Below are 71,101 nucleotides of genomic sequence, written 5' to 3' on the forward strand. Positions count from 1 at the left end.
CTTATTTTTGTTAGAAGCCAGATCAACCAATTATCCATTTAATCAAATAATGAGCAAATTTTGAACAAGCTCTACGTAAGTATCAGTGCAATCCTCGACAAGGGCTGTAACTCAATATTAAACTCTACCTACATATAGATATTATCAAATCTAAAGTTACGGTGTGCCTTACAATGGGTGAAATGTTTCTATCAAAGTATTGTTTTTGGATATAGATTTAATAGGATATTATCATATTATTGCCAATACTAATTGATATTATAAATTTCGTGCTCATCAAAATAAATTATAAACTTTAAATTTGATGGAAAGAATAAAACATTAATAGATATGTAACATTTCTATGATATCCTTTTTTCGTTTCAACGCACGGGCATATTTGTTAGTAACCGCTATTACAGAAAACAGCCGCTGTTAACTGGTGCATTAATAATTACTCCGTATTATACGTATAAAAAAACTGAAAATGTTTGGAACGTTGGCAACACCAACACAAACACATGGACGACCATCATGCTCTCTCTTTATTGAGACTTTTCCCTGTGTGCCCTTATAAAAGATCGTAATTCTTTGTGTGCCCCTGAAAAAATTCAGCGGTCTTCAGCGCCACTACTTCAACTTTTTCGTGTCATCCATGCCACTTCCGTCAGTTTAGGCTCTAACGCCGTTAAACTGCAGGTGTGAAAAGACGAAAATGCCCTTAAGTTCAAATATGTTATTAATTTTTTTTGAGCATCTTAACGACTTCAAATGAAAAAACTCAAAACTAGAAAGTTGTAGATCTCGTCGAGATCTATAATTTTCATATAAATTTTTTTTTCATTTAATTTCGCAAAAAAAATATGATTTGATATGATTAATATATCTTAGAAAAATCATATTATTTTTTTTGCGAAATTAAATGAAAAAAAAATTTATATGAAAATTATAGATCTCGACGAGATCTACAACTTTCTAGTTTTGAGTTTTTTCATTTGAAGTCGTTAAGATGCTCAAAAAAAATTAATAACATATTTGAACTTAAGGGCATTTTCGTCTTTTCACACCTGCAGTTTAACGGCGTTAGAGCCCAAACTGACGGAAGTGGCATGGATGACACGAAAAAGTTGGAGTAGTGGCGCTGAAGACCGCTGAATTTTTTCAGGGGCACACAAGGGATTACGATCTTTTATAAGGGCACACAGGGAAAAGTCTCCTCTTTATTCCCGAAGTCCAGGGATGGACGACCGAGCTGTCTAACGCCCAGAAGAGTACGTGGGGTCCAGGATCCGACGGCGGAACGGAAGGCCGGCATCGGCATCGGACGGCCCGGGCGTCCCCGTCGAGGGCCCAGGTTGCCGCGGTTGGTTGGTTGGGTGGCGTCCCTCTGCCACCTCTCCTCTCTCTCGCTGTCTGTCGTCTCCAACTTTCCCTTGGCTTGGCTGCCTCCCCACCCTCCTGGCCACCTCCCCTCTCCAGCTTGATCGATCGATCCATTCACCCATCCATCCCTTCCAAGTTTGCAACTGACATTGCCGCGCCGCGCACGACTTCCGCCCTTCCCACCCTCCGCCTCACGCATATATACGCGCGCGCCTGCCTCCCCTGCCCCTCCCTCCCTCCCTGCCCACGCGCTCCGCTCCTCGCCCCCCTCTCCTACGCCGCCGCCGTACCCACGGGCAGGGGCACGGCTGGTGGCTCATCGCCCGCCCGCGCGCTTCCCCTCCGTCGGAATCGGAACATACAAGCACCGGCGCCGCGGGATTCAGCTCCGTCGGCCGGCCCGCGCGGACGGAGGCCAGGTTTGCTTCCCTGCCAAAGCCTCCGCCTTTCCTTCAGCCCTCGGTTCTGATTTCGTCCGATTCGCCGTACTAGATACTCCACTTGTAGTATAATAATCGTGCCGCCGGCCGAAGTCCAAACAAGATCTTTTCTTTCAGAGTATTTTTTTTATTTACTTCGCGTACAAGAAAAAAATAAAAAAAAATGTTTTTTTAAGCGCCGGTTAGGTGGCTTGGGTAGTCTTGGAATTAGGATTTCAGCCGCAGAAGGGGGTTCATGGAATTCAGATTCCAGATGCACGCGGGGCTTTCGGTTTCGAATTTGACGCTGCTATTTTGCGACCTGTAAACAGAGCTAGTTAATTCAGCTGCTCCTACCTGTGCCTGCTCTGTACTTGACTACTTGTGGGAGTAATTGTAATTCTGTGGAGGACATTAATTAGCTGTTGTCTGCATTTGACCGCAAGGGAAACTGAAATTGGCCTGCAGCAGTTCATTCTGTGCACACAAAATCTTGTAATACACTCCAACTATTCTGGTTACTTGGGCAAACCGAGTAGAAAGTGCATACTTGGGCATTGCTCATACTTTTAGATGCAGTCCAACTATTCTGGTTGCTTGTTAGTAGCTCTCTATGCTATGCAAATGCACGAAACATATTTGGATTGGAGTCTTCTGACTATGGATTGCTACTGTCTGTGTTTCCTGCAGGCTCCCTTTTTGTTTGCATAATAAAGCCGCTGCCATTATGATCTCCCCCATATGATGCGTAGCATTTGTCGCTTGCAACTGTATCGCTCCTCTAGCTGCACCCTTGTACTAGAGCATGGCGAAGCTCGCAACTCTTGGTCGCAGGTTTGTATACCTACATGCTTGTCTCCACTCGAGCCATTGACTTCTGGACGGCTAACGTCACCTGCTAATACATTCTGCCCTTGTTGACGCTCACAGTGTGCTTAGATTCCCAAATGGAAGCATGAGGCTTGTTATGGTAACAATTTTTGGAGCAGTCCTTGGCTTTTTCATTGGAATTTCATTCCCTTCGGTCAGCATAACAAAGGTATTAACGATAACAATGTCCACCATAACTGCAATACCTCAGCTAATTGAGTAATTACTTATGTCTGTTTCGAATACGCCAGCTTCACTTTCCAGCTAGCTTTGTTTCATACATTGAAGACAAAAACTCTGGACTCACAACCCAAGCTATACTCAATCATGCTTGGACTTCTGCCAGAAACGCAAGGGGAAACGGTACCGAACCAACTTCAAACAGTACCTTAAAGGTTAGTTGTATTACTCTGTTACACGACTTAGCTTAGTTGTGGAGTACTATGGCTATTTGAATGATATCCATTTAACGTGATCTTCTCCTTGAATACCAGATACTTATAAATAATGAATAAACCGTTTGCTATTTCCTGATATATTTTAGTTTGTCTAATGAGTTTTTTTTCTTTGATGATCTGTAGATCTATGTCCCAACGAACCCCAAGGGTGCAGAGGGGCTAGCACCACGTATTGTTGTATCAGAGTCTGACTTCCATTTGCGCAGGTTATGGGGAGACCCAAGTGAGGTATATTTTCTTGTGCACCATCATCTCATCAATCTTCTCCAAGTGCATTTGATATATATATCTAGCTGGGCATGTTGAGAACTATACTGGAAACCTAATTTCTAACTCTTTGATACTTCTCTTGACACATGCTTTAAGCATATGCTCCTTCTCCTGCTTGTTCTTTCTTTGTTTTCTTCACATTTCTGAATTTTGGGTCTTGTGCTTCTTTGGACATGTGCTACAAGCATATACTGAGCTGAAGTTCTCTATTTCTTGGTTGGATTCACAAATAATTGAAACTGAAAAACCAAAGCTTTGCACTGTTTCTGCATTTTGTTGCTTGCAATATTCTATGCTGATATTTGATCTTGAATATACAGGACCTGCCTTTCAAACCAAAGTACCTTGTTACCTTTACTGTTGGAGTTGAGCAGAAAGAAAATATAAACAGAGCTGTGAAGAAGGTATTTTTGACAACAGCATCAATGAACTGAAAAATGAAAATAATGCCTTTCCCTAGTTTTGATGATAATGAACTTTCATATCCATTTATGGCATTTTGTGTAACTCAGCTTCCTGATTGTTTTGTTGTGGGTGCTGCAGTTTTCTGACAACTTTGCTATTCTGTTATTCCACTATGATGGTCGGGTGAGTGAGTGGGATGAATTTGAGTGGTCCCAGCGAGCTATCCATATTAGTGTCAGGAAACAAACTAAATGGTGAGTTTCATTTGTGCTCTAGTGTACTGTTCATAGTTCAATTGCTTAATTTGAAATGATCTTGTGCTAAAAGTTTTGTTTGTGCACACAACTCTAGGTGGTATGCCAAAAGATTCCTGCATCCTGATATTGTGGCAGCTTATGAGTACATATTCATCTGGGATGAGGACCTTGGGGTTGAGCATTTTAATGCAGAGGAGTATGCTTTCATTCTCCCCACTTCCTTTCAGTGCTATTCAACATTGACTCTCTTACATATTATTGATGATGTTGGGGTTACAGGTACATCAAACTTGTTAAGAAGCATAATTTGGCCATCTCTCAACCTGGATTAGAGCCTGATCGGGGTTTAACATGGCAGATGACCAAAAGAAGAGGTGACAGTGAGGTTCACAAGTGAGTGTAATTCTTATCTGAAAAAGAATACAACAACAACAACAACAACAAAGCCTTTAAGTCCCAAACAAGTTGGGGTAGGCTAGAGTTGAAACCCAACAGAAACAATCAAGGTTCAGGCACGTGAATAGCTGTCTTCCAAGCATTCCTATCTAAGGCTAAGTCTTTGGGTATATTCCATCCTTTCAAGTCTCCTTTTATTGCCTCTACCCAAGTCAACTTCGGTCTTCCTCTGCCTCTCTTCACGTTACTATCCTGACTTAGGATTCCACTACGCACCGGTGCATCTGGAGGTCTCCGTTGCACATGTCCAAACCATCTCAACCGGTGTTGGACAAGCTTTTCTTCAATTGGCGCTACCCCTAATCTCTCACGTATATCATCGTTCCGAACTCGATCCCTTCTTGTATGCCCGCAAATCCAACGCAACATACGCATTTCCGCGACACTTAGCTGTTGAATATGCAAATCCAACGCAACATACGCAAATCCAACATCTGAAAAAGAATACTTCTTTTATTTTTCTGCTGAGCTCTTGTGTTCTAATTTTGCATCATTTTTGTTATAGGGATACAGAGGAGAGGCCGGGATGGTGCTCTGACCCTCATCTTCCACCTTGTGCTGCGTATGTGGTTATTGCCCTCTTGCTGTGTTTCTTCTCCCAGAACACTTACCAGTTCCCGTAATATTATCACCAGTCTCCCATGATCTACATATAGAGTTAACTTATCTATGTTTTATTACAGTTTTGTTGAAATAATGGCTCCAGTCTTCTCAAGGGATGCATGGAGATGTGTGTGGCATATGATTCAGGTTTGTCTGTCATACCTCCCCTTGTGTCTACCTTCGATCCTTCCTTTACATAATTGTTCAATATTTCTTTGGTTGCAGAATGACTTGGTTCATGGTTGGGGCTTGGATTTTGCTCTCAGGAAATGTGTGGAGGTATGTATTGTTTGAGAGAGTTTTATACCATTCTAGTGAGCTGCTATTTCTGAATGTGTGCATTGAATGCCTGCGACGTTGTTCACAACAGCCTGCTCATGAAAAGATTGGAGTTGTTGATTCACAGTGGATCGTTCACCAAGTGGTTCCTTCTCTGGGGAACGAGGTAAGGAGAAATATTATGTTTTTTTCTTTCTTTAATTTGAATATGTGAACTTTGGGTTTTTGACCATTTTCTTACCATCATAATTCGTATATAAAAACCTTGCAGGGGCAGTCAGAAAACGGAAGAGCGCCATGGGAAGGGGTAGGTTTATTGCCTGAAAACTTGCTGTAGAGTGGTTTTCAGGAAGGAAGTTGCTTATGTTCTAAGCAGTTATCATATTGTTGTCCATGGGAGCTTATGAATGACAGTTTATTTATCTGTCGTTTAGGTGAGGGCGCGGTGCAGGAAGGAATGGGGCATGTTCCAGACGAGGATGGCGGAGGCAGAGAAGGCGTATTACAAGATGATGGGCATCACCCCTCCAAACTCCACGCTTGTCTAGCCGCCTCTTTTCTTGGTTTTTCCATCCCCGCCCCCTGACCTTTTGCGGTGATGGGTGAGCTGATGATACTGTAGCACTATACTTGATTATAGGGAGTTAGAGATGGTGGGTGCGTGTAGCTGCCTATGACGAGAGGTCCTTCTGTAAGTAAATGCAAGGTGAAACTGTGATGAAAAAGCATGTACACGAGGATGTTACCTGATGATCTATCTATATATCTACTATGGCCTTGTTTAGTTTCTTTCTCTTAAGTTTACTCCATATCTCATCGAATGTTTGACACATGCATAGAGTATTAAATATAGATTAAAAATTAACTAATTGCATAGATTGTGACTAATTTACGAGACGAATTTTTAAGCCTAATTAATCAATATTGTGCTATAGTAAATGTGTGCTAATGAATGATTGATTGGGCTTAATAAATTCGTCTCGTAGATTACTGACGGATTCTGTAATTTGTTTTTTATTAATATCTGAATATTCCATGCGATACCTGATGTGACATCCCTAAACTTTATTCTGTGGATTTAAACACCACCAGCCTCGTTTGGTGCTCTAACCTTGACTGTTGTGCTGGAATTAATTCGCTGGCATTAAATTTGTAGTGAGCAGTTCATATTACTGAATACTCCTTGTCAAAATTCATTTGTTCGCGTATCTGCGGACCAAAGTCTGCCATGCCTGGAAACCTTTTTTTTCTGCAGCGTGTTCACTGTTCAGGGGTAAGAAACCCTCTGCGGTGAGGCTGCTGCCCACCAAGCAAAGGCGGCTGATTCAGACAGACGGTGGCGTGGCTGATGTGTACGTACGGGCGCTCAAGGTCGAAATGCAATTCGGCTCGCATTGGCCTGACTTCCGTGCCGACCAAGGAGGTGTCCTCGGCGCCCGTCGCGGCAACGAGCCAGGTGCGTGCGCCTAGATTTAGATGGCCTCTCGGGTCGTCAAGGAGGAGCAGGATGAGAAGGCGCCACTGCCGAGACAACCCCACTGTGGCCGTGAAGGCAGATGTAACGACGGCGGCTCGTGACGGGTGACCGTGGCCCCGACACCAACAGGAATCCTGCCGGGCTCCACTTGCTGCGCCCGACTCTCCTTGCGGCAAGATCAACCGGTGGGTGGGGGATCGTGGTGGTACGCGGCGGACAAGGAGGGTATTTGCGCGGCTCACCAAGGAAAGGAGGTATTCACATTGCAGGTCTGCTTGATATGCCCTACATTTAATTTAGGCTTCTGTTTAATTGGTTGGGTGCATCTGTGATATACAATCCAAGACATGATTTGGGTTTTTTTTTTTGTGTGTGTGTGGTGGGGGGTGCTTGTGTTGTCTACCATAGTACTTGCAGTGCTTAATTAAGTTCTAAGTGGTTCATTCAGTTCGAGTCATGTTTTCTAGATGATCGATCTTGTTCATGATGCGACTAGCTGTACCAAAAGTCTTAAACAACGATCAGAATCGTTTCTTATATTTATTTACTAACAATTTCAGAAGGCTGCTACATTGGGTACAAATTGTTCCTCTGTTAAACGTTCATCCAACTATATTTTAGTTACAAATTTTAGGTCAGGTAGAATGGTTTGCTCCTACTGGCTAAATAGATAATAAATAGCTAGTTCCTAATGACAATGAGGTGAGTATAGAACAAGTAGATCAGGCACGACGGACCTTGCTGCACCTTCAAGCAGTTGGTGGATTCGTCTGATGCAGTTTCATTAGTAAGTAAATTCCCTATCCTTTACAGTTTACTAGCTATCTTCAGTTGGTGGATTCGTCTGATGCAGTTGGTGTCATTTGCCGCAGTTTTCCTGTTGATGGAGGCGCCACATTGAGGTCTGTTGTACAATATTTTCAAGAGACCTATGGCTTTTGCCATCCAGCACACCTACCTGCCCTGTCTGCAAGTTGCCGACCAGAAGCATCCAAATTACCTTCCAATGGAGGTAAGCTTAGTGGCTACAGCTGCTCCTCTTGCTCTTTTCTAGCAAACCTTTACACCTTGACTTATCCCTGTCTAACTCTAACCTTTGATAGCAAAACCTGTGTTTTTAAGAAAACAAAGTTCCACCTCATCAGGATAATCACCATGTAACAAGCCCTTATATTTCCGCGATCTATTCTGGAAACCAAACATGTCATATCAAAACATACTCCTAATTAATGCAGTATAATTTTAGTCAAACACGCATGTGCAAGAGATTTGAAGAGAGTAGTGCATGTACTTCCTTCTTAAGGCGTCTCTTGTCTGGCAGACACATGTACTTGCAAAATCTATTGCACAATCTTTTCATGTTGCGCCATTTGTTAAGAATGTTTTCTTGTGTCCTACCCTTTAGACTGGGTCCATCACATAACAACTTCAGGGCATCTCTGCTCAAACTTCCATCCCCTTGTTTGATGAAACCCGCTTCGATCAGCTTTGCACAGGCTTTGAGAAGTTGTATCTCATCCGTTTTACTCCATTTGAAATTCCCCTCCTTCGTTTTAGGTTCTGCAAGCACAGCAGACGCGTGCTTTGCCGAGTGCAATTGCACTCAGCAAAGAAGGCATTGCACTCGGTAAAGAAGGTTTTGCATTCGGCAAAGCCTTTGCCGAGTGCTGCACTCGGCAAAGAGCTGTCGTCATATCCCTTCACGGCAAAGGCTTCTTTGCCGAGTGCCGCATGTCGGGCACTCGGCAAAGGATTTTCCGAGTGCCACGACGGCACTCGGCAAAGAAAAGCCGCCGTGACGGCCAGGTCATGGTGACGGCCTCTTTGGCGAGTGCCACGCGTCGACACTCGGCAAAGAAATGTGTTTTTTATTTTATTTTTTAAAAAATGCTTTGCCGAGTGCCTGCATCTAGCACTCGGCAAAGCTTGTTTTCTTTTTTTTTTATTTTCTTTGCCGAGTGCTGTAGGTAGGCACTCGGCAAAGCAGTTTTTTTTTTAATTTTCTTTGTTGAGTGCCTTGACCATGGCACTCGGCAAAGCTGAGAAGCTTAGTGTCCCAGATTCCCAGCTTTGCCGAGTGTCATGGTCATGACACTCGGCAAAGAAGTGAAAAAATTCAATTTTTTTTGTTTTTAGTCTTCCATCGTTGCAAGATATACATATATATATATATATATATATATATATATATATATATATATATATATATATATATATATCTCACACAAATATATATCACAATCCACCACAAACACAAACATAGCATACAAGTATCACAATCTCGACTCCCAAGTCCAAAGTCCAAACACACAAGCATAGTTCACAAAGTTCACAAGTGCATTATATCACAACGGCTGCCATTTGAAGCTCACGGCAACGGGCCGGGTTGGGATGGCCCAACGTGCGATCCCGGCGACCCTCCAAGGTGGTTCGACGCCGCCCCCGATTGATGTAGCACAAAATAGAAGAGATTGCACGTGAGCGACAAGAGAAGAGATAAATATGCAAGATAAATATTCGCCACCACCACCACCACTAGGTTTCTCTAGGTTTCACTAGGTTTCTCTAAGTTTCAGCATAAAAAGTAAAACTTCGTACTTATACTCACCGGGGTAGAATCAGGACATTGTGGAGGTGGATCTGGAGCAAGCAGTGTATGTGGGATCGCCCAACCTTGTTGCTGGCCAATTTGCTGCATGAGCTTGATCATCTCGGCCATCTGCCGCTGATCTTGCTCTCGTTGGGCCTCCAAAGCCTGTAGCCTCTGCTGCTCGGCCTCCCGCTCGGCCTGCAGTTCCTGCACCTGGGCCTACAACATTTGACCCCAATGTTTCAATAATGCATAGGTAAGGTATGTAAAAGTCAAAGAACGACGAATGAAACAGGAATGCTTACCTGGAGTGCCGACACCGCGGTCGGCCGTTGGCGTATGGGCACGCTTGAGCTTGTGCTCGCTGCTCGAAGCTGGTGGAGAGGAGTAGAGGCTGTGTCGAGGACGCCGTCGCCAATCTAGAACCGCCCATGCTTCTTGCCTTGCCCCACCCTCATCACGAGCTGAGGATCAAGGCGCTCCTCGGTTCTCAGATCGTAGCCCGGCCCATGGACTGACCTTGCCGCCTCCGTGTACGAAGAGAGGCGGGTGTGGACGCTGGAGTTGGTGTACGCCTCAAGCGGGGCATCTGGGTCGTACTCGATGTCGACCGTCGCCTTGCCCATGTGAGCCAGAGCATATGCCTTGAGTTGACCAACTGGCTGGCCACCGTGTGCATCCGACTACGAGAAAGGCAACAACATGTGATCTTTCCTAAATAGGACGCACCCCTTCGGACAACAATGTATCTGCTCATACGGCATCTTAAGTGCACGAAGGAGTCTCTGTGACTCGTAGAACCTGCTCGGCAGAATATGACACTCCGGAAGCAGCCCACCAATAACTACCAACATACCATCGAAGCAGGCTCGACTCATGTTGTACTGGGACTTCAACCCCATTAGGCGTCCAATGGCATCCAGTTGAGAAACCGTTGCCTTCTCGTGTAGGAGCTTCTATGCCGAAGACAACATTTGGTAGAATGCCTTTTCGGTTGGCTCTGGCTCCTCCTCCTCCGTAGGTCTTTTAGCGAACGTTGCTTCGTGAAAGTCACCTAACCATCCTGCTACCCCGCCATCAGCATCAAACGCCTCCAAGCGTGGTCTCACCACCTCCTCTCTAGTACGATGGGCTTCACCATGGAACACCCACCGAGTATAGTTTGGTGTAAATCCATACTTGCAAAGATGTTCCCCCATGATCTTCCTTGTTTTTCTTTTCCTATTTCCACATTCACTACAGGGACAGAATGTGTCTCTCGCTCCATTAGCTGCCTTGCCAAATGCTTGGTTCAAGAAACCCTCGGTCTTGTCCATCCATTCAGGGGTGATTTCAGCCTGACTTGGGCGGCCCATGTACATCCACTCACGGTTATCCATCCTCTAGCATATACATGAGCGAGTAATATAACCACCAATTGCATCTGAACGGCGTGCCTACTGTCTAATGGGTGAGGATAGGTCCTAATCCCACCCACGGATGCGTAGATGAGGTTAGTTTACATGCTCTACTCCAACCCGAGATAGAATTTCAGCAGCACCTCTCCGCTGTTCTCCCGATACACATCTTGGAAGGGAGAGTGTGTATCCGGAGAACAAAAGGGAGGTGGTGCTGAAACTCTGTCTCGGATCAAAGCAGAACATAGAAACTACCCCATCTACGCATCCGCGGGCTATCCAAAAAAGTGGATAATATGAAACAGATACAGTCTTAGATATGCGAAGATCCGCATACCTCCAACCGTATCTGTTTCGAACGGAAGATGCCTAACTGGGTTACACCGATCTACGACAACGATAAGGAAGAGAGGTTATTTATACCTAGGGTGGCAGTGGAGTCAGGCTAGCGGGGTAGTGGCGAGGCGACGCTGTGCAGGCAGGACCGCAGCACCGACGAAGACGATCGGGGTCGCCTACGTACTCCGGGTCCCCTCCGACAGGTCCTGCTCTGCAAAAGAAGAATTATAATACTATAAGTTAAAAATTTTGGCAGAACCTCCCCTATACGGGGAGGTTTCCAAAACCTGCAAGAAAAAAGCCGGCATGATGGTCGACAGCATATATACGGCACAAAGGCCCACACATCCACGTACGGCATGAAGGCCCACACATCCACATACGGCACGAAGGCCGTCAATGACATACAAGGCACGAAGGCTGACAACCGAGGGGGGCTTTATACCTTGGGTGGCGGTGGAGTCAGGTGACGTGGTGCCGGGGTCACCTTCGTCTCCAGCGAGGGGCGGGGACGACGGCGGGGACGAACGGCGAGGGGCATGGCCGGTGGCCGAGGCTCCTCCTCTCTTCTCCTTCATCCTCCCTTCTCCTTCTCCTCCCTTCTCTTTCTTCCTTCTCCCTTCTCCTCTCCTCCACCTCCCTTCTCTCCTCGACTCCCCTGCTCCTCCTCTCCTCCACTCCGACGGTTCAGGGGCGGAGGGCAGCCGGGGCAGGGCACCACCGGTTGGTCCGCGTCCGACGGCAGAGCAGGGCTAGGGCGGGGCCGGCTGCGGCGGAGGTCAGGCGGTGGAGGGACAGGGCCAGGGTGGGGCCGGGGTGGGGCGACGCATCACCGGCCGGGGAGGACAGACCCGGGCACGGGCCAGCCGCGGCGGAGGTCCGGCGACGCCGGTGGTCCACGGCAGCGGGGCAGAGCCGGGGCGCGCGACTGTGAGAGGGAGAGTGGGAGAGTGGGAGAGTGGGAGCGGGTCGGTCGGCCCGCTAGGGTTAATTGGGGCGGCCCTTTGTCGAGTGCCGAGATGCGGGCACTCGACAAAGAAATTCAAGGGGGTTTCTTTTAATCTAAAAGATGAAAAAAAATTATGAATATTCTTTGCCGAGTGCTGCAAGCCTATCACTCGGCAAAGAGGTTCCTTTGCCGAGTGCCAATTCCGACACTCGGCAAAGTATTTTTATTTTTTTTATTTTTGTTTTCAAATTTTTTCTATGGCATTTATACAATACCTTGAAGCACATGTTCCAATTTGGAACTTTTCTATGACTTTTTGATATATTTTTTAAATTTTTTTATGTTTACTTGAATTTTTCTCAAAAAAGTAAATTTGAACTGCAGGTGCATGAAATATTGGAATTAAGCGATTCAAAAAATGGTATTCATGTTTTTAGTGTATTTTGAGGCCGTGTGCAGGGACATTCGTGAAATTTCGAACATCTATTTCACGAAACATGACCACCAACTTATTAAAAAAAAGTGTTTTTTAATTATATAAAATGCAAACGAAGTCTGAAAATCACAAAACTTGTCGAGGTGTCGTGTCATCGTATGTAGAGGCTGTGGTAAAAAATTTATAAGTTTTCGAACAAGTTGTGATGTACGATGCCTAAAACCCAGACATCTAGTCATATTTTCAATCTCATTAGGACCTTTCAAGTGGTTCTAGTTTATTAGGCTCATTTATGAAAATCAAATGAATTTGATGTTTATATGGTATCACTATTGCTTCTATGCTTGACTTGATCTAGTGATAGCATATAACATGTTTATGGGCTTGTAAACCTAGTGTTTAATCTAGAATATGAACTCTAAGTGTTTAACTCAACATGGTATAACATAACCCTTTTTCGGAGGTGTGAAGAAGCTTGTCCTTGGATCAAACCGAGTTAAACATCTTTGGTAAATAATCTAGATTGGACCAAATTTGAAAAATGATTCTCACCTCATTGATTGACATTGATAATCTCGACCCTACAAGTGGTACTATCTATATTTTAAGTCTTTGTGGTCATTGATAACAAAGGGGGAGAGAAACAAAGATATAAGTGAAACATACACATAAGTGACAAAGGGGGAGAGATAGTGCACAAAGATAAGTGAAAAGACAACACAAAGGGAAGAGAAATAAAGATATAAGTGATAGGGGGAGAACTCGACATAAGGGGAGAAATATAACAAAAGAAAGGAATCAATTAAAATTTTAAGCACACAAGTAGGGGGAGCAAGCTCATAAACTTGCATGGTGCATTTGAATGTGCATTTCATATGTTTGCTTGCATGGCACAAGTTTTAATTTCGTTATCCATGCTTGTGTGATGTATGCTAGTTATAAGATTGAATGATAAAACGAAATCACTAGATAACTTTTATTTCCAAGTAAATTTTTACAAGTGGTATCTTTTCAAAGTATGTTCTCAAGTAAGTATAGAACTAACCATGATGTTAAAGATGGTATAATGGTGCACTCCGATTGGTATCACGCTTCAAAGGTCCATCTTTTATACCTTAGCATCAATTGGTAGACATTGTCTCCTATATTTCCTATCTAAGCATATGTGCAAGCTACAATCCAAACTCTTAGCACATATGTAGGGGGAGCAATTGCTACCATTTGGGGTTCATAAAATTTGTCCATATTCTTTTACACATGGTAAATATGTTTGGGCAAGCAACATGGATTCAATTGAATTTTAATTCATATCTTTGTATAAGGGTTGTCATCAATTACCAAAAAGAGGGAGATTGAAAGCTCTAGTTTGGTTTTGGTGAATTGATAAAACCCTAAGTGCTACCCTAGTTTATCAAGTGATTATGAGATAGGTAGCACATTCCAAGTGATGAAGTAAATGAAGATCATAGCATGATGATAATGATACCATGGTGATGATCAAGTGCTTGGACTTGGAAAGAAGAAAAAGAAAAATAAAAAGCTCAAGGCAAAGGTATAAACCATAGGAGCTATTTTGTTTTGGAGATCAAGACACTTAGAGAGTGTGATCACATTTAGGTTTGATAGCCGTACTATTAAGAGGGGTGAAACTCGTATCGAAATGCGGTTATTGAAGTGCCACTAGATGCTCTAACTCATTGCATATACATTTAGGATCTAGTGGAATGCTAACACCCTTAAAAATATTTGTCAAAATATGCTAACACATGTGCACAAGATGATACACTTGGTGGTTGGCACATTTGAGCAAGGGTGAAGAAGTTAGAGGTGAAAATGAGTTAGTCTTGCTGATCACTAAGTGACCGAACGCTGGTCTCAGAAGGACCGGCGCGTCCAGTTAAGTGTGGCAGCGTAGACGCCACTGTCGGTCAATCAACTGGACTCTGGGTCATGGACTGACTGGACGCTGGCGAGGTGTGTCTGGTCCTATTGTCGGACAGCGCTCAGAGGCTAGGGTCTCTGACCGGACGATGACAGGGTCCGGTCGTGCTTGATCGGACGCGTCCGGTGGGCAAAAGGCGTTTCTAGAACCTTACTGGAAACGACCAGACGCTGGTGGCTCAGCGTCCGGTCAGTTATAGCGCAGCGTTCGGTCACCTCAAGTTACCGTTAAAGGTGGGACACGTGGCTGTTGTTGGGCGACCGGACGCTAAGGTCCAGCGTCCGGTCAACATGACCGGAGCGTCCAGTCAGCCCGTGTTGTGCCCAATAAAGGGGTACAACGGCTCTATTTCATGGGGGGCTTCTATTTAAGCCCCATGGCCGGTTGAAGCTCACACCTTTGGCCATTTTCATTGACATAGCAACCTTATGAGCTTAGCCAAAGCCCTCCCACTCATCTCCATCATTGATTCATCATCTTTGTGAGATTGGGAGAGAATCCAAGTGCATTGCTTGAGTGATTGCATCTAGAGACACTTGGCGTTCGTGTTTCGCTATGGATTTCGCTTGTTACTCTTGGTGGTTGCCGCCACCTAGATGGCTTGGAGCAGCGAGGATCGTTGAGCGGAGGGTGGTGATTGTCTCCAGCTCCGATCGTGGTGATTGTGAGGGGTTCTTGACCTTTCCCCGACGGAGAGCCAAAAGGTACTCTAGTGGATTGCTCGTGGCTTGTGTGATCCTTATCTTGTGTTGGTTGTGTGGCACCCTATTGAGGGTTTGACGTGTGAAGCTAATTAGCGCGTGAACCTCCAAGTGAGTAAATCGCCACAACGAGGACTAGCTTGCCAGCAAGCAAGTGAACCTCGGTAAAAACCATTGTGTTCATCATTGATTCCAAGGTGATTGGTCTTCATTGTTATCCATCCTTGTGATTGATTAGTTCCTTCATCTACACGGTGGTATAACCTTCTTGATCACTCTCATTACATTACCGCAAACTAGTTGTCAAGCTCTTTAGTGTACCTAGTTGTGAGAGCTTGCTTGGTTGGTTGGTGTGGCTCTTTAGTTAGCCTTTGAGAGCACACTAACATAGAGTAGCATCATAGCTATTGTGTGAATAAATACTATCTAAACTAAAATTGTGGTAGGTGGCTTATTTTTTGAGTAGGCTAGCGCAACACTTGCTTCGCCTCATAATTGTCTAACTACTTTGTTAAGTGTTGTTGTAGAAATTTTATTAGGCCACCCCCTCCCTCTAGCCATTAGGACCTTTCACTTGCCCAGTCACTCTCGTCTCAGCCTAGGCCGAAGACACCGCAAATCCACGAGCTCTCCAAAATAATAACGCGCCTAAGAGGGATCGAACTAGGGACCTCCTGCCTCGGGCTGCAGCGCACTTACCAATCTAGCTACAAAAAGTTTGTTGGATAATTGATACCCGCAACCCTATTTAATAAGAGAAAACAGGGAAAAATATCCCTTAATTAATCACTCCTTGGTATTCTAAATCATGTCCTAAACGACTTTCTTTACCCGTATGGAGGGAGTATTTATGTAAGTTTCCAACCTTTTTAATGTATTATCGTAATTTGGTTAATTTATAGCTATGTTTGCCGAACTTTTTGTTTGGATTTTATAGTATTACACATGAAATTTTTTACTAGGACTACCCTAGTCTCATATCCTGGGTCCGCCACTGAGTATAGCATGTGATCATCATTGTTACCTATTCACTTTAATGCCACTTAATTTATGTGCATGTGTCTACCTTGTCATCGCTAAGGATATCCTAGCATTATACCTTGACACCTATAGAATATTGCATTGGGTAGTAAATTGCTAGGCTCGAATTAAATAACTATGACATGTAACTTGACTAATGGTATATGCAATAAACGTTAAAATATGCTTTTTAGCAACTTAGCTTAAGAGGGCTGGAGCATTGGGTTTTTATGGTGCTCTAGTTTCTCACTACTACAGGAATCTTAGCCGAGGTGGGCAAAACTGATTTTCCGAGGCGGGCATCACAGCCGCCACGGCCAAAAGGTCACAGTAAATCAGGTATTTACCGAGGTGGTTGAAATGCTAGCTTCGATAAATCAAATTAAAAAACAAAAAAGAGAAAAAGTAGTAGCCCAACTGGGCCTGGATCTGGGCCTCCCCAATGCTGCCCCTGCACGCTCCCCGCCGCCGCCCCTGCACGCTCCCCGCCACCGCCACTACAGGCTCCCTGTCGCTTGATCCACCGCCAAGGAAGCTGGATGCAGCCTCCACATGCTCCCCGCCGCCCGATCCACCGCCAGGGAAGCCAAATCCACCCTCCACGCGTGAGCCACCGCCTGATCCGCGCCCGTCGGAGAGGGAGAAGAGGGAGTCGATGCCGGATCTGGCCTCCCCATCACCGGATCCGGCCTCCCTGTGCATGCCGCCGCCATATCCACGGAGCTAGGGGAGGGAGAAGAGGGAGCCGCCCGATCCGCCGCTGCTCCGCTCGCCGAAGGGAGATGGAGGGCGTGTCGTCGAAGGGAGAGGGAGGCCTCACCGCCACGTCAAGGGATGGAGAGGGAGGCCACGTCGTGGGGGGGATAGGGGCACTGTGGGGGCGATGGGGGAGAGAGCCACAGTGGAGGAGAGGGGCACCGTCGAGAGATGGAGGAGGTCGTGAGGGAAGGAGGGAAGTCGCGAGGGAAGGAGAGGGAAGTCACGGTCGCGGTGCCGAGCGCACCGCAGAGAGAAGGGCGCGGCCTGCGAGAAAGAGAGGAGAGGGAGAGTGAGTGTTAGGGTTTCTAATTTCATTTATATATTGCTGATGGTAGTGGGCTGGTGTGGGCTAGCGGGCTAGGCCTGATTTATCGAGGTGACTAAGTTAGAATGCCCACCTCGGTTAAGGATTTACCGAGGCGGTTGTCTTAGGATGCCCGCCTCGATTAATAGGCATTATCCGAGGCGGTTCAGTTATATTTCCCACCTCGGTTAAGCATTAACGAAGGTGGTTGCTGGGCCAGTTGCCCTGCCATGAATAACCGAGGCGGGCAATCGGCCCGCCTGCCTCTGAGGCCATTTTGGAAATGCCTTGTAAAACTTTTTGTGTAGTAGTGTTCTATCTCTAAGGACTTATCTATAAGTGACAACTACAAGCTATATGGCTCTAGCTTGACTTAGTATCAGATTTTTACTACTTTGTGGCAGCTTACCGAAAGGCGTAAGAGGGGTTCCGATTGGTTTGATTTCGGCTTGCCAAGGGGGTGCACTTTGGTTTCTTTGTCTTTTGTTAGTCACACCTTGGACAGGAATCTTACTAATTGATGGGTAATCCTTAGCGGGTTGCTACCTTTTAGTGGAACCTGCGAACGATCTCCTAGTGTTACCTACCACACTCCCTTGGAAGAGGTGATGGCATATGAAAATCACGATTTGTGGTGAAAGTGTACAACATCTGCATAGTGTAAAACAGATATATCAGCCGTGCTTACGATCATGAACGGCCTTGGGACCCTTATGGAATAGAAGAACATCTGTGATTAATTTGTTTATGCTATACATTATTCCTGGTACATGATCATCTGGTTATTTGGGGCTTATGCTAAATTTGTTCCTACTCAATTGCTAAAATTATGGCTCACTAAAAGCTAATAGCCGTAAATCAGTGTCAACCTTTTGAGCCTCATGAACCCCATGTTATATTTGTTGAGTACGACATATATTTACACTTGCTTTATTTTTAATTCTTTGAAAAAATCCTGGATGGGTATCAGATAGGTACCAGATTGCTACAGTCAGGAGGAGTTTAGGTTTGTGATCAACCAGTCAGCTGTCCCTGTAGAGTTAGAGTCTTCACCTGAGGATCAGAGTTGTACTCTTACCGCTATTTGTTGTCCAAGGTTGTACCTTTTGTACTAAGTACGTTATATATTAAGCATTGTACTTTAATATTACCTCTATTTGTAGCCATATATATGATTTGACTTTTTGGACTCACATATGGTGTGTATCCGGCTTTGTCCTTAAAATCAGGTGCTACAGGTTCTTCCAAACAGTTTTCATATAAAAAAACCCAGCAACATCCACACTGCCTTTGTACCACACTCCGATTTCGCCAGCGTGGGTTTTCCTCATGTGAGTCTTCAGCTAAAGATCCAGCTTTGGTGAAGGAGAGGAAGGATCAGGCGAAGAGGAACGAGGAGCACCACTTTCGCCTCATCAAGGACAATCAGTTCGCAGTCGAAGTCATGCACGCCACATTCAACAAAGTTGGACGATGTGGCGAGTGTTCTGGGGCTCCCTCGCGTTGATCGGTCGCGCGAAGAGAAAGTTACAAACTATGCAATGCAGTTACAAGCTATTGCAGCTGTGCTGGGAAATCACGTTGGCTTGCTAAACGCACCTCCAGAAGACGACGACGTCAACAGCGACGGGGGTGTGGAGTAGATTTGCGTCTCATTTTGAGTATCATTTACATGTTTTTGTTATATTTTATTATGTCGCCTTCTATGTAACATGTTGAACTGCGTGTGCTTTAATGGATTCGTGCCTTGCATACGCGTCTACTACCTGTTCTGTTTTTTTTTCATGTAAGTTCCTATGGATTTTTATATTATTAAAATTGTTTAGGTTTCTTTTATTTCTTCTAAAACACCGATACTTGTGCCGTATTGACTACTTCTAAATTTTCCCCGGCCAACTAAAAAACATCAGTTGTAGGTACATGGTTTTATGAATTTTGTGTTTTCTGAATTATTACCGAGAGAAATGCATGTAACTTATGAAGATCTGGCCCCTGTGTGTAACCTTGTCTCGTACTCGAGTGCTTTTAGGGGGATCTGTGCAGCTATAGTTCTCGTTGTATTCCCCACTTATAACTGTGTGGTAACCTTGGCTGTAATTCGTTCGTTTCCTAGGAAAATGAAGTTGTGTGTTTCAAACTGTGGTTTTGTAAGTCGTTATATTTATTGACTTTTAACTGTGTAGTACTCTGGGATGTAACTGCATGATTTTCTTTCATTTTTCTTCTCAAGTACTTCCTTCTATATGTAATAATAAAGAGGCAAAATTTCTGTCACGTATAAATTTTCGTCCAGCCTAATCACCTGTCCATGTCCGATCTGTTCTCTGCCGGCACGTATGTGCCTGAGATCGGGTGCTGGTTTGGGGAAGAGGATGAGAAAAAGAGAGAGAAGAAAAGGAAGGGTTCCAGGTAAAAAAGTGCAAGAGAGAAAGAAAAGGTGGAACGATCTAAATTGAATTCCAGAAACTCGAGGATTTCTCATGTAAAAGTTCAGCCGATGTTGGGCCTCCTCCTGCTGGGCTGAAATCTGTCGCTTGGGCCTTTTGCGCCAGTAGACTGAGCTGAGCCATGGCCTGTCCCCTTTTCTTTTTTTCGGTTTTTTTTTCTAGCAAAACAGCTAACTTGTAAATGATGTGGAAAATTATAGAAATAGAAAAATAAAAAATAGCAAAACTATTTTTTAACTCCTCTTGACTAGGTCTACATTTTAGAATAAAATATTTGGTGTAGTTATAGATCTACGTTTTCTTTCATAAACTGAAAGAGGATGTTTCCTTAGTCCTTTTACAGGGAAATTTTTATGCTAATATTCTATTGATATGTAGAATCTATGGTAAAAACTTCATATATAATGGACACATATTGACTGAGTTAAAGTTTAAAAGAAAAAACGGTCCAAATAACATACAACGTAGGAGCACAAAGCACTCAAGGCCACACCACCACACGTGACAAGTCTATCTTCCTATAAATAGTGATGCAAGTGGGCTTAATACTCCTATAGGCGGCCTGCACGATGCCGCATCAGCCGCTTACAAAACTTGTGTATCTGCATGGTTCGCCCATACGCTTGGTCTTGCCACCAACGCGCTTCCTCCGTACCTTCTGAAGTGTGCACTCCCACCACGCCAGTATGTTGTTGCTTTCAGCGTAATGCGTGATGCAGGATAGGGTGCAGCGTGGTCGGAACGCCAGCACCGCGCCTAATCCACCACTGATGAGCAGTGTCCCAGATAGAGCCTCATTGTGGGTGTTGGTCCCAACGGGATGCTTCACATATAGCATGACCACTGAGCTTGCAGAGATTGGAGCCGCAGTTGCTGAGCTTAGGCTCTACACCGCTGCTCCATGGCATCGCACTCCGTGAACACCACGAGGTCGCCTCACCGCCGTGGCCTTCGAGCCATGGAATCCTGATCTTCCTATCAATGCTTGTTTCTGACGCAGATGCAATGAGGCGCCTCTGTGCAGGACGCCGTGCTCTGCATGGCGAGCTAGAGGAGATAGTAGCGGTATTTAAGGAGGTCGATCGACGAGGTGAAGAGATGAACCACAATTGTCATGGGTGTTCACACACTAAACAAAATTCGATCTTTTGGCATAAACAATTATTTCTTTTATACCTAAATCTTAAGCCAAATAAAAATTAGTTTATGTTTTTTATTGACTATCTAGATATATATTTTTGTCTAGATATATAATAAACTCTCTCTCTATTACTTCCTCAGTTTCAAGTTATAGGTCATTTTGATTTTCTTTTTTTATAGATTCTTTAATATCTAGACATATACGTAGTAAGCTATAATTTGGAACGGACAGAACAAACTTGGAATTTGGAATGAGGGATGAGCTTTTTACCTTCACCGTTTCCCAACACTGGAATGGAACGTGGCAGAACAAACTGACAGACCATTGAGATGAGAGGAGCGGAGCCTGCCTGTGCTTGTGAGGCTGTGTGACTCTGACCTTCGTCTCCTTCACACGACGACGATCGAGTAGTCCAGCACGCAGTCGCAGTTGGAGTTGTCGTCTGGGGTGGTGCCGTGGTGGGTCGAGGTGGAGTCGTCGGGTCGGGACGTCGGGTCTCAGTCTCACACACAACTCTCTCTCAAGACTCGAGAGAGTAAAGGTTGCTTTCCGGCCGGAAAGGGAGGCGAGCGCGAGCCCCTGTGATCCCAATTAAGCGCCCAGCCGCGACGGCCCCAAAACGGCAAACCTCCCCAGCCCGCCCGCCCGCCCGCGATGCCACCCACGCCGCCGGAGACGGAGACGGAGACGGAGACGGAGTTCGCCGAGGTCGACCCCACCGGCCGCTACGGGCGGGTAATGCCTCCCTTCCCGACCACGCTCCCCGCCTCCGCTCGATTTGGCCTCTGATCCCTCGCCCCCCGCTCCCGTGCTCACGCATTCCACACTCTTGCAGTACACGGAGGTTCTCGGCAAGGGCGCCTTCAAGACGGTGTATCCTTTCATTCCCCCCCGGAGGCCTTTGACGCCTGAGTCTGATTCGGGGTCCTTTGACTTCGCGCGATCGATTAAAGATCCCGTTTTTACGCGGTCCATGCCATGGGAGGGGATCGTTTCTTAGGTTCTCGCCGATTTGGATCGGTTCCATGGTTTCTGATGCGCTCATTGCCCAAAAGTTCCAGCCCCGATGCCGCTCTCTCTATATGAATATGATATGATGCCTCACATATTGCCTTTTTGTTGGGAATTCTAATCTCCTTTCGTTGAAATACCTGACTGCATTGCTCCGCTGTGATTGCTTGATGCATTGTCTCCATGTCAGTTCCCAATTCCATTTTGTACCTGCTGTCCTAGGCTCATCAAGTAGACATTTTGGTATGGCGGTTACAGCCAGGGTTGTTTGACTTCGTGCTATCGAATGAAGACACCCATGTTTACCCATGGGGGATCTTTTCTTAGGCTCTTGCATCGCGTCATTTGGATTGGTTCCATGCTTTCTAGTGCGCTTATCACCCAAAGTTCCTGCCCTGATGCCTCTAAGGTGCAGCCTCTTGGGGGATACTCTGTCTCAGTGTCTGGCATATATTGCCGTTGTGTGCAAATTCTGACATTCTTTCATTTAAATACACTACCGCATTGCTGTGCTGTGATTGCTCAATGCATTGCCTTCTTTTCAGTTTCCCAGCCGTTTCATTTGTACCTGATGTCCTAGGTTTATTAAGTTTGACATTTCAGCATATCGATTCCAGCCTGTGGTTTGAGACGTACATGTCTGACATGATTATTTACCTTCCTTTTTCTGGTGTGGAAAGTGATAAGTGCCATCTTCTTTTGGATAATTATCATTTATGTCATCATTTAGTATGCTCGTAAGTATAAACGTGTCGTTTTCCCCTTTTTCTGTGTACAGTACATTTATCTTCAGTATGTAAGTTTCCGTGGTAGCCATTCAAATTGCTTGGATACTTGAAATAACTCTGCCTGTGCCAAATTAGTCTTATGCATGTTGATGCATTTATCACCTGGAGCACTAGTTTCTAGCTGCTGGTAATTGCATGGTTTTCCATTCATTGTAAAAAGTTCAGTTCTAGAAATTTGTTTATGATCATGGTCATGTGTGTATGCATTTCATTTGAGAGATTCTGTTAGTCAATCTTGATGAAAAGACAAATCCAATATTTTCTTTAGATGCCTAGACTTTTGTGTTATGTCCACAACTGTTTTTAGTCCATGGAGATGTGCCACGGTGATCATCTATATTTGCTAATTAACACGTATATCTGCTCCAATTCTATCTGCTTGGGATCCTTGATTTAGATTTTATTGGCATAGATACAAGGCTTTTGATCAACTTGAAGGGCTAGAAGTTGCTTGGAACCAGATTAAAGTGGGAGATTTACTTCGGAACAATGATGATTTGGAGAGGCTGAGATCAGAAGTGCGGTTGCTTAAAACCCTCAAGCATAAAAACATAATAAAGTTCTACAATTCATGGCTTGACAGAAGAAACAACAATATAAATTTCATCACAGAGGTCTTCACATCAGGGACGTTGCGCCAGTACGTGCCTCTTTGATTATAATTGTTTTTCTTCAGATATTTTGTGCAAGCTGCATTAAGTAACTGAAACCATTTGGGTTAACATTGTTGTTATCACCCAGTCATATCTAAGAGGACACAACATTGATATGAACAAAATTTACAAGCTACATACATTTTAGACCTTTGAAAATACACGACCTTTCTCTTGCTGAACCGTGTACCAATCTCTTCCTTTTCTGTTTAGGTACCGGATTAAGCACAAGAAGGTAGACATTAGAGCTTTAAAGAAATGGTCAAGGCAAATCTTGAGTGGTCTTGTCTACCTGCACAGCCACGATCCACCAGTAATCCATAGAGACTTAAAGTGTGACAATATATTTGTGAATGGAAACCAGGGTGAGGTAAAGATTGGAGACCTTGGTTTAGCAACTATCCTGGATAATGCACGTTCAGCTCATAGCATCATTGGTAAGCAATTCATTTTATTTACTTCCATTAGAAATTTGTAATTTCTCGTGTGACCTCTGCTTCTTCTTAGGTACACCGGAATTCATGGCACCGGAACTCTATGATGAGGAATATAATGAGCTTGTAGACATCTATGCTTTTGGGATGTGTTTACTGGAGCTTGTTACATTTGAGTACCCATATTGTGAATGTTCGAATGCAGCACAGATATACAAAAAAGTATCTGATGTTAGTTTACTTATCCTTCCAATTACTTTTAGCTATTTCTTTAAGAATACATGTGGATCTTGGCTAAACATGAAGCCAGAGTTATGCATTTTAGTTAGGGCAATCTTAGAACATTATTTTCCGACATAATCTGTGACTTTTTATCTTTAGGGTTAGTTAAGAGCCATATGTTTTAAACAAATAGTCACCTTTTTCTAATGAATTCTGTGAAACTACTGATGCTGCAAGTGTCTTCAACTGAAATAATTTAAAGTATAGGATCCGAATAAAAGTTTTAAAGAGTGTGCATGCTATCCGGATCTGCTAATGTAGTTCTAGTTGAGTCAATACATCTATATGAAGATCAGTTTTAATGTTCTCCACATGGAAAGATCTTGTAGGCTTCAGTGGAAGGTATCTTTTTATGGTTATAAACGAACAAACAGGGTTATTCATCAGTGAGTATTGTACTGGAAGCATGGCTATGCCTAGAAATTACATAAGTAACCGCTAGCATGATTTATTTGAAGTGTCATAATGTATTGATGGATAAGGCCTAAGCCATAGGCAGTGTCACATGTATCCCTATGGTTGTCTTGTCTTATACTATATGCCTGTGCTTTAGTATTTTGGTTCATAGAAATTACATAAGTAACCACTGTCATTTGCACCGACATAATGGATCGAGGGGTAGTGGGCTAGTGGCTAGCTACAGCAACAGCAAGTGCGACATCTGGCTCTGTGGTTGTCTTTTATTCTACTAGTACGTTGCATTATTTTCTCAACCTGGTATCAAACTGCCTATAGTGTCATACTGGTGGATTTATCATTCTAAAAGAGTTCATGACTTTTCTTTAACACAAATCACATACTAGCCTGTTCATTGGTAATGTTTTGGAGGAATATCTTTTCTTTGCCAGCCTTCTCTTTCTTGATTGGATTGAACACACCTGCATAGGATGCACATACTAGATTTGCTACATAGTCTACTCCAAAAATGGATTTTATATTATTCATGCACTGCATGTCCTAGGAAATGTATTCTTCCTTGAATCAATGTTCATAGTACAATGAAGTGACATTTTTCAGTTTCATAATCTCTTTATTTGCTGTATATATGACAGGGTGAAAAGCCAGGTTCACTGGCTAAGATTGATGATCCTGAAGTAAAGTTATTTATAGAGAAATGCATTGCTAAAGCCACTGAAAGACTTTCGGCAAAAGAACTCTTGATGGATCCTTTTCTCCTAGATGTTAGTGATGAAAAAATATTCTATCCACTGCATCCAAATCTTAATACATCAGGTACTTGACTGAATTGGAGATATCTCATGTTACAGATGCAGGTTGCAGTAAACTTTCTCGTTCCCACATAACTGTACTTTAGAATAAACATGGCAGATACTGGTAGTCCAAAACCAAGCTCTAGTTTCAGATATGACAGAGTAGCATCATCTGTGGGCCGCCATGATCACTCAGGTATAGTCGTGAAAAGGCGTAATGAACGTGGCACCGATTTAATGATTCACCGCTATGAGGCTTCTCTCATCTTGATATGTCAACCTTATTGTGAAATGCAGGTAGCATGTCAGATTCACATCCTTCTGATAACTATGTACATGACACCATGGATCCACATGCCACAATTGGTCGAAGTATAACAGTCGAGAGTCAACGGAAGGATTTGAATACAATATTTTTGAAGCTGCGCATTGCTGATTCAACAGGTTTTCATGATCAAATATTCAAATCTCATTGAATTATCATTGTATTGTTAATCTGACACTTATCCTCTATCTATTTTTATCTCCCAATGCACAGGTCATGCCCAAAACATCCACTTCCCCTTTGATATTGAAGCGGACACTTCAATCAGTGTTGCAACTGAGATGGTCGTGCAGCTGGATCTCACAGATCAAGATGTAACGGCGATTGCAGAAATGATAGATGCTGAAATACGTTCACATATTCCTGATTGGGCAGCAGAGGAATCAATTGACAACCAAGGGGATGAAGCTGCTCATTCTGAGACCCACAGTTCAGAATGTGACGAGGGAACTTCTGAATTTCGTAATGAGGTTAATGCCTCACATAACGGCTTTGTTCAAGAACAGCTTCCTTCTGGACGAAAGTACTGGTCGGACTCACCCAGGAGAGACGGTGAAATATCACAATTGGTGGTGGAACCTGAAATTGGTGATAGTATTGCCAATGGAATACCAAAGAGGAACAAAATAGATGACATTGTGAGCTGTGCAAGAGATAATTCCATCCATCCTGTTGAAGGCATGTTTGAACGAATATCATCATCTGTGGACTTGTCGAACTCATTTGTGGTCGACAGCATGTCTAGGGAAGCTTCTGTTGGTAGCAGCCCTCGCTCTTTAGATGATCGGGATCACAATTCTGATTGGCATCTGGTAGCAGACGTCACCGAGAGGTTAATAAACCTGTTGGCTCAGCAGCAAGAGGAGCTTAGTGCGCTGCAAAGGAAGCATAAGGCAGACATAGAGGACATGTTGAAAATTGTACCTGCAGAGGATCGGGAAGAGACCTTAACTCGATGCCGCTTGAAGATGGAACAGAAAAACAGAGTCGACAAACCTTAGCTAAACTGTTTCTGTGCATCTTCTCTGTGTGTTGTTAGATTTATAAATACTCACACTAAGGAGTTGTTTACAGCCGTCGTTGTGCAAAAGGGGATCTCTGTTGTGCAAAAGTTAGTCTGAAGCCTTTTTCATTGTTCTTTTTGATATAATGGAGAAGCTGGAAGTGCTTGTCTGGAGGTCTTTCAATTCACTGACCAAGCACTAAATAGTAATCAAACAGTGTGGAGGTTTTTGACGGCAAGATGAAGTTTCTGCACACCAAATGAAATCTGCAGATACCACTATGCCGCTGTGTGCCTGAATACATAAGGAGTGCATCCCTTTCTTTTTCTTTTTCTTTTTTGTTTCTTTTGTACTTTGACTTGCCAAGGATATACATCAGTGTTTGAGCTGTTCCGAACTTGCAATGACAAACTTAAAGTGCAATTATTTTCTGGATCACATGGTTCCACCAAGTTCTTAGAGCTGTACCATATGTGCGCACATACTGATGTATATCATTAAAAATATAGGGGAAAGATAGATGTATATATTTGTTAATTGCAAGTGTGCCGTGGAGGCTGCTGAAGCTGCGGAGGAAGTCTCCATGCACTCCCAGTGATGAGGTAGCAGATCTGGATTCTGGGAGTGGGCAGTGGATGATAAATAAGCATTTGTGCAACACATGCGTGCTCCAGATCTCCCACATGCATATGCCTGGCTGCCCCGGTTTTATTTATGCCTTTGTGCACTTCTTTTCAGTGGTGCATCTAAATCTGTGTACGGCTGATGCTGATTTGTTGCGAGAGAAAAACACTGTTATTTCGCTGAAATGGTACGGCTGATAAGTTCAAGCGAACAGGGCCTGGGCTAGGAATTGTGCACATAGAAATTGGATCTCTGTTACAGACTACAGTGCAGGGCCACCCTCCAATGCTGTCACCACATCTTGGGATCTATGGAGGAAGGAGAGGATGTGGAGACTCGTTGACCACTGGAGCTGGTTTGGGGGGCTTTAAATAAACAAGCAGCATCAGGAGAGGTGAGTCCATGACTTACAATACTAACAAAAGATTACAGAGCTGTTTGGTTGGAGTCCTCTTATCTCCTAGCCTAGTCAGCAATCTCAGTCCCAGGTCTCCAAATTTGGACGCCTCGGATTCATGTCTGGATCAGGCAGTTTTGGCTGGGCTCAAACCAATCAGGTCCTAACCCAACCAGCTTTTGTCAAGCTCCAAATTGTTACTACAAGGTACTCCTATCCTAGTGAGTGTTTTCCCTCTACTATGAGATTATGGCATAATATTTGCATAAGCAGAATGTTGAGATATGATAAATTGCACATCTCTATATCTCTAAAGGTTCATCTTGAACGATGATTGTATTTTAATGCGCCCCCACAAACAATGCCTCTTTATGGATATGGTGCATGCATCAAACCAATAAGGAAAGAGGATACACATGCATGCCCAGATGGACATGAAAACAACAAGCAGCACACCTCTTGCACTGCATTGCAGTGCATGCTGTTGCTGTCCTCTCATTTTCACACGACAGCTGGTACTAGCTACAAAGACTGCACCGACATCGATCAGCGCAAATCAAGGAGGAGCAACGAACTGAAATGGATACAAACAAACAAGAGAAACTAACACAACAGAAAATTCAATACCAAAATCACCATGCTGACTGGTTGCTAATGATCCATCCATATATGAGATCATTTTACGATAAAAATAGTTACTGTGTTTTGAATGTCTCGATATGATAATTAGGATAGGAATTTGTACGACGGGAATTTATCATGAAATATGAGATTAATTTTACCATGAAATATTCGATAGAACTGGAAAGGATCATTGTAGTACCTATGATTGAGTAGTTACGATATTCTGTCTGATTCACAATGCCATAATCTTGTTATTTTTAAATGATTTACTAGAATATATGATGCCTCCTTAGATTAGTTACCATAATATGTTTACTAGATTTGCAAATTGGTTACTAGAAGCTATGCCTTTCTGCCCCTGGTAGTTACGATATTCTATTTACTAGATTTTTGAAAAAATATTTACTAGAATCTATGCCTTTCTAACCCTTGTAGTATGATTCACGAGAAACTTTTAAATTGATTTACTAAAATATATTTCTGACCATGTAGTTACATAATCTATTTACGAGATTTCTGCAAATTATTGAATTGTACGGTAGCGAAAGTTAGTTTGTATTTAACAAGTTACAAAGTAGAGAAACCAATCTGGACATACATGCAAAAAAAAAATCAAGCAGTCTGGACATACATGCAGCGAAAAATCAACTTACAGGTTGACATTCCAACAAGGAACACGTAGGAATATCAATAAAATGTATTTGCATCCAAAATTTGAGAGAGAAAAAGGGGATCAGCCGGGCGGAGGACGAAGCAAATAGAGTGGCACGGTGGTTTTGTGGTCAGTAAAATATACAACGGCGCTTAGCGGTGTTTATAGGTGGTGATTTAGGGGACATGGCGCAGCGCTGGTTGGAAGGCGAATTATTGCCGGCTAATAATTGAGCCATGCATGCAACGGATTTCCTGGGGCTGGTGGGACACTGGGACGTTGCCGATCGGTCCGCGTCCACAGTTTGGGCTCGGCTACAAAATAATTTATTTTGTAGCTAGCTGTAGGGTAGCACTTCTATATATATATATATATATATATATATATATATATATATATATATAGAGTATATTTAGTAGCCAGCTACAAAATAAGTTATTTTGTAGCTAGCTGTAGGGTAGCACTTATATATATATATATATATATATATATATATATATATATATATATATATATATATATATATATTTAGTAGCCAGCTACAAAATAAGTTATTTTGTAGCCACCTCCATTTACGATAATTTTATATACTAATTTACGATAATGCCAATATATATTTACGATAGTTAGGTTACTATAACACATGGGGATATTTACCATAACATTATAGTAAACCACTTAGTAAGGAGTTACTATAATCCCGTAAATTAACATAGTAATTATCGTAACTCAAAGTGGCTACAGAATAAGTTATTTTGTAGCCAGCTACAGAGTAGTATATATATATATATATATATATATATATATATATATATATATATATATATATATATATATAACAAACAAGAGAAACTAACACAACAGAAAATTCAATACCAAAATCACCATGCTGACTGGTTGCTAACGATCCATCCGCATATATATATATATATATACATACATATATATTCAAATATGAATACATATATATATATATACATGCATGTATGATGTATCCAACAAACAGCCCATCATCCAACACATGAATCCAATGCAATTATGTAGCATTTTGCCTGTATCCAGCAGAGCCGATCGATCTGATCAAATAGAATAGTTTAGTGATGGCGAAAGGTATCGTAGCTCCATGATGATGACGACGACGATGATGATGAGTTCATCACCCACCACCGTACCCTATCATCCATGCATGCATGTTCCTTCTTCTTCCCCTCTCTACAAGCAGCAAAGCTGGTCGTCACTATATAAGCATCTCTTGTTCCTCCCCTGCGCCTTCCTCTCTCTCTCTTTCCTTTTTCTTCCCGTCTCTCTCTCTTCTACATGACGCTGTCGCGGCTGTAGCAGTGTAGCCATGCTGGACCACCACGTGTCGTCCTACACGCACCGGAGCGGCGGCGACCAGCCCACGGCACCCTCGCCCTGCGACCTCGCGGCCGTCGACGACGTCGCGGGCAACGGCAGCCACAAGCCAGGCAAGGCCGTCACCGCGTCCGTGTACCGCGCCAAGATCGCCGGGCACTCGCGCGTCGTGACGGTGTCCTGGTCCCGCGACCTCCTTTCGCACGCTTTCGCCGTAGCCATCTCCGGGGCCGACGGCGCGTCCGCGGAGTGCAGAGTAGAGCTGCGGCCGTGGCAGTTCTGGCGCCGCGCGGGTTCGCGGAACGTGGAGCTCTGCGGCGGCGCGTCGACGGCCCCAGCGGCCGTGCGCGTGCTGTGGGACCTCCGGCGGGCGCGGTTCGGCGCCGGCGTCCCCGAGCCACGGTGCGGGTACTTCGTGGCGCTGGAGGCGGCCGGCGAGGTGGTGCTGGTGCAGGGCGACATGCGGCGCGACGCGCTCCGTCGCGCGGCGCCGTGCACGGCCGCGGAGGCCGAGGCCGTCCCCGTGGCGCGGCGGGAGCACGTGTTCGGCAGGCGGCGGTTCGTGGCCAAGGCGCGGTTCCACGACCAGGGCGACGTGTACGACATCGCCATCGAGTGCGGCGGCGGCGGCGAGGGCGGCGACGCCGACGTCGAGATGACCATCGCCATCGACGGCGAGGAGGCCGTGCAGGTGAAGCACCTGCAGTGGAAGTTCAGGGGCAACCAGTCGCTCACCTTCAGCCGGGCCAAGGTGGAGGTGTTCTGGGACGTGCACGACTGGCTCTTCAGCGCCGGCACCAGGCCGGCGCTCTTCATCTTCCGCCCCATCGTGCTGTCCAGCGCGTCGGCGCCGGCGGGGATGGCCGCGGGGATGCTCGACGGCACGGTGGCAGCCACCACCGGCTTCTGCTTGTACCTCTACGCGTGGAAGCTCGACTAAGCTGCTAGCTGCGGTGACATTGCTGTCTGCTCTCTGCTGCTGCTGCTGCTGCTGCCACCATGCATGTTGTTGATCGATCGATGAGACAGTACTGCTCTGTGACTGTCAGCCAATGCAAAATGCATTCCTGTGAACTCAAATTGATGATGAGTAAGAAATTTTTTTTCCTTTTCCTTTTGTAATTTTGGAAAGAGATATATATATAACTATTAATTGGATATATAATTCTTCAATCAAAATAAAGAGGCCATGGCCACAACCCTGTTGCATTGCACATGTGTTCAGCAATAAGAGAGATGTGGTGCTCCACTGTTTTTTCTCACCAGGAATAACACCAAAAGAAGAGCAGTTACCGACTTACCTCTTGTAAACTGGATATTGACTTTACCTATGCTACATCTGTATATATATATGTAGTAATGTAGAGAACAATGCATATACTTGTTCAGTCATGTGTATTAGTGTATATATGGTCATGCATGCTGCATGTTAAGCAAGAAGGATACATATGCACTGTAACTTGTAATAAGTAACTAACTTCTGGTGAACAGTTTCCATCTGATTGACAGAGAGGGAGATCTTACCGCCAGCCAATGACGGAGCCAGAAATTTTTTTTAGCTGGGGCGAACTCTATACACAAGCTACATCCTAATCAAAAGCACCAAACAGAACAATGCTTAGGGAGAGTACCACACAATCATCAATCACGCTTACCCAAAAGCAGCGCTGCCTAGTGAAGCTGCTCCTCTCCTCCCTCCATCGCAGGCTCGCAACAGAGCCGCCAAAGCAGTAGCAGTTGAGCAGCTCCTGCCTCCTAGAGTCTTGGCCGGCCGGTGGGAGGCGGGCGGGGGCCGCAGAGGGCGGTCGGGGGCGAGCTGGCGACGTCGACGGCCAATGTGGAGCGGCGGGAGGCGGCAGGCGATCTGGCGACCGCACGACGGTCCCCACTCGGCAGTCGGCGCGGAGGTGGAGCCGCAGTGGCCAGCGGGCATTTGGGCGGCGGGCAGGGCCTGGCGGGCAGCGACCAGCTCCTCGCGAGCTTGGCTGCAGGTCACGATTGGGGGATTTGGAATTTGGGAACGAATCCACCGGTTAGGGAAGGAGTGCGCTTGTGTGAGATGGTGGGCTTTTAAGGGCCACTCACGGTCTCACATCTGTTGGGCTGAACAAAGTAAATAAAAGGCCCATTCTGTGCCCGTTTATCCTCTCACCTCTGCTTTCTTCTTCCACGCTCGAGCGGCGCAGGTCGCTGCATCCTGCTCGTGCTCGCCACCGGTGTTAAGGAAGAAGGGGTCCGGGGGTCTTGGACGAGCTCGCCAGTAGCTGGGGCGGCCGCCCCACCCCGCCGCTAGGGTGGCTCCGCCATTGCCGCCAGCACTACTGTATGATTAGGGAAATGATATGAGAGAGAGGGAGGGAGGGGAGACAGGTGGTCTGCAAGACTGCAGCGCAATGTGTTGGGTGGGAGCTGGGGCCTTGTTTAGATTGCAAATTTTTGCAATCTGGACACTGTAGCATGTTTCGTTTGTATTTGACAAACTTTGTCTGATCATGGACTAACTAGGCTCAAAAGATTCGTCTCGTGATTTACAACCAAACTGCGCAATTAGTTATTTTTTTTACCTACATTTAATGCCCCATGCATGTGTCCAAAAATTGATGTGATGAAGAGAGAGTGAAAAAACTTGGAATTTTGAAGCAATCTAAACAAGGCCTAGGAGGCACATGGGAGGATGAGACGACAGGGAGTGGGTTCCAGTGCTGTGGTGTGCTGCCTGCAGCCAGCAGCAGTTGTGGACAACTGACTCAGCCTAGCTAGCTCACCGATCCAAGAAAATATACATATAGATTGCCACCGCAAAAGATGACAGATTGGATCCACCACCCTAATCTTCTTGCCCCCACATACACTTGATTAGTTTTAGGTTTATCATGTACCAGTTCACATTATTAACCTAGCAATCCGGGGCATCCTATGTGATCCATGATGTGAAAAAGAACTCACATTGTGACCACTCACCCACTGGGACATAAGTGAACAGTTTTCATTAGATTTGGAATGTTTGACATGGCTTCCTTCCGTTCCGGCTCCTTGCTACGATGCATGGAGGAGTCAAGTAAGTGAAACTAAAAAAATTGGCTTATTATTTTAAGAAAAAAAAGAAAAAAACGACTGTTTGTTATAGTGTAAGCTACCGTGCACGGAGGGGTCGCATCTGGCTTGAGCTCTATCAAATAGGGCCTAACATGTTTTTTTTTTCTTGCGCTCCTACTTACCCTATTTTTTAACCGAGAATGGACAATGTATCTGCATATATTCTGTGAGAGATAGAAAAAAAAAGTCCCAATCTTTTTAAATGATGCCAGCGTGCCTGTCATGAGAAATTTGCAAGGCTGTATTTCCATTTGTTTATCTGTGTGTATCGTATCGTCTATATAATCGAGTGTGTTGGTGAGATGCCAAAAGGCTGTAAAGATTCCATCATGGAAAATCAATGAAGGAAGAAGATGTGGGAAAATAAACAATGTGCATCCATTTTGTTCCCTTGTACGTACCAGCTTTGCATGCATCTGTTTGATAGCTGGGTGCCAATCATGCATGGCTACATCTTTTTATTCATTATTGAGCAAAGGGATTAACTACGTACTACTTGTGATTGGTACGAATTGGAATTTGTGCAATGGTATCGATTCATTATTTGACAATAGAAATATTTTGTTTTTGTGAAGATGATCCTAATTGACATAATGCAAATCAAAACCTAACAAATTTGGATTTTATTCAACAAAGTGTCCTCTAGCATGAACTTTGTATAGGAAAAAACATGCAGCCACAAAAAACAAGCAACCAATGCAAAGTAAAGAAAAAATGACTGCATGGACGGAAACAAAATGAAATTTAAAACAAGAACTCAAAAAAAAAAAATCATTTTTTCCCGGACCGTACACGCAAATGAAACATTGTATTTAAGTTAAAATCTATGTCTGTGAACTATGTGGCAGACACGCAGTGCAGCTGAAGCTACACCCATAAAGGCTGTAGGTAGCTTGGAACAAATTAAATCAGAATAAGATGACAACAATGTTCCTTAGGTTTGGGTACATGTGTATCCATTTCAATCCACATGTGTTGGAGTTGAATGGAATGGAATTTAGTTTAATTCCACTACAATCCACTTCAATACATATGGATTGAGATGAATACATGCACATCTAAACAAGGCCTTAAGAATAGTAATTCATAAAACAAGGTTTTGTTTTGTTTCTTGTTGGGCCCCGAATTTCGAACTAAAGTTAAGAAAACAACATAAAAAATATACAGAAAGGTCAAGTCGCATGCATCCCCATTGCATTGCCCTGGTCAAAGCTGCTACCTCTGTCGTTATGACAGATCTTCCTAAACAAAGCAACTTGTTTGTTCTAACCTATGCAGTTTTCTGACAGACCAGTGGGTTCCTGAATTTCTTTGGCCCTTTATTTTTCTGCTGGAAGGTCGACCTATATCTGTTTCAGAGTTCAGACTCGACAGTTGCTCGGTCAAAACTGGCTAAGTTGTACACACAGCAGTATTGTTTAGAGTTTAGACCCTGCAAATATCTACAGCTCTGTTTGACTTGACTTCCACAAATAAGGATAAATATATTACTATACTCCGACGACGATCCCTTTATGAAGAAAAATATTTTGTATAGACTATAGTGAAACAAGTTGTTAACCTGTCCAGCAACAGAAAGCTAAGGGATCAATGCAAGTTATCTCATCATGTATATATATTAGTACAGCAGCAGAAGGAGGTGGAGGATTAATAAAAACTAATAAGCTAGCTAGCATCGAAGAAATACACTGCATGCATATATTTTAGATATGTTAGGCTTGTGATCCAAGATACGGGTTCCTGCAAGTCTAATTTGATGCCGCTCGCTGAAGATGAAATAGCTTAGTTAGCATGGGGATGTGTGAAGCTGTCTTGTTTAGTTTATACTCCTCCGTATATGCATGGCATGGTTTGTGCCCGGGATCAGCGGACAGGGGTCCCTTGCTTCTCCCTGCTGCTTGTGTAGTGTGCATGGTGGATTCCAGCAACCACTACCATTTGGCCATGTGCATGCACCGCCAACCTGGTTGTTGCATATCGAATCAAATGGATGGATAACCTTGTCCTCTTATGCCTATGAGACGAGTATACTCCCTCCATCCCAAATTATAAGTCTTTTAAACTTTCTTAAAGAGTCAAAAACATCTTAAGTTTAATTAAATTTATATAATAAAATATTAGCATTTATGATACCACAACTAAGTATCATTAGATTCTTCATTAATACTTTCATAGTATACGCATTTGATAAGTTTTTGTAATTCTCTCTACAATGTTGGTAAAACTTGAGAAGCTTTGACTCTCCAAGAAAGTTGGAATGATTTGTAATTTGGAATTGAGGGAGTATATAGTTTGACTAGGCATGCAAAGGAAAATAAAACCCTAGCAGTATTTCTTAGTTCTTACTACTACCCTGTCTTGCAATGGCATGCGTGTATATATATGTATATATATATATATATATATATATATATATATATATATATATATATATATATATATATATATATATATTGCGTATATAAGCAATGACAATTTATTAATTTACACGCGTGCATGTTAGTTCTTACTACTACCCTGTCTTGCAATGGCATGCGTGTATATATATATATATATATATATATATATATATATATATATATATATATATATATATATATATATATATATATACATATATATATACATATATATATATATATATATATATATATATTGCGTATATAAGCAATGACAATTTATTAATTTACACGCGTGCATGTTGCTCTCCAGCTCATCACTGCACTTCAGTCTACGCAAATGTATATCTGATCAGCAACTCAGCATACAGCTAGCCTGTGCACATGTCATATCAAAATACATTATATATATCTTCAAGTATTTAGTTTTGTATTTATTGTAGCTTGTATACTACTATTATTCAAAATTATATGTATGTGTTGGGCAGTGCATCATCATGCTGCCATTGATCAGTTACATATATGAAGATTCTCATGAGATATATTTGATCGAAAAGAACTATTGTGACTCCATCCATAACAATCCATTTGTGTAAAGAAACAATTGTTAACGAAAAGAAAATAAGTTGTTTTCCATTGGCATATATATGATGATGAGTATAGACTCATATATTATGGGGCATAGGGATATAGTTTTGGTAATGTATATTGTCAATGCTTTTCCTTTGCATTGGATGCCTTTGGCCCAGCCGTCGCCTTACAAAACAAGATGGGCCATTTGCTACACGTCGCCCTGCCGGACCTTTTCCCAAGCTTTCAACGCTAATAAAGTGCTCGATTTCGTGGGTCTTTTTGCTCATTAAATGTCTTTCCAATCAAATTAAAGCTTGCATGCAATAATCACATCCCAGAAATAATTACATTCCCGTTTTATTAAAGTCAAACTGTTTATGTTTAACTAATTTAACATTTATGACGACATTAATAAATTAGTTCTACATCATAGAATATTACTTGCACTCTCAAGTTTGTGTGGGAGCCAACACAATCATCTGGTCTATGTGGTCGAGCCAAAATGACTTATTTTTTTTGACAAAAAGATACTATCACCTTACTATTTATGGGTTGTTTTCAAGGCTACTGCCCTCCGACCCAGTATACAAGACGTAACCACCTCTGATTCAAAGAACAAAAAAACGCATTTAATTCTCTTTGGGTGTGTTTGGTTCTATGAATATCTATGGATGGGACATGGATATCCATAGATACAGGTTGGATGGACAAGCTGAACTTGGATATCCACAACAGGAAATATTCTGGGTAGATGCTGGATATCCTGGCCCTTAAAAATCTAGCGGATGAGGATATACACATGTTGATTAGCGCATATTTTGTGTGACAATTAGAGTAGTATAGTGCTAATTAACATATTTTATTTTTAATTAGTGATTTATAATGACAAGATTAGTGTCGGTGCATATTTATTAGGGTATAATTAGTTGTTATTATTTTTAAATAATAGATATAATTAGTCAAGTATTCTTATCACATGCAATCTTATTCATCCAACCAAACAGAAAATAGCTCGCCTCATCCATCCAACCAAACAAACAATATGGATATCCATGTCCCGAAATCCATGGATAACCATATCCCATCCACCCTTATCTTCGAACCAAAAACACCCCTTGTCAACACTGCTCCCTCTGGACCGATTTCTAGGGCGTGCTCGCGTTTTTCAGAAAGACCACTATGTTGTAGCTCTGGAGGAGTTAAGTTGTGCGTCGGTTTTGTTGCATGTGACTGTTTTTTTTTTTGCTTTTGCATTTACTATTTGTGTGCTGTGCATGCCTGCTTGCATTTAAATCAGGGAACTGGACCAATCATGTAGCAAGTCCGTGCATGTAGTATTCTCGCCCGGCGCTGTAGTTAATCTCGCACACAACTTTCAACCGTTGTTCTTGCTATCTGCAATTTTCTCTGTTGCGCCTTATAGACCTATCCAAGAGGGAGTAGTATTACTGCATCGATGAGCACGCCTTACACTATGGGACATAAATAAAAAGTGGTTACGCCTTATATACTAGGATCAAGGCAGTACAAAAGAACCACAACCAACCAACATTAAAGTGGGCAAGTCATGTCCTGGTGACAGCACACTGGTGCAGCAAGGCTTTTTGCTCCCGGTTGGGAAACCCCTTTAGTCCCGGTTTCCCACCCGGGAGCACCAATCCGGGACTAAAGGTACTCTTCTTTAGTCCCGGCTTGACGTCCGGGACTAAAGGAGGACCTTTAGTCTCGGTTGGAAACACCAACCGGGAGTAAAAGGGGCCTCCAGGCCTGGCCAGGGACCGCCACGGGGCAGGACCTTTAGTCCTGGTTGGAAACACCAACCGGGACTAAATGTCTTTTTTTTTTCTTTTTCTGGTTTCTATTTTTAGTTTCTTTTTTATTTAATGATTAGTTTTGATATTAAAATACATTTTCGAATACGCTGCTAATAGTAATATATATGTGTACTTCACACGCGTAAGTTTTCGTTCAAACTTTGTACATAAATAACAAACGAATATACGCGTACATGCATATATATATGATGATCATATATATACACACATTATTTTATGTACATATAATATGTGCAGACATATATATATATATATATATATATATATATATATATATATATATATATATATATATATATTACAAAGGTTTGATATATAAATTGTTTATGTCTTTAGCAATTCACTCCTCCAGATTTGGCATCCACGTTTCGTTCGGGTCATTGTAGAACTCGCCGTTGGGGTTGATGACTTGGTCATTTAGAAATCCTGCTATAGTCTTTCGAATTGCTTTAAGTTGGTCAAGTCGTATGACTCTTTCCCTCAACCATTCAGTCTTCAATAAAAGTTAAAGGAAAAAGTATTAATATATATATGTATGTGTATTGCTCATGTAATTACTTATACAAATGAGAGCAATAAAGAAATTGTAAATATACGATCAAAACAATATAAAGGAAAAAGTATTTATATACGTACTTTGAGTTGCTCTTCAGGAGTTCTCTTTGAGTACGCCATGATGAACTCGCAAATATAGTATCCGCAGTAGTTGTTACCCTGCTCCTGCCTTAGAACCCACTTTTACGACAAAAAAAATCAATTAGGGTGAATTGAAATCATCATATGGTGTTAATTGAATATAAATGTGTAGTTATAGTACTTACTTTGTGTGCGATTATAAACATATATATATATATATATATATATATATATGTTTATGCAGCAATCACTGGATATTGATGGTCATCGATATGGCCAATAGTAGATTGAAAATCTTAGACTCGTTGAGAAAACCGCAAACGGAGTATCAAGACATGATAGATATTATACAAGGGTAATTAATTTAGTTTCTCTATAACAACATATATATATAATGGTGCCGATCTCTCAACAATTATTAAAAGTTAAATTATTTTTTTATTTTATTGGGAGCAGGGTTTAAAAAAGGTTTATTGAGGAACAAAAAATGAAACATTGCAACGCGCCACTGTTGTGTGTGTGTGTGTGTGTGTGTGTGTGAGAGAGAGAGAGAGAGAGAGGTAACTAGCTAGTAAGGAAATATTGATGTCCCATATATATGATCGACATTAATTATTTATAATAACACTCACTTAAAGTTGTAGGGGAAGAGTATCTCCTTCTTGTCGCATTGGTTCACTGAGAAATTCATGAGATTTCTCTCAGGTTGAGGCTTATAATCCTTCGGGGGGTTAGGGTGTTTGTATACGACAAACGGATCAACGAACCCAACATCATTATCCTTTCTCTTTCTAAGTTCTGTCATCTCATATCTACATACATAAAAAATGTGAATATATATATTGTGAATATATAATAAAGAAATTATGAATATAGTAGAAAATAATCACACTTACAGACAATAGCAGCTAATGAGACTTTTGTCGAGAGAGTCCAGGTGGCATAGTTGGTGTAATTCTGGAAGCTCGACATAGATAATGTCATTGCCACGGAAGTAATAGTGGTTTCTAATTCCGACAAAAAGATAGATTTGTCCCGCATCAGACGCCGACATGTACCACCCGTTTAGCAGGTACATTTGCGTACCCAGTTCACCTAATTTCTTTAGGTTGTATAGACTCTGGCCTGGTACAAATTTCTTGTAAGGATCCACTTCCGGAGCAGATGTTCCTTCAGCGAGCACTTCGGCAAGGTTCAAACCGGTGTCCTTATAAAACCGAAGAAACGACTCATAGCCGCCTACCTCCTCCACTAAGTTTAAGTTTGAACCATATTCGTTAGGAACGACAAGAGGGGGATTGATTGTTGCGATTGTTGTCCGAGTTATGCAACACCTTTCCCTACTCTCTTCGTTTTTTGCGCGCGCCTCATATGACTTGGTGAGAGAGCGGTCATAGTCCGATATCGGTTGTTTCGCGGTGCTCTTAAGAGAATCCTATTTTTTTTTGTTCCAACTTCTTTCTTAGCTGATCTGGAGGTAGGAAGAAGTATGATGGCTCCGGGTTCTCCCTCGCTTGTCGTGCCTGTTTTGCACCTTCAAAGAAATCTATCACTTCTTTTTGTACTGCATCCTTTAATTTCTGTTCACTTTTCTCATAAGATAGTTTTTGGGGAATAACTGGATGAGTATTTGCTTTCTGCTTCTTTGCCGGCGGGTAGGGCAACGACTTCGTTTGCGGGGCGGACCTCTTAGGGGCTGGCTTCCTTGGAGGCGGGGGAGGCGTTGGAGACTGCCTTGGAGGCAGTGCAGACTTTGGAGGCGGTAGAGGCGTTGGAGACCTCGGCGGAGGAGTTGTGGACTTCCTTGGAGGCGGCGGAGGAGTTGGAGATGGTGGGGATGTAGCAGTGCCTTCGAAGGCGTCATCATTGCCCTGAGCACTATGATGGTCGGGAGAAGCAACAACTGGACTTTGGTTGGCGGAGGCCCTGCTTTATGAGTACAAAAAATAATGAGATATAAGTAAATGCTTATTATTAGTCATGCCCATAGAAAATTATCAAAAAATTGTTTTGTTAACTTTTGTCCGCACCTAATGTCTGTTGGTGGTGGAGCAGACGCCCTAGGGATAATGATGTAGCGCTTACGCCATAGTATATATGCCTTCTCTGCTTTTTCTAGAGTCTTCTCTCCATCACCTCCAGGAATGTCAAGAGCTAGATCCTCATAACCTTTGCTCACTTTATCCACTGCGACCTAGCATATCTAGGTTGTATTGGTGCCCCATGGATTCTTGTTGTCTTGGTAGGGTCTGGAGGAGTAAAAACACCGACAGCGACCTTGATTGTGTCATTCTCCCTTGGAACATGTAGCTCAATTGATGTCATTGGAGTAGTGACATCATCCACAGGGAAGCGCAGCGCTGCATCATCTTGCTTTGGCAGCTCAGTGGAAGCGCAGCTGCTTTTCAACTGACCAGGGGGCTAATATTAACATTCATTCCTGGCTCTAATGCCTGCCTCTGGGCACTCATTGCTATCTGCACTTGCTTTCTGATTTCTTCCTGCATTCTTGCTTCCATTGCTTTTTCTCGCTCCTTTGCTTCAAGCACCATTTCCTCCAACATTGTCACCCGCGCTACTTGCTCCTCCTTCCTTCTCTGGCGGCTTCGGTAGGTTTCCCTGTCATTAGGGAAACCATGAACCCATGGAGTGTTGCATCCTAAGCCTCTAGTTTGGCCAGTGTGTTCAGCAGTCCCGATGGCATACGTCAGCTCATCCTTCTCTCTATTAGGCTTGAACACACCAATCTCTTTAGCTTCTATAGCAAAAGCCAATCGACGTGCTGCTGTTTCGAGTTTTTGCCCATACATTGCCAGATCGGTCTGTGGGTCGAGTCTTCCCCCATGACCGAAAAACCAATTCTTCGAGCGTAGGGGCCACTTGGCTGATTCTGGTTCGATCCCATTGGCAATAATGTCTGCTTCCATTTTTTGCCACTTCGGAATGGCAGTATCGTAGCCACCTGATCCCATGTCATGGTGGTATACCTTTTTTGGGCATTCTCTTGGTTCCTTCTCACCCATGCCTCACCCTCTGCTGATGTCTTTTACTCTACGAAATCATTCCAATAGGGCCTCTGTTTCGAGATCGGGCCCGTAGCAGTATTGAAATTTGGCGTTTCGTTCTTCTTGATGTATGTGTTGTATAGGTGTTTCTTCCAAGTCTGGAATTGTGTGGCCATCTTCTTCATAGCCCACGATCGAACTAGCTCCTTCAATTCATCATCGTTGATATCATCATAATCATCTGCTTGCAACATAAAATGGGCAAGGATATCATTCCAGAGCAAATTCTTGTCAACATCAGAAACAAAACTAACATTAGGCTCGTTGATCTTTTTCTTCCATTCATAGATACTGATCGGAATTCTATCCCTTACAAGGTACCCACAGTGTTCCACAAATTTCCTTTTATGTGGACCAAGTGGTTCGCCTGTCTTGATGTTGAATTCCGATATTATGTACCGACCCTCCAGTGGTTTCTTCGGTCTTTGAACATTTTTGCTCTTCGCCGTTGTGGTCGCCGATCCAGAGGGCTACATATAAAAAAAATAATAAATAAATATCTTTTGTACATAGAAATATATACAATATTTACATGTAATATATATTTAGTATATATACCTCGCCTGTATTTTCTTGCAAAACATTTTCTTGCTCATTTTCAAGAGCTAGGTATTGACTTCCGTCATCAACATCCTGCTCACCAGCATTGGCAATAATATTCATCATTTCTTCCTCCATGTTGTCTCCCGGGGCAGCCATATCTAACAAATTTAACAAAATTTAAGTCACATATATAAACAAGTCATATATATACAATAAGTCATATAAAATTTATCTAAGTCACATATATATAAACAAGTCATATATGTAAACAAGTCATATATGTACAATAAGTCATAAACAAAATAAATCTAAGTCACATATATAAACAAGTCATATATATAAACAATTCCTATATGTAAACAATCATATATGTCAACAAGTCATATATGTAAACAAGTCATATATGTAAACAAGAACGACAGGGCGAATTCATCGTTCTCGCTAGGGCGAATTAATTCGTCATTCTCGCTAGGGCGAATTCATCATTCTCGCTAGGGCGAATCGTCGTTCTCGCTAGGGCGAATCATCGTTCTCGCTAGGGTATACAACAATGGGGCAGCGTTGCTCCGCATATACAACAACAGGGCGGCGTTGCTCCGTATATACAACAACGGGGCGACGTTGCTCCGCATACAACACAACGAGGTGGCGTTGCTCTGCATACAACACAATGAGGCAGCGTTGCTCCGCATACAACACAATGAAGCGGTGTTGCTCCACATACAACACAACGACGGCGTTGCTCCGCATACAACACAACAAGGCGTTCCTCTGCATATATCACATACAAACACATATCGACGTATGTAGGGGTCGGCGGTGACGATCGACATACGTAGGGGTCGGTGGTGATGGCCGTCCAGAGGCGGTGATGACGAGGCGGCGAGGGGCGTGGCCGGCGACCGAGGCTCCTCCTCCTCCCTTCTCCTTCCTCCTCCCTTCTCCTTCTTCCTTCTCCCTTCTCCTTCTCCTCCCTTCTCCTTCTTCCTTCTCCCTTCTCTCCTCTACTGCCCTGCTCCTCCTCTCCTCCAATCCAGCGGTTCAGGGGGCAGGGCACCAGTCTGGCGGCGGGGCCGGCCACGGCAGAGCGGGGCTAGGGCGGGGACGGCCGCGGTGGAGCAAGGACGAGCTGGGGTGGTCGGGGGGTGGCGCGTCGGCGAGCGCGCTTAGTCGGGGCGTGCGACGTTGGGGCGGTGGGGCGCCGATGCACGTGTGGGCGCTCGCAAGGTGCGACGTCGACGGCAGATCGGACGAGCGGCGGTGGGTCTGTTAGGGCTTGGCTCGGCAGTGGGGAGGAGGAAGAAGAGGGGCCAGGGCGAGCATAGAGGCTATATAAGGGAGAGGACCTTTAGTCCCGGGCGCCACAACCAGCTGGGACTAAAGGCCCTTTAGTCCCGGGCCCTGTTAACGCCCGAGACTAAAGGTCACACCTTTAGTCCCGGCTGGTGGTGGCGCCCGGGACTAAAGGTAACCTTTAGTCCCGGCTAGTGGTGGCGCGCGGGACTAAAGGTTTTTGGCGGGCAGCCAAACTGCAGTTTTGTTGCCCGCCAATTCATTAGGATTTTAATATATTTCTTTTTACACAAATGATAAAAGGATAGTTAATTGCACAGAAAATTAAATAAAAGACATAAAAATATTTTAAAAAAATATAGATTCTATTTTGCTTTATTGCACACAGGAAAATTATGTGACCTAAAGTTTTAATTTTTTAACAAGTTTTAAAACACAATATAGTGTTTAAATTACTATTTCGATAATGCAAAAATATAGTGTTTAATTAAATTCAGAAAAACTCTTGTGTTTCGACTGGAAATTTGTTTTCACATCATTTGAACGTGACATAATCCCACTATCAAACATAAATTTGTTTTCAAATCATTTCAACGTGACATAATCCCAACATCAAACATAAATTTGTTTTCACATCATTTCAACGTGACATAATTCAACATCAAACATAAATTCACAATTATTACATAATATCTCTAATACACACTATTGAATATCAATATATATATCAAGCGGGCACAGTAATGAACTTCTTCTTGACGTATGTCCCTTGGTTATGATCGCGCGTAACCATGGAGTGTCCTCATTATTTAGCTGGATGCTAGGGTCTTTGTTCACTGTGAAGGGTGAAATTCGGTCATCCTTTTTATAATCTTCTGACATGTCTGACTTATCTTTGATTTCGACGATGTTTCTTTTTCCTGAAAGAACTATATGGCGCTTTGGCTCATCATTGATTGGGTGGTTGTCGTTTTTTCCTCTCTTCGGTTTTGTAGACATGTCCTTAACATAGAACACCTGAGTCACATCCTTCGTAAGGACAAACGGTTCGCCTTTGTACCCAATATTGTTGAGGTCCACTGTTGTCATTCCATACTGGTTGTTGACTGCTACGCCACCTCCAGTCGTCTTTACCCACTGGCACTTGAACAAAGGTACCTTAAAATAAGATGCATAGTCTAATTCCCATATCTCCTCTATGCGGCCATAGTATGTTTGCTTGTTCCTACTAGGGTCGGTGGCATCTATGCGGACACCACTGTTTTGGTTGGTGCTCCTTTTATCTTGTGCTACTGTGTAAAATGTATTCCCATTTATCTCGTACCCTTTATATGTGAGGATATGCCACGATGGCTGTCTAGCCAACAAATACAGCTCCTCATCAATACTCTCATCACCCTGACATTCTTTTCGCAACCAGTCACTGAAAGTTTCCATGTGCTGACACATAATCCATGCTTCAGACTTCCCTAAGAACTCAGATCGGAGGAGGTTCTTGTGTGTCTCGATATACGGATCTACCAAGGAGGAGTTCTGTAGAACTGTGTAGTGTGCTTTATTGAAATAATCATCACCCTTACCAATATATGTTTTCTTCCCTAGTGTCCCCTTTTCACTTAGTCTCCCCTCATGTCGCGATTCAGGAACACCAATCGGGTTAATATCAGGAATGAAGTCAACACAGAACTTAATGACCTCCTCTGTTCCATAGCCCTTGGCGATGCTTCCTTCTGGCCGAGCACTGTTGTGAACATATTTCTTTAGGATTCCCATAAACCTCTCAAAAGGGAACATATTGTGTAGGAACACAGGACCAAGAATAGTAATCTCCTTGACCAGATGAACTAGGAGGTGTGTCATGATATCAAAAAAGGAAGGAGGAAACACCAACTCAAAGCTAACAAGACATTAAACCACATCATTCTGTAGTTTCGCTAGATCCGTTGGATCGATTGCCTTCTGAGAAATTGCATTGAGGAATGCACATAGCTTCACGGTGGCTAGACGTACATTTGGCGGTAGAATTCCTCTTAATGCAACTGGAAGCAATTGAGTTATGAGCACGTGGCAGTCATGGGACTTTAAGTATCTAAATTTCTTCTCTGGCACATTTATTATACCCTTTATATTCGAGGAGAATCCAGACGGTACCTTAATGCTATCTAGGCATTCAAACAAGTTATCCTTCTCTTCTTTGCTAAGAGTGTAGCTGGCAGGACTTAAGTACTAGCGTCCATCATCTGTCTTATCTAGATGCAGGTTGTCTCGTTCTTTCAAACACCGCAGGTCTTGTCGTGCTTCAATTGTGTCCTTAGGCATCCCATACACGCCCATGAAGCCTAGCAGGTTCACACAAAGATTCTTCATTAGGTGCATCACGTCGATCGTGCTGCAGACCTCTAGGACTTGCCAATAGGGTAGCTCCCAAAATATGGACTTCTTCTTCCACATGGGTGCGTGACCGTTGGCGTCCTTCAAAATAGGTTGGCTGTCAGGTCCCTTTCCAAATATTACTTTCACATCATTGACCATATCGAGGACGTCCTCACCAGTTCGGTTGTGAGGCTTGGTCTGGTGGTCTGCCTTACCTTTAAAATGCTTGCCTTTCTTTCTTACGGGGTGATTTGCAGGAAGAAATCGTCGATGCCCAAGGTACACGACCTTGCGACACTTTTTCAAGAATATACCTTTCATGTCACCGAAACAGTGCGTGCATGCATTATATCCCTTGTTTGATTGTCCTGAAAGATTACTTAGAGCTGGTCAATCATTGATTGTTACGAACAACAATGCTCGTAGGTCAAAGTGCTCCTGCTTGTGCTCATCCCACACGCGTACACCTGGCTTGTTCCACAAAAGTAGAAGTTCTTCAACTAGTGGCCTCAGGTACACATCGATGTCGTTGCCAGGTTGCTTTGGGCCTTGGATGAGCACCGGCATCATAATAAACTTACGCTTCATGCATAACCAGGGAGGAAGGTTGTAGATACATAGAGTAACAGGCCAAGTGCTGTGACTACTGCTCTGCTCCCCGAAAGGATTCATACCATCCGTACTTAAAGCAAACCTTAAGTTTCTTGCATCACTTGCAAACTCGGGGAATTCTCTATTGATTGCTCTCCACTGGGACCCATCAGCAGGGTGTCTCAACATATTGTCTACCTTACGGTCTTCTTTGTGCCATCGCAACAACTTTGCATGGTCTCTGTTTCTAAAAAGACGTTTCAAGAGTGGTATTATAGGAGCATACCACATAACCTTGGCAGGGATTTTCTTCTTGGGACGTTCGCCCTCAACATCACTAGGGTCATCTCGCCTGATCTTATACCGCGACGCGTGACATACAGGGTATGCATCCAACTTCTCGTACTCCGTGCCACGGTAGAGGATGCAGTCATTAGGACATGCATGTATCTTCTGGATTTCTAATCCTAAAGGGCAGACTACCTGTTTTGCTTCGTACGTAGTGTTGGGCAATTCGTTATCCTTCGGAAGCATCTTCTTTTGGATTTTTAGTAACTCTACGAATCCCTTGTCAGATACACCATTCTTTGCCTTCCATTGCAGCAATTCCAATGTGGTACCTAACTTTTTCTGCCCCGCATCACAAGTTGGGTATAGCAATTTCTTGTGATCCTCTAGCATGTGGTCGAACTTGATCTTCTCCTTTTCACTTTCGCATTCTCTTTGTGCGTCACGAATGGCCTGACCAAGATCGTCAGCGGGCTCCTCCTCTGCCCCTACCTCTTCTTCAGTGGGCTTCTCCTCTGCCCCCACCTCTTCTTCAGTGGGCTTCTCCTTTGTCCCCCACCTCTTCTTCAGCTTCCCCCCATTGCAGTATCATTGAAGGCACCATATTTAGCAAAAATGTCATCATCGCCCCATTGTTCTTCTTCACCTTCTTCCATTACAACTCTGGTTTCTCCGTGCTTCGTCCAACAAATATAGTTTGGCATGAAACCCAACTTGAACAAGTGTGAATGAAGAGTCTTTGAGTTAGCATATTCCATCGTATTCTTACATACGGCACATGGGCAGCACATGAAACCATCGCGTTTGTTTGCCTCGGCTGTACGTAACAAAGAATGCACGCCGTCCATAAACTCTTAGGAGCGACGATTAGTATTGTACATCCAATACCGACTCATCTGCATTACATGACATAAATACCGTATTAAAACCTAGAACATAATTAGTTAATTATACAACATGCATATCACCACAAAAGCTATAAATTTAAGAAAGCCTCGCTACAATGTAGACAATCCCAACTACCACTAAAAACACTAAAGCTAAAATGCACTTCAGTAGCACAAGGATTTCGCGACCAATCCTAACTAAACACAGAAAAAATCCCCCGTTTGTTCAACATCTTTGGGCTTCTTCGACTGGATCACTGCCTCATTAGCCGCCATATCTGCCTGTTGTGCAAGATATTTTTGCACGAGTTCAACATACTCTTCCTCCCAGTAGAAGCCTGAACATCCAGTGCCATCCCACTGAAATTAAAACAGAAAATTAGAACTTTAATCACAACCATCATGAAAATAGGTATAAACTAACCATAGTCATTAAATACGATAAAATAACTCACATTGCGATCCGGACACTTGTAGAAAATGCGACCCTTGTTGGGACCCTCCTTCTTCACTCGGTACTCCATCACAATCTTCGTCTCATCACAACACTTGCCGCATGCAATGAGTGGGAGGCCCGGCCTAAGTCGCTTTGGAAACCCATGAGAGGCCGAGGACCCGGAAGCAGTTGTCATCTACTCTCTATACTCATTTTTTAATACACTATAAATTTCTCATTTTATAAACAAATAAAATTAAAAAAACTCTAAAATTCTCTATATCTCTAAACAATGAAGTGTGCTATGCATGCTACAAATGAACGGTGAATACTAGTTTTTAATAGCTACTTTAACCTTCCTTCATGTAAATATGCAAGCTTGAAGTGATTTTGAGCTCAAATTGCTTACAAATAAAAAAAAACCACAATAAAGAACCATATATATAGTGAACAAAATAAGATAAGACAATGGTGAAACATGAGAGTATGAAGTTGGTAACCTTTAGAACCGAAGAATCGACGGAGGAATCGAAGAAATCGATGGAGGAATCGAAGAATGGATGAAGAAAGAGCAAGAACACTGCTTAAATTTGAACTGAAGCTCTCGGACGGGCTCGGGGAGGAAGAAGATGGCCAGCAGGATTTATAGGGGGGGGACCTTTAGTCCCGGTTGGTGGATCCAACCGGGACTAAAGGTCACTTTCCAGTCCCGGGCCACGCCACTAGCCGGTTGGTGGATCCAACCGGGACTAAATGTCACTTTTTAGTCCCGGGCCACGCCACTAGCCGGGACAAGAGCTTTACTCCCGGTTGGAGCCACCAACCGGGAGTAAAGGTCCCCTGCCACAATGGCCCGGCGCAGGAGCCGTTGGGCAGGGACCTTTAGTCCCGGTTGGAGCCACCGACCGGGACTAAAGGTCTCTCTAGTCCCAGACACAATATTTTCCGGAACTAGAGCCTGGTTTGGCCCTCGGATCAAAGGTCTGTTCTCTGCTAGTGGCAGTAATGTAGATCTTCTCCAAACGTATGTGACTGTTTTCAAATAGGCTTAGGGCATACTCCCGCCGTCCCAGTTTAAGTGCACGTTTGCACTTCAAAAATTTTTCCGAAATAATCGGTTCGCATAGGCCTGAATGAGCAGTGCAGCAGTAACCTCGAATCTTGGAACGTGACAGAGGCGATTAAAAAAATGAAACAGTCATTCCAACGCTTCCTGTCCACTTGTTCCCACTAGCCACAGAACGATTTGTCATTAAAAAATGAAAATGGACGCCCAGCCTTATCCCTCCGTCCCCGTGGACTCTACGAACTGTTATCTTCCTAGCCTTATTCCGCATGGCCATCGTTGCCGCCGCACCTGCTCATCTTCCTCCCTTGGTTTGCGCGCCCAAACCTAGAGGTGTTGCAAGCTTGTTAAGAGCTTGTTTTTTATTTGTTAGGGACTTGTTTCGTCTTTAAACTTTGATGAGTGCATAACTTACGAAGAGATCAGAATAAAACTTAAATTTTTCTATATGACGATTTATTTAATGATACTTATTTATTAATATATAAATATTGATATTATTTTACATAAGTTTGGTCAAATCTAAGATAGTTTTGTTTAGAACAAACTAGAATGTCATTCCCTTTGGACGGAGGTAGATTACTCCAAATGCAGCAGCATGAGTCATTATTGCAGTTAAGTAGGATGAACAACATCCAAAAGGTTAATATTGTTCCTCCATTTTTATCAATAACGACCCATTTCTCAAAATTTAAGGTGAGATTACCTTTTTGCCCCTTGAAGAAGTAGATTCCACTTCAGCTGTAGTAGTCTGCTAGGTTCTAGAAGCAGTGGGGAAACCAGAAATGCGATTATTACTTTTTAGGGAGCCATCTATATAATTTTTAAAAACAGTTAGTCAAATTAAAATTTTCAATAGAAAATATGGGGTTTAGAGGGAGGGCCCCCCTCATCCCTTATCTATGGCACTGCCGGGGAGGAGGCGGTGCTCGAAGTGGAGACATATATATGAGAGAAGAAGGCACTACTCAGAGACTCGTTGAGTTTCGCTGCTGGTAGCCAACACAATATCAACAAGCTCCTCACTGACTGCTACTGGCTATTCAGTTATCAACGGAGGAGTTGTATATCTTGACTGAGTGGAACAACCGATGCAATCTAAACTGAGTCTGTGTTTGTTTGGTAGGTTGAATCTCAGCCTGTACAAGTGGATGCAAGTTGCTGAGAATGTGTTTGGTTGCCTATATATATTTTATGAGTGTGGTTACCTTGCATTTGTAGAAGGTATGCTTACCCCTTCGTGCTGAAATTGAAAACTAGATTTTTTTTTCCATGTCCAAAAATTTATGGTTTAACTTATTTAACACACAATTGACGTCATTTCTATTTTGCAATCCTAGGAACTAATATAATTCAAAGAAAATATGGGGTCTTTGTGCACCATGCACAACCTTTTTTTTTAACATCATCATGCACAACCTTATCCAACTAATCCAATTGACAGGATCACATGAGCCACCCGACACGGTTCAGTTTGATGTAAAAAAAACACGTACGGTTCAGTTGAAGGCAAGATTATTACTGTTCTAATTAAAAAGAAAATGGAAAAAATGATATCTTCTTAGGACGTTTTTTTTACAAACAGCACGGCGTTTGTAATATTTCCCCTTAATTAATAATTTTCTTTTTTTTTGCGCTGTCAAATTGCAAAAATAGGCCGGCCCGTGGGCTGCGAATATGGGCTTCGCTGTCGGACGAGGAAGCCCACAGGCCCAACATCTCTGTACTCTCCCTGCCTCAAAGAGGGAGAGGGCCAGAGAAAGAAACTAGGACAGGCGAGCCCGATACGATAGACAGAGCAGCGGCGCCGCCGCCGGCGAGCGAGGAGCCTTCAGCCTCCAGCGGTCCAGCCTCGGTGGAGGATCCAATCCGAAGCGAGAGACCTGAAACCTGCTGCTGCGAGGGACGTGGGACCACGACGAGCGTCGTCGACGCGCAAGCAATGGTGAGGTCGTCCCCGATCTGAACTTTTTTGTTTTTGTTTTCCCCCCTCGTTCTCAAGTGACAAGGTGACAGCAAGAGAGAGAGTTGGGAATCAGGATGGATCATGGAACCCCCCAAGGGCCACTTCCTCCTCCGATTCAACTGACCTCGGTTGATGATTGGCCTACTTGCTGCTATAGAGAGAGAGATTATGTTTATTGTTTGCCAAGTATGTGCTACTGGATGGAATTCCAGTGTGTCCTGCAGATGTGATGTTTGGTGTAATTCGTGCTAAGAATTACAAGATCCTTGCTGAAATTATGTGCCCAAAAGAATTTTGTCGACTTTTTTCCCCGCTTACCCGGCAATTAAAGAAAAACGGATTTTTCTACTGCTGCTCATGTTGTCAGAGGTAGAAAATGTAGCAAACTGGCATTCTGCACTTCTGCTCAGGGAGGAAAAGACATACAAAAGGCACACACTGTGCTAATTTTGTGGTCAACAAGGCAGGACAGAGTTTTTACTGCTCATAGGTAGTTACATATGGTTCCGGTATTCTGAAAATACCAAAATAGCATCCTTGCAACTTGTAGTTGTATCATGGTAGTTGCAGGAATCATGAGCTCATGGCCAGGTAGTTTAGTTTAGTTTGGTCCTCCTGTGATCATGAGGCCTCATAATCCTCTCTCAGTACAGGGAGCATTTTGTTAACCCTTTATTTGGTCCTTAATAAATCTTCGTTCCTAAGTACTATGTTGACAGCTGGATCCACAATCGTTGCATTACCAGTTTATCACCTTCATATAGTCTGGCTTTGTGCGAAAGTTTGTAGTCCTTGTGCTGCTTGCTACTCCAACTGGCATTATTGTTGTTTGGCAATATAATCAGGTAGTTTTCCTGTCCAGAGCACAAACAAGATGGTTAACGCAATCAAGGGGCTGTTCATCTCCCGGTAAGCTCCTGATACATCTGAAAATCCGTCGTTTTTATTTCTTCTTTCCTCCCTCCCTTTACAGTTGTTGATACATGATTGTCATTCCTCTGTTTTCCGTCCCCCAGTGATATACCTATGGCGCAGTTCATCGTTAACCTGAACGCCTCCATGCCGCCATCGGAGAGGTTCATCGTGCACATGCTTGATCCTACCAACATGTTTGTGCAGCCTCATGTGGCGCACATGATCAGGAGCAAGATAGGGGAGTTCAGGGATCAGAACAGCTACGAGAAGCCGCAGTGAAGCATCTCATTCTACCTCGCAATTGGCTTGGTTGCCTCTTTCCTCCAAAGATGCATGCAATACCATTTTCTGTGGAGCTGCTATAGAATTGGTGGCTGGATGGGATGGCATTGCCATGTCTCACTTATGGTGGTCTAGAATAAATATCTAGTCGTGTTGGGTACTGTCAGAAAATGCTGCTTTGCAGTGGCTTGCTCTATATCCGGATCGAAGCTTTTTTTTTTTTACTTTATTAGGGTTTGGAACGGTGCTGATAAATTGAAGCTACAATTTGTTGCCCTGTCTCCTTTCAATCAAACAAAAAAGAGAACAATTTGTTGCCCTTGAGGCTTCGAGGAGGGTACGTCTTGCATGTATTTCTGTTGTGAGTTGAGCCCCAAGGGAGAAAGTACTGCTACTTTACTGAAGAAAACAATCTACTGAACGGTGACGAGAAACAACATCACATTGTCCTTGAGATGCACCCTAGCATCGTGTTGTGGTGTGCAGTAAGATGGCATCAGTCCGCTTGAGCAGCCCAGCAAGCCTGCTCCCCTGTACGTCCGCTTGACCAGCCCAACTCCCCTGTACCTTCCTTGACAGTTTCTCCAAAAAAAAAAGGAGCAGCACGGTCGCCGCAGTGTTCCCACCCACTCGCCCCGCGCTCGCCTTCTCTAGCACATTTGCCGCTCGCCGCGGCCTTCTCCAACGCTAAGGCGCCTTGCCACGGGCACGGCATCCACCCGCCACGACCTTCTCCAGTGCGGGGGTGCCTCGTGCGAGGCCGTAGCTGGCCGACCGCCGCCGCCGCCTCCACCACGGGTGTCGCTCGCCGAAGGCACCGCATGCGCCCTATCACGGGGGCAGCGCAGCAGCTCACCGGGGGCTGCGCAACCCTCCTAGACCCGTCACGCCCTTCTCCATCGAAACGGCTAGCTCTACATAGGTGAACTCCACAAGCCAACGAGCCTCCATTCCCAAGCAGCAAGGAGATGTTGCGTTGAAAGCGCATGTTACAAACATATATTTCAGTTGTCTCATTTTAGAGTTATGTTGCAAGTGTTTCGTATCGGTGTTGAAAGTGTTTCGTATCGGTGTTGCAAAAGTAGATCAGGATATTGCACATATTGCAATGGCTATGCATGTATGTTTCAATTGTATGTTCCAAATGTTTCATCCGTATCCGACATATGTTGCAAGTGTTTTCATCTGGATGTTGCAAAAGTAGATTTTGGATGTTGCATGTACATGCATGTTGCAAGCGTATGTTTCAAGTGTTTTAGGTGTTTCATATGTCCGTTGCAAGTGTTTCATCTGGATGTTGCATATATTTGCAATGGTTCAAGTGTTTTTCAGGTGCTGTGCAAGTGTTTCAGACGCATGTTTCAAGTATTTCATCTGTCTTCTTTTGTACGTTGCAACTATTGTATTTGGATATTTCAAAAAGTAGATCGGGGTATTGTACATGGAATGCAGGTGGGAAGCAGCTGGTGGCGCGTGCGACGTCCGGGGCGGCATGGGCGCGCTACTGGAGCGCTCGCTCGCAAGCCCGACGCACTGGGGATGCTCGCTCACTCGCTGATTGGTTGGAGTTGGCCCTCCAAGCTTACATTCTCTTTCCCAATTCCCACTCTCGCTCCCACAAAATAAATGAAAGATTTTTAAACTTCTATCTCGAAACTCTCGTGGCCTCCTTTCAGTTACCTCCAACCAAACATGCGTGTTTCCTGTACTCATTCCCATGTACCCCCTCTATTTTAAATTTTAAATTACAGAATGTTGTAGCTTTTTTCAGACACAGTTTTTGTTACCCAATTGATATACGCTATGTTTAAATATATAGTAAAAATAATGTATGTACACAAATCAAAACATTCTTCCTTTTCACCGTTCTGGAAGGGAAAAAGAGAATGAAAAAAAAGAAACTTTGGAGCTGGGTGAGAGAGACAGTTTGGGAGGAAACGGCGGCATCTCTTGTTTGGTAGTCAGTGTTTTGTTCTGAGGGGTATAGAGGAGGAGGTGGTTTTCTGTTGGTCTGGTCTGGTCTGTTGGCGTGTGGTGTGACCTGGTAATCCCAGCAGCAGTACTACTACTATATAGTATATGTTTAATCTTTCAATCAAATAATAAAAAGATAGGTGATTTATATGGACATCCAAACCCAAAATAGGTAATAGAAGATTTAAAATTAGTCTTCAACAGAGTATCTATACGGAAGACCTATTTTGGGTGAGTATCCTCTCTCCTAAAAACCCATTTGCAGAAAGGATTTTCTTTTGGGTTCTGTTGTTGGAGAGGATGTCGAATATGTATCGAAGCCTTTAACTGTTGTGCTACCCAAATGTTGAATAAGTCTTATATTTTAGGTGTTGTTGTTGGAGATAGTTTGGCAAGATCTTTGGTCCAAAGAAATTAAACTTTGTTTCGGTGTCAGCTCCGCACTCAGCTCCGCGTAACGTAAATGGAGCCCCCACACCCAGAGACGCCGTGGGCAGAGCTGGTGGTGTCTAGCCAACGGGCATGGCGCCCGCGGCTTTCGCGTACCGCGTACGTTGACTCTCTCTACCTGAGTGATGAACCAATCCCAATCCCAGAGGAAAAATATAAAACCGGCCGGCCGGCAGCAGAGCAGAGGGAGCCGAGGAAGAAGAAGCTTTCAGAGAGAAGCCTCCCACCCTAGCTAGCTCCCTGCTGAGCTCTAGACTGAGACTGAGAGTGACAAGGCCCATCCATCGCTTAGCTAGCCACCCGCCCACCCCACCAAACTCATCCTAAGCTAAGAAGATCCAGCGGTGAAGAGAACAAGGGACCGATAATCGATCGCGACGGAGATGGCGCGGCCGACGACGACACCGCCACTCCACGGCGACGGCCACGCGCCAGCGGCTTCCATGCAGGCGATGTCGTCGTCCCTGTTCTGGGGCGACCGCGCGGTGGTGCTGTTCCCGGGCTGGCCCGGTGCGCGGGGCCTCGGGTCGTACCTGCTCTCCCTCCTCTTCGTGCTCGCCCTCGCCGCGCTCGCCGAGGCGCTCCACGCGGTCTCCGCCCACGTCGCCCACCGCTGGCGCCGCCGCGGCGCCGTCGTCCCAGCGCTGCTGCTGACGGCGGTCCACGCGGCGCGGATGGGCGCGGCCTACCTCCTGATGCTCGCCGTCATGTCGTACAACGGCGGCGTGCTCCTCGCCGCCGTGGCTGGCCACGCGCTCGGCTTCCTCCTCACCCGGAGCTGGGCCAGCAGGGCGGAGGAGATGGAGGCTGGACATGGCGCCGGCGCCGGCCGTGGCCGCGACCGAGTGATCCCTCCCTCGGATGACGCCGCCAAGGCCTAGATTACGGTGCAAATCAATAAACAAATGGTTGTATCCATCGTGTACGGCTGGAGATAATAAATAAACCAATGGGGTGATTATAGCGTAAGGCCTATTGGAACAAGCCCATTGGTTTATTGATTTGCACCGTAGTCTACGGCTGATTCGAACAGGCCGTACGATATTATTGCCATGTCTTCTTCTTTTTTCTTTTTTCTTTTCTTTTTGGTAGATAATGAATCCATGTCCTTTTCTTTTGTGTCTTATACACTATGGATGCATGTTGTTGTATTGTTACATAACACACAATGGACCTTTTTAAGCAAAATTGACCAGTGACGACTTGCTGTAGTGCTTTGAGTAGTCCCCGGTGATCAGTCTCCGGAAGATCAATTTTGATTTACTTATTTATTAATCTCTCTATTTAACAAACTTGTCTTACATAAACTAACATTATTATAGAAAATGCACCAACATTTATAATATCAAATTTATTCTATTAAGTTTTTCTTAAAAATACGTCTTGGTTTTGCATTCATTGAATATGCAGATGTTAACACATTTTGTTTTCAAAAACTTAATCAAAGTCATAGAAGTTTAACTTAAAACAAAACCGATTTAGGATCTCATGATTTTTGAAGCCTATTAGTATATAGTAAAAATAAAGTCTACAGAGAGCTCAAGCGAACCAGCCGACTCCACCCTTCTCCACCCTCCACCGCTTCAGTCCCCCTCCCTCTCCCTCTCTCTACGGCGATCTCACCGGTGACTAGAGGAGCGGGGACCTGACCTCTTTGTGGATTTAGTTTTTGTTGGTCTTTGTTCATCTAGGGTTCGGTCTCTAGCGTCATCAACGGGGTGGTGGCAACGATGGCAAGTCTCTCCCTATCTCGTCGACGCCGAAACAAGCGTCGGAGTGAGAGTTCGCTTTGTTACATCTATTGGTTCTGTTGAGATCTTTTTAGTTGGTGTGTTTTATCAACGGAAACAATTTGTTGGCTTTCGATATGGTGATTTTGACCTCTTTCTTTGTATGTTATATTGCAAGGTCTGGTATCTCCAACACTCTGTTCCGATGGTGAATGATTGTAAGCTTGCGTTTCTTAGAGAGTTTCTCCAAACGATGTTCTTTCAGTGGATACTAGATCTCGTTGGCCGCAGCGAGTGTATTTTGCGGTCTTCAAAGCCTTGTATGGCGAGGGTGTTTGTAGGTATTTCTTTTCTTTGTTGCCATTTCAATGCGTTTTTTCAATCTCTAGCGACGATCAAAGGAAGAAGATTACCGTTTTGGCCTTTGTTGTACTCTTATTTTCTAGAGATCGTTTTGTGTCAAGTTATCCATCATCAGTACTAGCTTTTTTCCTTTAATATATATCAGATATGACTGATTTGAGTTGTAATTGGAACAAAGCAAGTAGCTAGTATGTGCCCATTATGACTGATTTTTCCTCTTGTTGTTGCAACGTGGCGACCGATCGATAGAGCAAAGCACGTCCTTCCAGCACTAGATTGTTGCTTTGGACCTAGAATAGAATACTTTAATATAGATTATTAATAAGGATCGAGATCAGTGATTATATAGTTTGAGAACCTCAATAAAAATTACTACCTTCGTTTTCGTTTACTGGTCACCGAATTTTTACTGTAGCAATTTTGACCGTACGTTTTTTTCTACAAAAGATTTTTAGATACATCAAGTTTTCACATATATGATTCTTTATTGAGCATACTTCATTAGTGTTATATACATTGAAATATCTAAGATTTTTTTAGAAAAAAAAACAGGTCAAATTTGCTACAGTAAAAAAGTTGCTGACAAGTAAACCTAAACGGAGGGAAGTATGTACAAGTTTAGTGACCGTTTTTATAATCATGAGCGTGGTACCCACGTGGCCACGTATATGGGTTTCACACGTAAGCTAAAGGGTTGTGACGTTACTACCTTGGCCTACAGTTAATATAAGATACTTATAAATATTTTAGGAACTTAGGTCTATAATTTATTGTTTGGGACCTAAATAAGAATATTTAATTTAACTAATATAGTCCAGAGACTATATTTGTTTTCCAGCAGAAATTGCGTCCCTGTATTTATGAATGGATCTTCTAACAAGAAAGAAACAGCATTCCGAATTGGGCCCGGAGACTGGGCCGAATAGCAGCCATGGCGGTACAGTAGTAGACAAGCATGGAAAGCAGCAACAAAATCGTTTCCTCCTCGGATTCGTTTCGTTACGTTGTTGGATTCGAATACCCAGCCCAGCGTAAATTAAGGAAATGTCTAGTCAACAACCGGTTGTATTAGCCCCTCCCATCAACTAAATTTTTCTCATACACTTACACTGTCTTATAGCTATATTTACAATGTCTTATAGCTATATTTACAATGATTTCTTTCGTGTAATTTATTGGAAAGAGTAATATAATTTGGGAATAATACAAATATATGCCAATTTTTTTAAAAAGATTAACAAATTATTTCTATGAATTCCAGACATCAGAGAAATATATATCAAATTATTCATAAATTCTTCAGAAATTAAAAAAACAAAATCCACACAAGGTGGTGAGAGATTAGAGATTGTTGCAAGGTGTTCCGTGCTCGCGTTCGTGTGTCAGGCAGGGACACAAGCACCGGCATGATTGCTTGCTTGACGCTGAAGCCGAGCGGACGCACGCACAGGGACGCATCGCACGCACGTATGCGTCAACATGATCGCAGGCGGGGGAGGCCGACACTTCCGCAGCGCACGGCCCAAAAAACAGTTGATAACAACCAACAAATCAACCGGTTGATCATTAGTCTTTTTGTGTGTATATATATATATATATATATATATATATATATATATATATATATATATATATATATATATATATACACGCACTATCCTGTAGCTGACTACAAAATAACTTATTCTGTAGCCACTTTGAGTTACGATAATTACTATGTTAATTTACGAGATTATAGTAACTCCTTACTAAGTGGTTTACCATAACGATATGGTAAATATCCCCATGTATTATAGTAACTCAACTATCATAAATATGTATTGACATTATTGTAAATTAGTATATAAAATTATCGTAAATAGAGGTGGCTACGGAATAACTTATTTTTGTAGCTGGCTACTGAATATACTCTCCCTATATTCCGTAGGCACCTCCATTTACGATAATTTTATATACTAATTTACGATAATGTCAATACATATTTACGATAGTTGAGTTACTATAACACATGAAAATATTTACCATAACGTTATAGTAAATCACTTAGTATGGAGTTACTATAATCTCGTAAATTAACATAGTAATTATCGTAACTCAAAGTGACTACAGAATAAGTTATTTTGTAGGCTGCTACAGAGTAGTAGTTATATATATATATATATATGTACATATATATATATATGTATATATATATATATGTACATATATATATATGTACATATATATATATATGTACATATATATATATGTACATATATATATATATATGTACATATGTATATACATACATATATATACATATGTATGTATGTATATATGTATATATATATATATATGTATGTATGTATGTATGTATGTATGTATATATATATGTATGTATGTATGGATCATTAGCAACCAGTCAGCATATATATATGTATATATATATATATATATATATATATATATATATATATATGTATGTATGTATATATATATGTATGTATGTATGGATCATTAGCAACCAGTCAGCATGGTGATTTCAGTTCATTTCAGTTCATTAGCAACCGACATCGATCAGCGCAAATCAAGGAGGAGCAATGAACTGAAATGGATACAAACAAACAAGAGAAACTAACACAACAGAAAATTCAATACCAAAATCACCATGCTGACTGGTTGCTAATGATCCATCCATACATATATGTATGTGTGTGTGTATATATATACACAGAAAGGCTAATGATCAACCGGCTAAATTAAATACAGTAGCAGTAGTATATAGTAGATAGATAGATAGATAAATTGGACACCCCAGCATGCCGAAACAAATCCTGAATGAATAAAGTCTGCCATATTGTTTAAAAAAAACAAAACAAAGCGAGGGAGGTCCGATCAATTAATCCAACACTCCATTCATTCAGAAAAGAGTTAAATGCACCAGAGATCCATTAACATGTGAGGAGGTTTCGGTTAGGTCCATCAACTTCCAAAGTGTTTTTTTGGGTCCATAAACTTTGTACGCCGTATTACGTAGGTCCATACCTATCCACGTTGGCTTCTCGTTCTGATGTGGCATGATGACGTGGGCATGCGGGCGTGCAGGTGGCTTCCTCCGGCGGCAAGTTCTCCTGGACCTCCGGCGCCACCTACGAGGGCGACTTCACCTGGTTCCTGAGGGTCCTGCTGGACAGCGGGCAGCGTGCGGACGTGATGCTCGCCGTGGAGAGGAGCTGCCCGTTCGACGTGCACCGGCTGGTGCTCGCCATGCGCTCGCCGGTGTTCAGGGCCAAGTTCTCCTGGGACAGCAGGGACAGCAGCCTCGAGTGGTTCAGGGTCCACGACGTGAGCGCCCCCGTGTTCAGGGCCATGCTCCACTTCATCTACACGGACAAGCTGCCCCCGGCGGACGAAGAGGACGGCGGCGAGGAGGCGGCCCTCGCCTCCATGTCCATGGCGCAGGACCTGCTGGTGGCTGCGGATCTCTACGGCTTGGACAGGCTGCGGCTCATGTGCGAGAGGATGTTGTGGGAGCGCGTCCGCATGGGCGACGTAGGGAGCGCGATCTCGACGCTGTCACTGGTGAACGGCCGTGACAACTGCCGCGAGCTCCAGGACCTGTGCATCGGCTACGTCGCCGACGACTGGGAGGCCGCGACAGCGACGGAGGAGTACCGGGAGCTCAAGACCAGCTGCCCCGCTCTCCTCAGCGACGTCCTCGAGGACGTCATAACGAAGCAGCTGCTGCATGTTCGGCGCCCGCCGAGCCCATTATCAGGCATCGTCGCCACGAAGACGACGATGCCGACGCAGGCGAGCGCGTCGGTGTACAGGCCGTTGGAAGTGTGGAGAGTCAGGCACCAGTTCACCGTCCTAGGCCACAGCGCCGTGCGCAGGACCCACAGCAACGGCGAGTTCATCCGTTTCGGCGCCTTCGAGTGGCGGATCCTGTGCTACCCGTCGGGATACGACGACGAACATGACGGGCACAAAACCGTCTTGCTGCAGCTGTAGGTGGCGACGACTCCCATGGATCCCAATGTCGTCTTGGAGGCATCGGGGAGCATCGCCATCGGTGATGGCAGCAGCTCTGTCTCCGAGTCCGAGAGCAAAAATGATTTCTACTGCATGGCCGATTTCTGCCACAGGTACACCAACGACGAGCCAGCCGAAGGATGTAGAAACCTGACCATCTCATGTCTCGTGGGTCCCGACGATAGCCTCACGGTGGAGTGCAGCTTCGAGTTCTAGGTGGTGGCCAGCAAGACGACGACGACCGCCGCACGCGCACGCCTGCTGGCCCCGGAGCAGGACATGGTGGTGCCACCGCCCAGCATCTCCTGGCACCTCGAGCGGCTACTGGAGACCGGCGTGGGGTCGGACGTCACCTTCTCCGTGGAGGACGGCGAGTTCCAGGCGCACACGCGGGTGGTCAACGAGCGGGCGCCGGCCCTCCTGTGGAAGACATGGGCGGAGGTGGTGAAGAGCAAGAAGGGCAAGAAGAAGAAGAAGGATAGGAAGATGATGATATGGATCGAGGGCATCAAAGCTATCGTCTTCAAGGCCCTGCTCCTCTTCGTTTACATGGACGAGCTGCCGCCGATGGATGACCTAGTGCGCGCCGCCGGAGTCAGGAAGCAGCCATCGTCGAGTAGCATGGCGTGGTTGGCCGACGATCTGCTAGCGGCCGCGGAGTGGTACCAGCTGGTGGAGAGGATGCGGCCCTTGTGCGAGAACCTGCTATGCGAGCTGATCACGCCGGAGAACGCCGCGGGCACGCTGGAGCTGGAGGAGGGGACGAAGCACCGCCGCGAGGCACTCCTTCCCGACCGAGGCCGAGGCCTCGTGTCCAGCAGCCGCTGGGAACGAGAACGACGACGCGCACCGCCTCACACGGCAGGGCCCGCGTGTCCTCCCGGTCGACCCGGGCGCTGCTGCCGAGCGGCATCATCGACGAGCGCACGAAATAGCAGCCGTAGTGGCAATAGCAGTGCGGCAACGGCAATGGGAACAAGAACCCCAGCACGTGGCGCGCGGACTCGACGTGCATCGGGTGGCTGGACGCGCAGCGGGCTAGGTCGGTGGTGTACGTCTTGTTTGGCAGCTGGGTGGGGTCGATCGGCCCGGACAAGGTCCGTGAGCTGGCGCTGGGGCTCGAGGCCACGAGCCACCCGTTCCTATGGGCGCTCAAGCATGACGCGTCTTGGTGCACGGGGCTCCCCAATGGGTTCGCGGACCGCGTGGCGGGGCGGGTGAAAGCTCTAGTTTGGTTTTGGTGAATTGATGAAACCCTAAGTGCTAACCTAGTTTATCAAGTGATCATGAGATAGGTAGCACATTCCAAGTAGAGAAGCAAATGAAGATCATGACATGATGACGGTGATGCCATGGTGATGATCAAGTGCTTGGACTTGGAAAAAAGAAAGAGAAAAACAAAAAGCTCAAGGCAAAGGTATAAACCATAGGAGCTATTTTGTTTTGGTGATCAAGACACTTAGAGAGTGTGATCACATTTAAGTTTGATAGCCATACTATTAAGAGGGGTGAAACTCATATCGAAATGCGGTTATCAAAGTGCCACTAGATGCTCTAACTCATTGCATATGCATTAAGGATCTAGTGGAGAACTAACACCCTTGAAAATGTTTGTGAAAATATGCTAACACATGTGCACAAGGTGATACACTTGGTGGTTGGCACATTTGAGCAAGGGTGAAGTAGTTTGAGATGAAATGGAGTTGGTCACAAAGATGCTGGCGTCGGTCAATGGACCAGACGCTGGGTCGCTCAGCGACCGAACGCTGAAGAGCTACGTCCGGTCGTGTTGTCGGTCAGCATAGTAAGAAGTCACAGTGTGACCGGACGCTGGCTGGGTCCGGTCAAGCATGACCGGACACGTCCGGTCGGCAAAAGTCAGTTTTGGAACCTTACTGTAAACGACCGGACGCTAGGTGTTCAGCGTCCGGTCAACTTAGGTGCAGCGTCCGGTCAAGATAGATGACCGTTGAAGCCGGGACACATGGCTAACTACAAGCGACCGGACGCTGGGGGCTAAGTGTCCGGTCAACTGACCGGAGCGTCCGGTCAGCTCGCGTTATGCCCAGTGAAGGGGTATAATGGCTCTATTTCATAGGGGCTTCTATTTAAGCCCCATGGCCGGCTGTAGCTCATAACTTTTGGCCATTTTCATTGACATAGCAACCTTGTGAGCTTAGCCAAAGCTCTCCCACTCATCTCCATCATTGATTCATCATCTTTGTGAGATTGGGAGAGAATCCAAGTGCATTGCTTGAGTGTTTGCATCTAGAGGCACTTGGTGTTCGTGTTTTGCTGCGGGATTCGCTTGTTACTCTTGGTGGTTGCCGCCACCTAGACGGCTTGGAGCAGCGAGGATCATCGAGTGGAGGTTGGTGATTGTCTCTGGCTCTAATCGTGGTGATTGTGATGGGTTCTTGACTTTTCCCCGGTGGAGCGCCAAAAGGTACTCTAGTAAATTGCTCGTGGCTTGTGTGATCCTCATCTTGTGTTGGTTGTGCGGCACCCTATTGAGGGTTTGGCGTGTGATGCCAATTAGCGTGTGAACCTCCAAGTGAGTGAATCGCCACAACGAGGACTAGCTTGCCGGCAAGCAAGTGAACCTCGGTAAAAAATCATTGTGTTCATCCTTTGATTCCGAGGTGATTGGTCTTCATTGTTATTCACTCTTGTGATTGATTGGTTCCTTCATCTATACGGCGGTATAACTTTCTTGATCACTCTCTTTATATTACCACAAACTAGTTGTCAAGCTCTTTAGTGTAGTTAGTTGTGAGAGCTTGCTTGCTTGGTTGGTGTGGCTCTTTAGTTAGCCTTTGAGAGCACACTAACATAGAGTAGTGTCATAGCTATTGTGTGAATAGATTCTACCTAAACTAGAATTGTGATAGGTGGCTTGCATTTTGAGTAGGCTAGCGCAACACTTACTTCACCTCATAATTGTCTAACCCTTTTGTTAAGTATTGTTGTAGAAATTTTTATTAGGCTATTCACCCCCCCCCTCTAGCCATTAGGACCTTTCAAGTGGTATCAGAGCTGAGGTCACCGTGATTTGAGGCTTAACAACCTTCGGTGTAAAAAAATAGCTCAAATCAACAACACCAAGAAGTCACCCCAATTTGATGGCACAAATTATCCATATTGGAAATCAAAGATGACCACACATATCAAGTCAATCAATAGAAGAGTGTGGAAGGTGGTAGAAACCAAAATTGAGATTGAGGATCCGGAGAACCCCACCGTGGCCGAAGAAGTACTTCTCCAAAACAATGACATTGCTCTAAGTGCTATTCATGATGCAATTGATGAGAGAACATTTGACCAAATCAAGAATACTGAGATGGCTCATGAGGCTTGGAAGAAGTTAGAAGAATTATTTGAGGGCACTCAAGCCGTGAAGGGTGCAAAGGCATACATTCTCAAAGAGAAGTTTGCAAGCTTCAAGATGAAGGAGGATGAGAGTGTGCCAGAGATGTTTCATAGGCTTCAAGTGCTTGTCAATGATCTCAAATCACTTGGAGAAGAGGTGAAGGACAAGGACTTCTCCCACAAGTTCTTGAGATGCTTGCCTTCAAGGTTTGGTACATTGGTCACTATTCTAGTAAGGAGTGGTTTGGACACCATGACGCCAAACCAAGTGTTGGGAGACATCATGACCGATGATACATATAGAGATGAAGATGAGAAGGAAGAAAAGAAGGAGAAGAAGGATGAGAAGAAGAAGAGTGTGGCATTGAAGGCCACATCATCCAAGGGCAAAGCTAAGCAAGAAACATCTAGTGAAGAAGATGATTCATGGGATGATGATGATGATGATGAGAAGATGGCTCTCTTTGTCAAGAGATTTGGCAAGTTCATGGTGAAGAAGGGCTACCGAGCTAGAAAAAAGAAGTCTTCATCCAAGAACAAAGAAGAGTCAAGAAGGTGCTTCAAGTGTGGAAGCAAAGATCATCTTGTTGCTCAATATCCATACAATAGCAACAATGATGATGACAAGAAGAAAAACAAGAAAAAGGACAAGAAGGAAAAGAAAGAGAAGGACAAGATGACCTTCAAGAAGAAGAAGGGTGGTTCATATGTGGTCACTTGGGATAGTGATGCTTCCTCAAGTGATGATGATGATGATAGTGATGATAACAAGACCACCAAGAAGAAGGTTCTAGCAAGCATTGCTATCAATGAGAAGCCTTCTCTCTACGACTCTTCATCATGCTTCATGGCTAAGGCCACTAAGGTACAAACTTGTGATGATAAAAGTGATGAAGAACATGATGATGATAATGATAATGAAAATGAAAATGAAAATGATAGTGATAGTGATGATGATGAACCTACTAAGGATGAATTAATTGACTTGCTAGAAGATGCTAGAGAACACTTTGACATCAAAAGAAGGGAATGCAAAAGCTTGCGTAAGGAACTAAAAGCCCTTAAGCAAGCCTTTGATGATCTCAATGCATCTTATGAGAGGCTAGAGGAAGCCAATGAGAAGCTTGGCAAAGCTCACAAAAAGCTTGAAAAGGTTCATTCCTCTTTGCTTGATGAGCAAAATAAAAAGAAGCATGTTGATAATTGTGATATAGGCTTAACTTGTGATTTAATTGATGAATCATTATCTATGCCTATTATTATTCCTCTCACTAACCCTTCTTGTAGTACTTCCACTTCCACCTCATCTAGTAGTGATGGTCTCACTTGTGATGTCTCACTAGTGGTTGGGAATGAGAATCTCAAGAAGGAGGTTAACAAGCTCACTCACACTTTGGCTAAGGCCTATGGTGGTGAGGACCGCTTGTTTATGTGCTTGGGTAGCCAAAGAGCTTCTCTCTACAAAGAGAGATTAGGCTATACCCCCAAGAAAGGCAAGGCGACCTTTGCTCCTCACAAGACTAGTTTTATGAAGAACAATGGTCGGTTTTGCATTAGTTGCAAGCAAGTGGGTCATAAAGAGCATGAATGCACCAACAAGAGCAAAAATGCTAATGTATCCTCCCTTAAGCTTGATTCATGCTATATGCTTACTAAGGGTACAAATGGTGTGAAGGCTAAGTTCATTGGTAAACCATAGATGGGTTCAAAGAAGAAAGCTATTTGGGTACCAAAGAGCTTAGTGACTAACCTTCAAGGACCCAAGCAAGTTTGGATACCTAAAAAGAATTGATTTTCTTTTGTAGATTAATTACAAAGCCAGAGGAAGGTATTGGGTTCTTGATAGTGGGTGTACTCAACACATGACTGGTGATGCAAGAATGTTCAACTCAATCAACACCAATGACAATGATGGTTATGATAGTATCACATTTGGTGACAATGGCAAAGGCAATGTTAAGGGGCTTGGTAAGATTGCAATATCCAATGACATGAGCATATCCAATGTGTTGCTAGTAGAGAGCTTGAACTTTAATTTGCTATCCGTGGCTCAATTATGTGATCTTGGATTCAAATGCATATTTGGGGTAGATGATGTAGAGATCATAAGTGTAGATGGCTCTAACTTGATCTTCAAAGGCTTTAGATATGAGAATCTATACTTGGTTGATTTCAATACTAGTGAAGCTAGATTATCTACATGCTTATTCACTAAGTCTAGTATGGGTTGGTTATGGCATAGAAGGCTTGGTCATATTGGAATGAAACAATTGAATAGATTGGTTAAGCATGACTTGGTTAGAGGCTTGAAAGATGTTGTGTTTGAAAATGATAAGCTTTGTAGCTCTTGTCAAGCCAGTAAACAAGTTGGAAACACCCATTCTAAGAAAAGCATGATGAGCACTAGTAAATCATTTGAGTTATTGCATATGAATTTGTTTGGGCCAACACAATACACTAGCATCGGTGGTAACAAATATGGTTTTGTGATAGTGGATGATTACACTAGATACACATGGGTATTCTTTCTAGTGGACAAAAGTGATGTGTTTGCAACATTCAAATCATTTGTCAAGGGCATTCACAATGAGTTTGAAACAACCATCAGGAGAGTTAGAAGTGACAATGGTAGTGAGTTCAAGAACACTAGAATTGATGAGTTATGTGATGAATTTGGAATTAGACATCAATTCTTGGCCAAGTACACTTCACAATCAAATGACCTTGTTGAGAGGAAGAATAGAACACTTATTGATATGGCAAGGTCTATGCTTAGTGAGTACAATGTGAGTCAATCTTTTTGGGCCGAAGCTATCAACACGGCATGCTATTGTAGCAACCACCTCTATTGTCACCCATTGAAAGAGAAAACATCATATGAGCTCTTGAATGGTAGAAAACCCAACATTGCATATTTTTGGGTCTTTGGTTGCAAATGCTATATCTTGAAGAAAGGCACTAGATTGGGCAAGTTTGATAAGAAATATGATGAAGAATTCCTACTTGGTTACTCCACTACAAGTAAAGCATATAGAGTTTGGAATTTGGATAGTGGTACTCTTGAGGAAGTTCATGATGTTGAATTTGATGAAACCAAGGGTTCACAAGTAGAGAATGAGAACTTAGAAGATGTTAGAGGCATTCAACTTTTAAATGCCATGAAGAACATGGATGTTGGTGAATTGAGGCCTAGGCAAGTGAATGATGATGAAGATGATCAAGTGCAAGTACTCTCTAACACAAATTTGCAAGTTGATATAAATCAAGCTAGCATAAATGGCTCTCATGACAATGAACAAAATCAAGTGGCTAGTACATCATCTCAACCCAATGATCAAGCATGTGCAAGCAATTAAGTTTGTGTGCTTGTAAACCTAGTGTTTAATCTAGAAAGTGAGCTTTAAGTGTTTAACTCAACATGGTACAAGATAACCCTTATTTGGAGGTGTGAAGAAGCTTGTCCTTGGATCAAACCGAGTTAAATATCTTTGGCAAATGATTTAGATTGGACCAAATTTGGAAAAATGATCCTCACCCCATTGATTGACATTGATAATCTTGACCCTACAAATGGTATTACCTACTTTTTGAACCTTTGTGGTCATTGATGACAAAGGGGGAGAATTAGTGTACAAAGATAGTGAAAATGGGGAGAACTTGACATAGGGGGAGAGATATGACAAAGGAAAGGAATCAATTAAAATTTTGAGCACACAAGTAGGGGGAGCAAGCTCATGGACTTGTATGGTGCATTTGAATGTGCATTTCATATGTTTGCTTGCATAACACAAGTTTTTAAATTTCGATATCCATGCTTGTGTGGTGTATGCTAGTTGTAGGATTGAATGATGAAATGAAAAACTAGCATACATAGGTTATATAGTGATTTCACTTTCAAAGTGTTGTTTCCAAGTGGTATCAAGCTAACCATAATGCTAAGGATGGTATAATGGTGCACTCCGATTGGTATCATGCTTCAAAGGTCCATCTTTTATACCTTAGCATCATTTGGTAGACATTGTCTCCTATATTTCCTATCTAAGCATATGTCCAAGCTACAATCCAAACTCTTAGCACATATGTAGGGGGAGCAATTGCTACCATTTAGGGTTCATGAAACTTGTCCATATCCTTTTACAAATGGTAAATATGCTTGGGCAAGCAACATGGATTCAATTGAATTTCAATTCATATCTTTGTGAAAGGGTTGTCATCAATTACGAAAAAGGGGAGATTGAAAGCTCTAGTTTGGTTTTGGTGAATTGATGAAACCCTAAGTGCTAACCTAGTTTATCAAGTGATCATGAGATAGGTAGCACATTCCAAGTGGAGAAGCAAATGAAGATTATGACATGACGACGGTGATGCCATGGTGATGATCAAGTGCTTGGGCTTGGAAAGAAGAAAGAGAAAAACAAAAAGTTCAAGGCAAAAGTATAAACCATATGAGCTATTTTGTTTTGGTGATCAAGACACTTAGAGAGTGTGATCACATTTAAGTTTGATAGCTGTACTATTAAGAGGGGTGAAACTCGTATCGAAATGCGGTTATCAAAGTGCCACTAGATGCTCTAACTCATTGCATTTGCATTTAGGATCTAGTGGAGAACTAACACCCTTGAAAATGTTTGTGAAAATATGCTAACACATATGCACAAGGTGATACACTTGGTGGTTGGTACATTTGAGCAAGGGTGAAGTAGTTTAAGATGAAATGGAGTTGGTCGCAAAGATGCTGGCGTCGGTCAACGGATCGGACGTTGGGTCGCTCAGCGACCGGACACTGAAGGGCTACGTCCGGTCGTGTTGTCGGTCAGCACAATAAGAAGTCACCGTGTGACCGGACGCTGACTGGGTCTGGTCGAGCATGACCGGACACGTTCGGTCAGCAAAAGTCGGTTTTGGAACCTTACTGTAAACGACCAGACGCTAGGTGTTCAGCGTCCGGTCAACTCAGGTGCAGCGTCCGGTCAAGACAGATGACCGTTGAAGTCGGGACACGTGGCTGACTGCAAGCGACCGGACGCTGGGGGCTCAGCGTCCGGTCAACTGATCGGAGCGTCCGGTTAGCCCGCGTTATGCCCAGTGAAGGGGTATAACGGCTCTATTTCGTGGGGGCTTCTATTTAAGCCCCATAGCCGGCTATAGCTCATAACTTTTGGCCATTTTCATTGACATAACAACCTTGTGAGCTTAGCCAAAGCCCTCCCACTCATCTCCATCATTGAATCATCATCTTTGTGAGATTGGGAGAGAATCCAAGTGCATTGCTTGAGTGTTTGCATCTAGAGGCACTTGGTGTTCGTGTTTCGCTACGGGATTCGCTTGTTACTCTTGGTGGTTGCCGCCACCTAGACGGCTTGGAGCAGCGAGGATCGTCGAGTAGAGGTTGGTGATTGTCTCCGGCTCCAATCGTGGTGATTGTGAGGGGTTCTTGACCTTTCCCCGGCGGAGCACCAAAAGGTACTCTAGTAAATTGCTCGTGGCTTGTGTGATCCTCATCTTGTGTTGGTTGTGTGGCACCCTATTGAGGGTTTGGCGTGTGATGCCAATTAGAGCGTGAACCTCCAAGTGAGTGAATCGCCACAACGAGGACTAGCTTGCCAGCAAGCAAGTGAACCTCGGTAAAAAATCATTGTGTTCATCCTTTGATTCCGGGGTGATTGGTCTTCATTGTTATTCACTCTTGTGATTGATTGGTTCCTTCATCTACATAGCGGTATAACTTTCTTGATCACTCTCTTTATATTACCGCAAACTAGTTGTCAAGCTCTTTAGTGTAGTTAGTTGTGAGAGCTTGCTTGCTTGGTTGGTGTGGCTCTTTAGTTAGCCTTTGAGAGCACACTAACATAGAGAAGTGTCATATCTATTGTGTGAATAGATTCTACCTAAACTAGAATTGTGATAGGTGGCTTGCATTTTGAGTAGGCTAGCGCAACACTTGCTTCGCCTCATAATTGTCTAACCCTTTTGTTAAGTGTTGTTGTAGAAATTTTTATTAGGCTATTCATCCCCCTCTAGCCATTAGGACCTTTCAGCGGGGCAAGCTCGTGGACTGGGCGCCGCAGCAGGACGTGGTCCGCCATGCCGCCGTGGGGTGCTACCTCGCCCACCGTGGCTGGAACTCCACGCTGGAGGCCATCCAACACGGGGTGCTCCTGTACACCGACGCGCTCGTCTGCGTAGGCGTCGTCGTCTTCGTGGCGGCGATGCCTGATGATGGGCTCGGCGGGCGCCGAACATGCAGCAGCTGCTTCGTTATGACGTCCTCGAGGACGTCGCTGAGGAGAGCGGGGCAGCTGGTCTTGAGCTCCCGGTACTCCTCCGTCGCCGTCGTGGCCTCCCAGTCGTCGGCGACGTAGCTGATGCACAGGTCCTGGAGCTCGCGGCAGTTGTCGCGGCCGTTCACCAGCGATAGCGTCGAGATCACGCTCCCTACGCCGTCCGTGCGGACGCGCTCCCACAGCATCCTCTCGCACGTGAGCCGCAGCCTGTCCAGGCCGTAGAGATCCGCAGCCACCAGCAGGTCCTGCGCCATGGACATGGAGGCGGTGGCCGCTTCCTCGCCGCCGTCCTCTTGGTCCGCCGGGGGCAGCTCGTCCGTGTAGATGAAGTGGAGCATGGCCCTGAACACGGGGGCGCTCACGTCGTGGACCCTGAACCACTCGAGGCTGTTGTCCCAGGAGAACTTGGCCCGGAACACCGGCGAGCGCAT

At 44.0% G+C, this 71,101-nt stretch overlaps 6 protein-coding genes across 7 annotated transcripts; all 6 read left to right on the plus strand.

The window, feature by feature from the left end:
- Positions 1-1,415: 1,415 nt before the first annotated feature.
- Positions 1,416-6,163, plus strand: LOC136516781 (uncharacterized). Its single transcript, XM_066510265.1, has 15 exons — positions 1,416-1,781; positions 2,472-2,615; positions 2,712-2,820; positions 2,903-3,046; positions 3,233-3,337; positions 3,700-3,783; positions 3,923-4,038; positions 4,136-4,237; positions 4,321-4,434; positions 5,003-5,059; positions 5,181-5,247; positions 5,326-5,379; positions 5,471-5,545; positions 5,651-5,686; positions 5,814-6,163. The coding sequence occupies exons 2-15, from the start codon at positions 2,587-2,589 to the stop codon at positions 5,925-5,927; spliced, it is 1,206 nt and encodes a 401-aa protein (XP_066366362.1). The 5' UTR covers positions 1,416-1,781; positions 2,472-2,586; the 3' UTR covers positions 5,928-6,163.
- A 15,108-nt stretch (positions 6,164-21,271) lies between these two features.
- LOC136517450 (probable serine/threonine-protein kinase WNK2) lies at positions 21,272-27,358 on the plus strand. 2 transcript variants are annotated; one of them, XM_066511013.1, is made up of 9 exons: positions 21,272-21,616; positions 21,717-21,754; positions 23,093-23,320; positions 23,547-23,770; positions 23,841-23,998; positions 25,102-25,282; positions 25,379-25,456; positions 25,558-25,704; positions 25,799-27,357. In XM_066511013.1, exons 1-9 carry the CDS (start codon positions 21,536-21,538, stop codon positions 26,584-26,586), a joined length of 1,923 nt encoding a protein of 640 aa, XP_066367110.1. In that variant the 5' UTR covers positions 21,272-21,535; the 3' UTR covers positions 26,587-27,357. The 2 variants fall into 2 exon arrangements, with proteins under 2 accessions (XP_066367110.1, XP_066367109.1); XM_066511012.1 differs by having other exon boundaries at positions 21,513-21,616; positions 21,717-22,629; positions 25,799-27,358.
- Positions 27,359-30,183: 2,825 nt separating this feature from the next.
- Positions 30,184-31,375, plus strand: LOC136514805 (uncharacterized). Its single transcript, XM_066508512.1, has one exon. It carries the CDS (start codon positions 30,235-30,237, stop codon positions 31,180-31,182), a length of 948 nt encoding a protein of 315 aa, XP_066364609.1. The 5' UTR covers positions 30,184-30,234; the 3' UTR covers positions 31,183-31,375.
- Positions 31,376-51,103: 19,728 nt separating this feature from the next.
- On the plus strand, positions 51,104-52,812 carry LOC136518823 (general transcription and DNA repair factor IIH subunit TFB5). Its single transcript, XM_066512510.1, has 3 exons — positions 51,104-51,268; positions 52,152-52,198; positions 52,306-52,812. The coding sequence occupies exons 1-3, from the start codon at positions 51,266-51,268 to the stop codon at positions 52,481-52,483; spliced, it is 228 nt and encodes a 75-aa protein (XP_066368607.1). The 5' UTR covers positions 51,104-51,265; the 3' UTR covers positions 52,484-52,812.
- Positions 52,813-54,966: 2,154 nt separating this feature from the next.
- Positions 54,967-56,096, plus strand: LOC136518631 (copper transporter 6-like). The gene has a single exon (XM_066512306.1). The coding sequence runs from the start codon at positions 55,294-55,296 to the stop codon at positions 55,789-55,791; it is 498 nt and encodes a 165-aa protein (XP_066368403.1). The 5' UTR covers positions 54,967-55,293; the 3' UTR covers positions 55,792-56,096.
- Positions 56,097-57,934: 1,838 nt separating this feature from the next.
- Positions 57,935-60,996, plus strand: LOC136515143 (BTB/POZ and MATH domain-containing protein 1-like). Its single transcript, XM_066508825.1, has 2 exons — positions 57,935-57,940; positions 60,088-60,996. The coding sequence occupies exons 1-2, from the start codon at positions 57,935-57,937 to the stop codon at positions 60,994-60,996; spliced, it is 915 nt and encodes a 304-aa protein (XP_066364922.1).
- The last annotated feature ends 10,105 nt before the right edge of the window (positions 60,997-71,101 follow it).

Source organism: Miscanthus floridulus, chromosome 17 (assembly GCF_019320115.1).
Source record: "Miscanthus floridulus cultivar M001 chromosome 17, ASM1932011v1, whole genome shotgun sequence".
Taxonomy (NCBI): domain Eukaryota; kingdom Viridiplantae; phylum Streptophyta; class Magnoliopsida; order Poales; family Poaceae; genus Miscanthus; species Miscanthus floridulus.

Excerpts from the sequence above, each read along its gene's own strand:
- LOC136516781 (XM_066510265.1), top strand. The coding sequence starts at position 2,587 with ATGGCGAAGCTCGCAACTCTTGGTCGCAG. Across the intron at positions 3,338-3,699 it reads TATGGGGAGACCCAAGTGAG|GACCTGCCTTTCAAACCAAA; the intron begins GTATATTTTCTT and ends TTGAATATACAG. Across the intron at positions 5,248-5,325 it reads GTGTGTGGCATATGATTCAG|AATGACTTGGTTCATGGTTG; the intron begins GTTTGTCTGTCA and ends CTTTGGTTGCAG.
- LOC136518823 (XM_066512510.1), top strand. Across the intron at positions 52,199-52,305 it reads AAGGGGCTGTTCATCTCCCG|TGATATACCTATGGCGCAGT; the intron begins GTAAGCTCCTGA and ends TCCGTCCCCCAG.
- LOC136514805 (XM_066508512.1), top strand. The coding sequence starts at position 30,235 with ATGCTGGACCACCACGTGTCGTCCTACACGCACCGGAGCGGCGGCGAC.
- LOC136518631 (XM_066512306.1), top strand. The coding sequence starts at position 55,294 with ATGGCGCGGCCGACGACGACACCGCCACTCCACGGCGACGGCCACGCG.
- LOC136517450 (XM_066511012.1), top strand. The coding sequence starts at position 22,418 with ATGCATTGCCTTCTTTTCAGTTTCCCAGCCGTTTCATTTGTACCTGAT. Across the intron at positions 23,321-23,546 it reads ACATCAGGGACGTTGCGCCA|GTACCGGATTAAGCACAAGA; the intron begins GTACGTGCCTCT and ends TTTTCTGTTTAG. Across the intron at positions 25,283-25,378 it reads TCCAAATCTTAATACATCAG|ATACTGGTAGTCCAAAACCA; the intron begins GTACTTGACTGA and ends TAAACATGGCAG.